General features: G+C 41.7%; 2 protein-coding genes across 2 annotated transcripts; both read left to right on the forward strand.

Annotated features, from left to right (window-relative positions):
- Positions 1-32,000: 32,000 nt before the first annotated feature.
- LOC108708920 (protein kinase C beta type-like) lies at positions 32,001-34,620 on the forward strand. The gene is made up of 3 exons (XM_041583263.1): positions 32,001-32,336; positions 33,674-33,783; positions 34,328-34,620. The coding sequence occupies exons 1-3, from the start codon at positions 32,036-32,038 to the stop codon at positions 34,580-34,582; spliced, it is 666 nt and encodes a 221-aa protein (XP_041439197.1). The 5' UTR covers positions 32,001-32,035; the 3' UTR covers positions 34,583-34,620.
- A 1,510-nt stretch (positions 34,621-36,130) lies between these two features.
- LOC108709521 (protein kinase C delta type-like) lies at positions 36,131-48,311 on the forward strand. The gene is made up of 5 exons (XM_041583910.1): positions 36,131-36,190; positions 37,293-37,431; positions 38,069-38,260; positions 39,346-39,474; positions 47,529-48,311. The coding sequence occupies exons 1-5, from the start codon at positions 36,144-36,146 to the stop codon at positions 48,009-48,011; spliced, it is 990 nt and encodes a 329-aa protein (XP_041439844.1). The 5' UTR covers positions 36,131-36,143; the 3' UTR covers positions 48,012-48,311.
- The last annotated feature ends 11,376 nt before the right edge of the window (positions 48,312-59,687 follow it).

The raw sequence follows: 59,687 nt of genomic DNA on the forward strand, positions 1-59,687 counted from the left end.
TCTCTGCTTATATTTCTGTGTGTGAAAACTAAACCCATTGTAATCGACAGAGTTTAACTGTTATCCGTGTAACCCATGACCCTCCATGGCAGTGCATTTTCTGGCCCTACCATTACTTTGCATCCCTAGAAAGGACAAAAACGCCAAGCTGGGTAGTCAGAGACTATTTTAAATGGAAAATGCCAAAAATGCATTTTAAGAGTCTACAACATAAATATTAAATCCTTTCCAATGACATAATCAATGAGAAATGCCATGTGTCGGAATTCTGCTGGGATGCTGGTGCATATTTGAAATCTGTAATATCACAAAACTATATACTGTATATGGAAAGGAACACATGATCCAACACACATGCAAATTGTGGTGACTGCTGCCTGTCGGTGCACTAGATTTCTAAAAGGGATGTAACTGTAGTCAAAGCATCAGGAAAAGTCAATTAGGATTTGTGCAAAAAAGGAATTAAACTTAGGGGCCAATTTAAAAAAAATTCAATACTTAGAGATTTTTTCCCTGCATCATTTGTAGATTCAACTGAGGACTTTCAAACAAAAGACTGTGTTACATGTAAAAGATGTAAGAGGAGAAAAGAAGGCAGTTTACATAATAACGTGTCCATGTCAAAAGATTTATGTGGGTAGAATGTGTAGGAGTTTATGCAAAAGAGTACAAATTACCAGAGACATGGGATAAAATGTGCATAACCTTTTATAATTATTTAAAAATGTCCTAATAATGATTTAGTTCTTAACGGACAAAAGTAAGGCAGGTGGAAGAAAGAAATAATCACAAAAAGTGTTTCTGAATGTGAGATCTGAAGCCTTTAACATCAAAATGGTTCTAATGCTAGTTTTGTTTTATTGGGGATATATTAATATTTAACCCTACTCTGACACTATGGGACAAATTCACTAAAGGGCAAATTGTCGCCAGTGACCACTTTGCACACAACGCACCACTTCGCCAGGCGCAAATTAGCTACCACTACGCTAATTCACTAATATGCAAAGTTGCGCCCTGGGCGCCGAGCTCTGGCGACTTTTCACTAGCTTCGGCAGTGCGAGCATTTCATAGCGAAGATGCCAAAATTTGATTGTGATCTTGCCCTTAGGTCAATTTGAATACAGTGGGTAATTTAAAGTTGTATGGAGGTCTTTATTATAAATGTTGCTGCAAATGCTTGAAGTTACCACTTTTTATTACACCTGTCCAGGGCGTTTTTTGAACTTTAATGCATTTTCGGCACACAGGATATGATGTAAGTGACAGAAGATTGAGGAAGATCTAGTTTCTTTGTAGCACTCCGCCTGGTCTGAGGTGGCGAAGTCAACTCTGGTGAAAGAGGTAACGTTCAGTAAAATCCGCACTATAGTGATTTTGCGGACTTTCGACAGAGCGAAAAGTTGCCTGACGGTCCTGTTCACTAGCGAATTGGTACCTGCGCCTGTTAGCAAATTGGCAATGTCTCTGAGGGTGGCAACGCTGGCGAAAAGTCACCAGCGTTAGCCACTTCGCCCTTTAGTGAATCTATGATTCTAAAGTCATTTTTTATAGGTTATCATCAGTCTGTCACACACTGCTTTACCAAGAAACATACAGTTATACCAAAAGCTGGTATCTATATCTACTAGAATTAGTACAGTAGAAGTGACAAAAAAGTGATCCCTGGTTTCTATAAGGGTAATGGGGTAATGGCACATGAGAATGGCTGGATTTGGTCCAGTGCTGCCCTAGACACCAAACCTCAACCTGCCCCTCAAGTCTTGATCGGAACATGTGCAGAAGGATCTGCTATACATGGAGGTTCAGGTACCCAACCCTCAGCTCTGCCTCTGGATTAAGCAGGCAATTATATGGCAGTGGTACGGAAGAATGTTTTCCCCATGCATTTCAGTTTACTATATAGACACCCAAGGGTCATCCTATAAAGCTGCCACCCTTGACACAGGCCCTTTAGTGTCTATAAGCATACCTCCCAACATTTTGGAAGTAAAAAGAGGGACAAAAAAAAAATTCCCGCACGTAGCGCAGCAATTTTTTGACCACACCCCTTTCTGTGGCCACACCCCCTAATTACCATGTTTGTTTTACAAAATTTGGCAGGTTATGAAAGTTTGAAAATATTTCTCCTTATCTGAACTGTGTTTTTGTGTCTCAAAATTGTTACAAAGTATATTATTTGCACCTGTTAGCTGTTCTGGGCTCTCTGCTAAAAGCCAATTAATTGAGAAACTTTGTTTCTTTTTCTGGCTGTTCAGTGCATAGAAAAGAGGGACTTTCCAGTACAAATGAGGGACTGCGGGTTGAGCTGTCAAAAGAGGGACTTTCCCTCCGAAAAAGGGACAGTTGGGAGGTATGCTATAAGGTAAAATACGGCCAATGCTAAATTGTCTCCTGAAGATTCAAAATACACAAGTAAAACAGAAGCAATTCCTGTCCATTATAAAACAGAGGTATTTTCGAAGTTTTTGTAGCCCTGGCTGCAAGTGATTTAGCATGGTAACAAAACATTCCATATACCATTACCCTAGGTGCCAAATTTTCGTTTTTTTTAAATGGAAAGTGCCGCTGCACTCAAAACTCGGGAATTACGTTGAGGGGGTAGCAACAAGTCTGCTGCCTCAGGTGACCGAAACTTTCTTTCCATTATTATTGTATCTAATAAAACCATAATTGTTGTATACCACCAGAGGGAGCTGCATGTCTAAATGTTGTTTCAGTTAAAGGAGAACTATACCCCAAGATAAATACTTGCGCCTCAGATAGTTCATATCGAATTAAGTGACATATTAAAGAATCTTATCAAACTGGAATATATATTTAAGTAAATATTGCCCTTTTACATCTCTTGCCTTGAACCACCATTTTGTGATGATCTCTGTGCTGCCTCAGAGATCACCTGACCAGAAATACTACAATTCTAACTGTAGCTGGAAGAAGTGTGGAAGCAAAAGAGAGAACTCTTGTCTGTTAATTGGCTCATGTGACCTACCTTTTTTGGTATGTTTGTGTGCATTGTAAATCATACGATCCAAGGGGGTGGCCCTTATTTTTTAAAATGGCAGTTTTCTATTTATGATTACCCAATGGCACTATTATTTGTGTTTTTTGTGTTATTTTTCTTTTTATTCAGCAGCTCTACAGTTTGCAGTTTTAGCTTACTGCTTACTGGGATCCAAATTACCCTAACAATCATGCATTGATATGAATAAGAGACTGGCATATGAATAGGAGAGGCCTGAACAGAAGGCAAGTAATGAAAAGTAGAAATAACAATTCATTTGTAAGTTTACGGAGCATTTGTGTCAGTGATCCCCATCTGAAAGCTGGAAAGAGTCAGAAGAAAAGGGCAAATAATTAGAAAACATAAAAGACCAATTGAAAAGTTGCTTAAAACAGGCCATTCTATAACATACTAAAAGGAGAAGGAAAGGCATTTTACATTGGGGGTGCCAAAAGTTAGGCACCCCCAAGTGATTATATTTACAGTACTTACCTGACACCCTGGGTGGTGCTCCTATCAGCTGAAAACTGCACCAGCCCAGGGTTCTTACAGTGAGCACCACTGAGCGATTCTCTTCCCGCTTCTTCAGTTTTCAAATTTCCCGGGGCAGACGCATGCGCAGTAGAACAAAATAGCCATTTTTTTTTTGGGTTAAAGTTTGGCTTTTCCGCTCTACTGCGCATGTGCAGCCGCGAGAGGAAAGAAGAAGTAGGAAGAGGATCGTTCAGTAAATATATAAGTAAATATAACCAATTGGGGATGCCTAACTATTGGCACCCCCAAGGGTAATTTGCTTTTCGTTCTCCTTTAAAGGTGAACCACTACTTTAAAATGTACTTTCTTTAGTAGCTTTGTTTTTCTAACTTTATTTTTACTGGCTTTCTATGGTTAGATATACTTCCTTTTTGTAATTGTCTGTACGTAGCTACCCATTCTACACAACTTCTCAACAGTAATACTTTTCATATTATTCTCCAAAACATCATCTTATATGATCTCTAAACAAAACTTCAAGCATATTCCCAACACTAGATCAAATGTATTTCGCAGTTCGATAGTAAGACGTATTTCCACCCCATATACTAGCAATGTACCAGACATTGAAAATAAAGGCCTGACTAAAAATGAGAAACACTTCCTATAGATTCTTTGGTGTGGACTATAGCAAAGAAAGATTGAAATCCATGTTTTTGCATCTTCTGCTCTTGTCCAATACAGGGTGCACAACTCCTACACTTTCAGCTGTACATATTGATGTTTGTCTATTTTCCAGATGCATTAGAGTCATTAGTCATCAACTGTGCAAATAACAATATAAATATATATGCTCCTATTTCTGTGGTTTTTAAATGTACTAGTATTCTTTGTTCATTAATTTATTAAATGATAATTCAGGATTATAATTCTTAAATGGAAGCACGGGTAAAGAGGTTAACGCTAAGAAACTATGGTGTAGCTATAATCACCAGGCTAACACTTGTGAGCACATAAGCAATAACAATCTTGGGCCTCCTTATAATGAATTACCTAAAAGGGGGATTATTTAGATCACTTAACATTTTACCCCCATTGTGTGTGCTGTGAAATTTAGGTGATGGGACATGAGTAGTGAGATTGACCAAAGAATTATCTTTCCACAATGGTCACGAAGACGACAATTTATAACATTATGATAAACCCAAACTATTTATGTATCCAACAAATTATAAGTAAAGCTGATTATAGAAGGAGAAATAAAGGCCACCTACTCATGAGGCTGGGGAAACCACATAATCGTAACAATTTGTGTGACTAAATAAGCTTTCCTTAGTGGCTGGTGCGTGGATTCTGTGGAAAGCATAGGAGTTTCAAGACCAAGCATCCACCACATCCCAATGGAACAAGTTGAGGAAATGTTTTCCTGACTCTGTGGGGGTCATTTATAAGCACTGGGCAAATTTGCACCTGGGCAGTATCAATCAGATGATTGCTTTCATCGTTCAACCTGCAGCTGGCTGAAAAAAGCTAATTATTGATTGGTTGCTATGGATAACTGCCCAGGAGCAAATTTGCCCAGTGTTTATAAATGAGCCCCTGTGAGCCTAAGGCTAGGGCCACACCACACAAATCTCAGCCTGCGGAGAAACACAGGCCAAAAATTGGTTGCATACACCTGAAATCATTACTATCGCTATGGCACAGACAGGCGTGTTGGATTTTGGACAAAATGCTAAATCTTGCTTTGCTGTGCCAAAAAACACTGCATCTGCCTACTCAAGTGGAGGTAATGATTCCAGGTGCAGCAGAAGAAGAGCAGCAGGGGAGCAGATTCTTGGCCTGTGTTTCTCTGCAGTTCAAGATCCGTGCAATGTGGCCCTAGTCTAAAGCTGGCCATAGACGCAAAGATCTGATCGTGCGAATCGAGGATTCGTACGATTTTCGGACCGTGTGTGGAGAGTCCCGACATTTTTCGTCCGGCGGAGATCGGTCGTTTGGTCGATCGGACAGGTTAGAAAATTTCTGTCGGCTGCCGATAATATCTCTGCGTGTATTGCCGATCGTACGATTTTCAGTGGGAGACTGTCACTAGCTTTGGTTGGACATAGATATCGTACGATTGCTGTCAGGGGCAGAACATTGCTGATCTGTTCTTTAACTAATCTGACTGGTAAGACTTTGATCTGAATGGTTAGTGGCGGGTCGGGAGATGGGAAAGTCCGATCGTACGATGATTCATACGATCGGATCTTTGCATCTATGGCCAGCTTAAGGGGGTTTGATAAATAGTCAGAGATAAACTAGTATGGTTTCTTTGAAATCTGTGGATTCAGGCTAGTCTGTTTAAAAAAAAAAAAATATATATATATATATATATATATATATATTTTTTTTTTTTTTTTTTTTTGGTAGTTCAGATAGTGTTTTTCCACCTTTTCTACACAAGTTTAAATAAATGAGATTTTTCCTTTTAAAGAATTCTAATATATATGAAAAGTCAACTTCCCAGTTTTCCCAAAACATTATCTCCTTTATAAGGATCATCACCTATCCTAAAACAAAAGGACCTTAAGGAATTCTTAGAATTCTTATGCGCTTTGATATGGGGACTATGAACTAAAAAATCCAGCAGTGCTCAAGAAGTCTCATAGTTTGGATATAGAACTGAGCATGCATTGAAGCTTTTCAGAAAAATACTTAAGCTCCTTTGCAACTTGCAGTAAGCACCGATGCTCTAATGAATTACGCATGCAATGATGCAAGGGAACCCTTGAATTACCAGAAGCCTGGCTTCCCTTTGTTAGTTGCATGAGTGTTGTGCACTAGAAGTAACTCCAATGCAACAAAAAAAATAAGGTGTTTGCTATAGAAGACTGCACTCGGCACATTTGGCTTTGTTTTGTTATGAATTCTTTTTTATGTTAGGAACATCCCCTCTTCTTCTCTAAAGTTTGAATTGCTGCAACCTATAATATTTTTATTATGCCTTCCTCATTAATAAAAGTCATGTAGATTATATCAAATGCAGTTTTAATAGTTTATCTGCAGAGGGCAGACTACTCTCAAATTTGTCTGCCACTTTCCTCCATCATTTTAAAACTCACTGTTAAGAAGTGACTCAATCATATTGTTGATTGTGTTTTATATATTGATTTAAAGAAGTTAACTTTCATGTTAACTTTTAGTATGTTATAGATTGGCAGTTGTAAGGAATAAATCTTACCAATCTTTCTCCGGCGGGGACGTTCACTGCATGTCTCCTTTTCCTTTCAGGGACGGTTTCTCTATGGCGTGCGCGACCGCGCTCCCATGGTTATGCGCCGGTGTGATGACATCATTGCGCAATAGCACGAAATTCAAACTATTTGAAGGGGCCTTGTAGTTTAACACATTGCCGTTGTTAGGTTCAATTAGCTTGTTCCTTGGTGTGTTATTTTTAGTGAAATCCTTTTGATCCTCTGTGTATTGACCCTTGCCTTGCTTTACTACTCTGACCTCTCCAATCCTGATCCTGCCTGCTTGTGACTACTCTGACCTCTCCAATCTGACCTTTGCCTGTCCACTGACTATTCTAGGTTCTCCTATCCTGATTCAGGTCCACCTGTTTCTGGTGGTATTCTTCCTTCCAGTATCCTGGTGAGACGATTGTGCCCCTTTGCTCGTCCAGAACCATTAGCTTTGCTCCTCTATCAAATAAGACCTGGCGGCATTCCATTAGCCGAGGGCTCCTCCCGAGGTGAAAGGCGGCGGTTAGAGGCAGAAGTGAGAGCCGAGACCAGGGAGCTTAGCTTGGGTTCTGGATATAGGGTGCCGAACGTGACTCCTGTTTCCTGATCCGTTTTTGAATCCCTATTGTGACACTGCCTGGCTATTTGACAATCCTGACTTTTGAATCCTTACCCTTGCCTGATATCCAACTCTGATCCTGCTTAACCCTTTGATTGACTACCTGGTTTGACCCTTGCCTGCCTCGACCCGGCCTGTTCTGACTTCAATTCCGTCTAAAGCCTTGTACTGTGACCTTCAGCCCAAAAGACTCTTGTCTACAGTTGTGCCCCTCTGCTTGTCTAGAACCCCTCGCCTTGCACCTCTCGTTTTAAGATCTGGTGGCATCTGAGTAGCTGAGGGCTCCTCCCGAGGCCAAAGGCAGCTACTACAGGCAGACGCACGAGCCGAGACCAGGGTGCTTGGCATCGGTTCTAGATTTAGGGTGCCAACCATTACAGTGACAGCAATTTTTCAATAGATCTTCGTTTTTTCAGTTTTATAGTTTTTGCGTTATTTGCTTTCTATTTCCGACTTTTTCCAGCTTTGAAAAGGGGGTCACTGACCCCATCTAAAAGCAAAATGTTTTGTATGGCTACACATTAATTGTAACTCTTCAGAGGTGACATCTGAAAATCACAGAGGTGTGATTCTGTGGGATTACTGTGATAGGATTACCAAGGTATCATGCAACTCCTAGAAACAGGTGTTACTTGGGAGAGTTGCATGAATGGAAGTGTGAAGTGTTCTGAAACTGCCAGGGTACAGATAGAACAGCATTGTATGTAGTAGAAAGGTGGTGTTGAAGGCCCCCGCCTCTGAAGATAAGGTGGAGAAACCAGCCCTGAACAAAGGAGTGTCCCTTATCTTTTTGGTGTAGAAAGACAGTTGATTCTTGCCCTAGAGTTCGCCCTCCTATGCTGAGCCATTTGCTTAGTGAACACTTGCTTTGTCTCCCCAATGTATAGGTCAATGCACTCCACACTACACTGGACTGTGTATACCATATTGTTTTGCTTTTCTTTAGGTGTTGGATTGTTTGGATGTCAACACAGACTGAGGAAGGGGCACGCCCCCTAAACGTTACATCACATGACTAAATAAACGTACAGGGGATATCCCCGCTACACTAGCCTTTTGTGTTTGGCAAATTTCTGTGTTGATACTATTGGGAGAGGTGCGAACCCCTCCAGCCAACACTAGGCAATTATCACCAGGAGAGAACCTAGGGGAAATAGGGAATTTTTTTGCTGGATTGTTTGGTTGTACCAGTTTTTGTCTCAGTGTGTTGCTAGGTTTTGAAAACACAGGGATCATCATCATCATGTATTTGTATAGCGCCAACAAGATACACTGTGCTTTACAGAGATGTGAAAATCGAAAGAGTTTCTCTGACACTATGGGAGAGCATTCATCTTTTATAAACTACAATTCCGGATGCAAGTGGCATGTTTTTTACCTGCAATTTTCCCAAAATTCCAACTGCATTTGCATTTGATGCAATTCTGCTGAAAATTATTGGAGTGGAGTTATTTTTTTTAATCAATTCAGATGAATTAAAACAATCAATTCAAGTTTTTTCAATATTCAAGTAGTTAAGAAAAAAATTGTGTTAATGAAAAAATTAGATTTTGGTTCTGATTTTTTTTGCATTCTATTTTCGAGAAAACCTTTATATAGCCTGTATAAATTAAACCCTACCTTCCTCCGACTGCAGCCTGTTAGGTTGTGATATAAGGACCAGCTTATTATATAGAAGCCCCTAGTGGAATGCTGATTTCTTTCGATTGGGCTGATAAGAGTTAGAAAGTAGAATGTAAATTTAGTTTCAATCTCAGAATTTGCAATACGTAGCACAAGAAATAAAAACAATACATATATCCTAATTAAAACAAAAAACAAAAAGTATTGTGTGGTTGGGTGGGTTTGGGCCAACACAACATTTTTAAAGGGTGCTGGGGTGAACTCTGTCCATGGTTCCTTTTTATCTTTGCTGTAAGCAATAATCTGCTTGGCGAGCAGAGACCTAGTAAAACATCAAGTCTCCATGGAAACGAGACTCAATGTCCTTAATATGTCCCCGCTCTGTTCGCAACACGCAGATGAACAGCAAAGATAAAGTCAGGTTTCACGCTCTCCATTATTGAGGTCTCTAATGGCTATTGCGTTTATCAGCCACCCAAAATCAAAGATCTATTTTAATAAATATTTTTATTGTAATAGCACTTGGGTCAAGGGGGAGGTATGACTCAAGTGCAGAATGGGCAAAGTATGTCACAGTCATTAAAGAAGATGACCACTGTTTTATCTGACTTAGGACAGTGCACATCGCTACAAAGGCACATCAATACAATATAACATGGTGTTTTAGGTTAAAAGGCACGTTGATAAAATATTATATGGCATTTTAGGTTAAGGTGTTAAAACTATCCTTTAATAACACAAACAATAGCTGAGCTGCTTGCAGAGAACAAATTCTCTTATTAACTTATTAACAGTTAAGCTGGCCATAGATGCCCAGATAAAGCCGTACGAATTTAGGAACGACTGGGGACGCGTAAAAATTATCCCGGTATACCATGGTAATCGTTACCATGGTAATTTTTTTAACCAGGTTAAAAAAATTGTGTTGGATAACTATAATATCTTTGCATGTATTAATGATATCCATTGGTCTCATGATATCCATCTGTGCTGTCTGTCACATACAGTGCATGCCAATGAATGGGCAGAACTCTGTCTTCCCACACTTCTTTCTGATACAGTTAGAACTGAATGATTTATTGCCATGTGATCTCTGGGGGAAAACATAGACCATCCCAAAATGGTGGCTTAAGGTAAACAGGCAATATTTACATAGATGTATATGCCAATTTGGTTCGATTCTTTAATACACAAAAATGTATATCTCTGACACCTATGACCTATGACTAAGTGCCGGATGGTACGAAACGCGTAAGGTGGGCCATGTGGGGTCAGTATGTATCAAAAACTTTTTAAAATGTGAATACTAATAAATAATTTATTTTTACTGAAACGAAGCCTTGGACATATATCTTTTGATATCATTTTTTGTGTGCCGATTGCCTTTGGAACCGGGGCATGTCCCTCTGGCTATGTCTAAAGATATACGGAAATCAGATGTATGGACTCCCGATTATAAAATAATTAGATTCTTTAATAGGTCACTTATTATGATATAAAGCTGAAGGAAGTAAACAGGAACTACTGTCTCTCTTTACTTTCTCATCTGCCGATGCTCCATATACTGGCCAACATATTGGAAGATTAAATCTTCAAACCTGCCTGATTGTAAGGAAATGTTTGTTTTACTTGTGTGTGTTAGTATAATCACTCTATAGACTGAACAAGAGCCCTTCTCAATACACTGATCCCCAACATTGATATCCACAGTAATGAGATAGGGATAGGCAAGCCAACTATAATAGAGGATGAAAAAACTCTTTTTGGTTTATGAGGGAATATCTATATTTTACTACCCTGCAATATTTTTTTTAATTTGTTGAAATGCTGTGTACACAATGTCATTTTTGTAAGATTTTACTATTTCAGCTAAAGTGCCATTACTACATCCATTACAACTGTGCAAACCATCCCAATTCCCTAGAAATCTTTTTGAGCTTAATGAAGGCAACAGCAACTGCTGGATTTCATTTCAAGAAAAATATGATAAAGCCTTTGTAAGGTTTGTTTTTATGCTGAACATCGTGTTCCTTGGCATAAGAAATAGTGCTTCCTGAAATTATATGTCTATAAGAGCTCACATTATGAATATGGCATTAATAAGGTAAAGTGAAAATTTGATTTGTTTCATTATGGTTCTGAGCTGTGCAATAAAATGTCCCTTTGCTTGAAATGAGTTTACTAAACCGTTCTGTAAGATCCAGAGCACAAACTGTCCATTAGAATACAAAATTCCATTCTCTGTATCTATATTATAGATACAGTGCATTGTAAGTAGCACTTCCATTATATTTGGATATATTTTGATTTAGCCTTGAGTGCTTCCACAATTCCCCTCATATAATCTATATTATAAGCACACATTATTAAACCTGTATCAGCCAGTGCGTCTATTGGTGGCCTCACAAATTTTAGGCCTGGAAAGTTGTCCCTACTCCTGCTAGCTATCCAGGCAGGCAGGTAATATGTGTTCTCTCTTTATGACCATTTAGTTGTATGTTGTCAAAATATATCTGATGACTCAGCATGGTTGTCCAGCACCTAAATATTAATATGTTTATAATCTTTTCTTGTTAGTGTAGTACTGGGATACTAACAGAATAGAGCTCAAGCCTCCACAAAGGCCATAGAATTCCCTGGGGAATGCAGCAGTGATTACTATACTCAATGTAAAAGACAATAAACAGTACAATATGTAGATATAATGCAAATTGTAATAGATTTGCAAGAAAATATATAGGCAAAGCAATGGGAACAGTGAAATAGCAAAGTCTGCATAACATAGAACAGTGCTGTCCAAGTTCTGTGGTACCGAGGGCCAAAATTTTACTGGCCTATGTGGAGGAGGGCCGATAATGGAAGACACTGTTGGCCACTCCCCCTTTTAAACCACACCCACTGTAAACCACACCCTTATTACCACAAGAACTTTTAAGATCGTATCCACATTAACGGTGGTAGCACACCAAAAAACCAAATTGTTGGTGCTCACTGCAGGGAAATCCCTCATCATGTTGAAGTCATGTTAAAAACATACCCTTAAATCCATATGCCTCATCCTCCCCTGTGGATAATACAACAACCCCCCAACACATGATTAAACACCTTAGGGGCCCTTAACAACAATTTCCAAATGCTCATAAACCCCTAACAGGCTTACATCCCACAGGCAGGGTAGGGAAAGCAGAGAATGGCACACACAAGCAGCACTGGGCAAGCAGAGAATGGCACACACAGGGAGGCAGGGCCGGGCCAAGGTATTTTTGCACCCTAGGCAAAGGCTTCAATCAGTGCCCCCCCACCCAGTCCTGCATTACCATTTGCCACCTTACCAGTCATATAGCCCCCCTGTACCTGTGCCACCACCTATCATATTGCCTCCATTTGTACCTATACCAATGGCAGTCAATCCCTCAGATTGCCCCCAGGCCCCAATCTGTACCTGTGCCAGCATAAGCCAAAACATCCATCATATTTTTACCCCCAATCTGTAACTATGCCAGCGGAAACCAAAAGAATCCATCATATCACCCCAATTTACATGTGTTCCAGCAGTAGCCAAAAATCCATCATATTGCCCTCAAACATCTGTGTACCAGTGCCAGCAGCCACCATATTGCCCCATGTACCTGAGCCAGCAGCAGCCAATCCCTTATATTTCCCCCAATCTGTACCTGTGCCAGCATCGGACAAAAAATACACACTATTGCCTCCATATATGTACTTGTGCCAGTAGCAGCCAAATATCCATCATATCCTCTGTTTACCTGTGCAAGTAGCAACCAAGATATTGCCCACAAATATGTACCTGTGCCAGCAGCTGCCAAAAGGGAGCTGGGGAGTGATTCTGTCTGGAACAGGGGGTTTATAAAGTTGAAAAACTATTAAATGCCAAGCAAATCAGGGTTTAAAAAAGAAAGAAAGGAAATTCCCCTTAAAAGTGTGCCCGCCCATGATTGTGCCCTAGGTGGGTGCCTACTCTGCCTGCCCCTAGTTCCAGCCCTGCAGGGAGGGAAGGCAGAACAGAGCAGGAGACAAGTAAAGATATCAGTCTAATATGTACTACATACAGTGACACAGTGCTGGTGCCCCATTAGCATTTTGAATAAGGTGTGAACAGGTGAACAATGTGGGCAGTTTCAGTCTGGGTCTCAGGTGTGAACAGTACAGGGTTTTAGGGGTGTGAACAATAGAGGTGTCACAAGTGTGAACAATACGGGGGGATCACAGGTGTGATACAGGGGATTAGAGTCTGAATTTGAGGTTTAAACAATGCAGGGTGCAATTTATCTCTACAGTGATACCTTTTAAAGTTTACATTTGGTAAACAGACACAGCATCTGGGGGACCAAAGAAGGGGGGGTAGCGGGCCGCATGCGGCCCGCAGGCCGCCAGTTGGACAGCCCGGACATAGAATATGAGGGAATATGCAGTATGGAGTCATGTTCTCGAAACTCCTCTGCATTCCAGGGAATTCATGCATCATCAAGTACGGAAAGCTTATTTAGTCACAGTTGGTGGTTTCTCCAACCTCATGAGTAGTTGGCCTTGATTTCTTCTATATATACATTGTCTGTGGCTTCTTCCCAACCTCATCATTTAAATTGGGCTGACGTGCTTGATATTTAAAGTGAATTTTCTCAAAAGAACAGGTGAGGGTGCCTCATAGAGCAATATAAGTGAAAGAAAATACTTTTTGGAATCAAGTTCTCTAAATATAATTTAAATTCAATATATATGATAACCTTTGGGACACAAACTGTGCTTTAAAAGAGTGTTTTACTTGTATCTTACAGGAGTCTATATAAATACTTTAGGATAAATGTTGTCAAAATTATAGCAGTTCTACACATATACTGTAAAGTTTATTTAGCACACGTGAGATAAATAAACAATAAAATACAGTTGTGTTCAGAATAATAACAATGGGCATCACTAACCTGATCAGTCTCTGTTTTTCGTCGAAATTATATTTCTGCATGGCAAATAATTTACTAGTAGGTGTAGTAAAGTAATAGAAAACCAACAGACCCAACAGTCATGACATAAATGCTGCTGATTCTGTGTAACTGAATCATTAACTGGGGCTTGTTCAAATTAGTAAGTTTTCAAAAATAATAGCTTGTTCCAAATAATAGCAGTGTGGAGTTCAATTAGTGAGGTTAGTCATTCTGTGAAAAAACATCAATTTATGGCCCTTATTTAAGGAAGACAGGCAGCAAATGTTGTGCATGCTGATTATAGTGCATTTCTCTCTGAAAATCTGAGTAAAATGGGTAGTTCCAGACATCATTCAAAAGAACAGCATACTTTGATTAAAAAGTTGATTGGACAGGGGAAAACATATAAAGAAATTGAGAAAAGGATAGGCTGCTCAGCTAATGATCTCAAATGCTTTAAAATGACAACCAAAATCTGAAAGACATGGAAGAAAACGAAAAACTACCATTGAATGGATAGAAGAATAGCCAAAATGGCAAAGACTCAGCCAATGATCAGCTCCAGGAAGATCAAAGAAGACCTAAAGTTACCTGTGAGTACTGTTACAATTAGAAGACGCCTATGTAAAGCCAAGCTATTGACAAGAAGCCCCGCAAATTTCCATTGTCAAAAAAAAAGATGTGCTGAAGAGGTTACAATTTGCCAAACAACACATTGTTTGGCCTAAAGAGAAATGGCGCAACATTTTGTGGACTGATGAAAGCAAGATTGTTCTTTTTGGGTTTAGGGGCCACAGACAGTTTGTCAGTACAGTGTGAAGAAATGGGGATGTTTCTCATACTATGGTGTTGTGCCTATTTATCTTATAAAAGGGATCATGGATCAGATTCAATACATCAAAGGAGAAGGGGAGGAAATGACCTTGAAATGGGTGTTTCAACAGGACAATGACCCCAAACACATCAGTAAATGAGCAACATCTTGGTTCCAGACCAACAGGTCAAACATCTTATTGGTTGCTATGGGTTACTGATCTTGGCCATACGTAGTGCCTTTTATTACACATAGGGGTTTATTGTTTTGTTTATAAAGCACACCCAGCCTTCAAGTTGAGAATGATGCTGAAGAGGAGACTGATAAAGACTGATAAATAACCCCCTAAAAGATCTAAAATAAAAAAACACTCCCACAAGGCCATCATTCCATAACATTTGCATGATGGATCACACACAACTTCTCTACTATTATAGACCTATATAAGAATTCCTATACATATCTACATATGTAAATGAGACTTTGGCTACCAGCCTTCTACCCGATCTGTGGTTTGCTCTTTTGCTTCACAAACACAATCAATGACTACAGATTTTGTGTACACCTTTGTCTTAAGGCCAGACGTCTAATAAAAAAAATGGAAAAGCATGCTTCCAGCACTTTATGGAATAAAAAAACAGACTGTGGTGCACAATAGAAATGGAGAAACAGCCTTGCTAAAGGATACTATGACACATTTTGAGAATGTATGGAAAATTTGGCAGGGTATGTTACATACTTTAAGTGGATTTGTGGGGAAACAAACCCCCCTCCCCCCTTCCTTTTTTCCTTTATTCATTCTTCCCCCCGCCAGTTAGGATATGGAGATAATTAAAGGTGGCATGAAACCGTAAGAATGTTAGTTGAGCAAATGAAACTCTGCTTACACTACATTTATTATTTCAATTTTGTTTCCTTCAGTCTTAGAATTACACTATCACAGCAAATAGTCAGGTGCCATTTTGTGGACGAATTGAATATCACCCCAAAATCTTGTTTAAGCACCAGAATGGGGGACCTAATGCCCATGTGCAGTGCCCAACACAATTAGAGTGTGAGGAGAGAATGTAAGGAGTGCAGTGACATCCAGGAATTTCTGAATGGATAGTGAAAGTCATTGAGTCTGTCCTACCTCTATGCCTCAGGCATAGAGGAAGTCCAGATAATATTTGATTGATAGCTCAGATATTTAAACACCTTTATAACAGGTATGGATGTTTTAATGAAGAAAATAATTTAGGTTCCATGCTTAATTTGCAAAGGACTTTATAAATGCATATACAGTTTTTTTATGTGTAGGTGACAGGTTTGCTTTAAAAAGTAGTACAGCACTTGCATATAACAAATGCACAATTTTTAAGAAATCTGTGGATTTCATCCTTCACTTAAGTGAGAGATGACAAAATATTGGGAATAAAAAAACATTGAATTGTATAATTGCTGTGGGCTGTTGGTAGCCAGTGCAGCAAATCGGACGCGAGCGCGTCAAGCCAGACATGGTGTCTGGACACCGAGCCTCTGGCGTCCTTTTAAAGGCAAATTTTCACGTCAAAACGTGTGTGATGACATCATGCATCACGTGCTGATGTTGCGCGTCAATGCCACACGTTTTGACATGAAAATCTGCCTTTAAAAGGACGCCAGAGGCCTACAGACATTGCCCGATAGTAGGTTCAACTTACTGTGTTCCTGGGTTTGTTATTCTTCTGACCTTGATTCCTGATCTTGACTTCGGCCTGGTATTTTGACTACAATGTTGCTGCCTGAACTGACTCTGGATTGACTACTCTGCTTCTGGACCCTTCTGAGGAAGCACTGCCTGATTTCAGAATGGCGTTTCGCAGCATGGCCAACCGCATGGAAGCCTATGAGGCCCAATAGACTCATTTGGGATAAGTCGTAAAGGTCATCCTTGGCAAGCTTCCGGTTGCTCCGCTGGCAACTCCTGCACCAGCTGCTGCTACACCACCACCATCAGCTTGGTCCCCTGGTCAGGAGCCACAAATTCCTGCTCCTTTTCGCTACAATGGAGACCCCCAGTCCTGTTGGGGATTCGTGAATCAGTGCCTCATTCAATTTGAATTACAGCCCACACAATTTGTTTCTGAACAAGCCATCTAGAGGGTAAAGCTTTGGAACGGGCATCTCCCTTGTGGGAAATTAACTCTTCACTGATTCACAATGCCAAAGTTTTACACCAGTCCTTCCTGTCAGGGGGCCTAGCGGCTCCCAAAGGGAGAAGTCCGGACCAAGGAGGAAGCCCAGGAGCAGAAGTCCAAGTCGTGGTAGCCAAAGGGTTAATCAGGAGTCGTAGTCAGGTCACAGGCAAGAGTTCACAAGGCAGGCAGCGAAGGGTCAAAATCCAGAACAGGCAGAGGTCAGCAAACAGGAATAGATAGCAAAATAACACCCAGGTACTTTAGCAGAAAGAAACCTAAAATTGGGCAAGGTTTCAGCAACCAGGGCGCCCTATTATTTCGAATTACGGTGCCGGCGGTGACCTCATCACGTCGGCACCGCAGCATACCCACGTGGAATGCATGGGCACCACCATGTTGGATTTTCCGCCGCCGGGAGAAGACGCGCCACTGAGCGCTCCCGGCAGCCTTTGATTGTACCCCCCCACGGGGGGGGGCCACTGGATCACTGAGTCTTGGCTTCTGGGGAAATCGTTTGTAAAATAACTGCACCAAGCGAGGAGCATGGACATTGGAGTATTTCACCCAAGAGCATTATTCAGAACCAAAAGCCCTTCCAACTAATAAGGAAGTGGAGATAACCTCTGGAGATTCTGGAGTCTAAGATCTTTTCCACCTCGTACTCTTATTGGCCGTCCACAGAGATAGCTGAAGGGGAAGACTGATCAGAAGAGAAGCAATTGGAAATTGCTGGTTTCACATGAAACACGTTGGGAATTCGCATCTCAGGGGGAAGCTGAAGTCTCTAAAGTCCACGGGATTAATAATCTCCACAATGGAGAATGGACCAACAAATTTTGGGCCCACTTTGGGAGAAGGCACTTTCAAAGTAATGTTTCTAGTGGATAACCATACCTTGTCACCAACTTTGTATGGAGGAGAGGGCCTGCACATCCCGAGTGTTGAATGCCGTCTTCCATTCATCTCCTTCACATATGCGGATGAGATTGTATGCCCCACATAGATCCAATTTAGAGAAAATCAGAGATAGAATGGACTCCAATGAGATCTGCCCAGAGGACCAATCGATGTTGGGGTCATCTAGGTGAAGCCAGGGTAGACTCAAGACAACAGCAACAGAAGGGCAGGAAATAATCAGGAACGATAACTTTTCTTTATGTAAAGTCCCAAACTGCACAGGCAATTCCCCTGTCTTAATATAGATAAACTCGGACGTTAGTGGCCTATCGTCAATAGCCGTAACCCGAAGGGAAGTAGACAATGGATACAGGGGAACATCCATATATTTGGCAAAGAGAGCGTCCATGAAATTTCCGGCAGCCCCCAGAATTGATGAAGGCAGAGCTGACAATAGTCTTAGTGGCCAGACGAATCTGTAAAGGCAGAAGAAACTTATGAGAATCTTCCTGAGAGTTGGGAGCTATGCCACCTACGTGTGTCACCCTGGATTTACCTTGGGGGGTAGAACCTTTAGGTTTCACAGGACAGGAGTTGACAAAATGAGCTTGTCCACCACAGTACAGACATAGACCAGCCAAACGTCTTCGAAGTCTTTCTTGCTCGGAGAGATGGGACCTACCAACTTGCATAGGCTCCTCCAAAGGAGTAACAGAAGACTGCTGGGAAGGTGCAGGCAACAGAGGTCTTTGAAAGCGTGGCGCCAGCATAGGTTGTAATCTCTTACTGCGCTCTTTGTCAACTTGATGCTCTCTAAGACGAGTGTCCACTTTAATGGTGAGAGCAACAAATCCTCCAGCAGTTCTGAAAGCTCCCTGGAGACAAGATCATCTTTTAGTCGGGTTGACAGACCTTGGTACAACACAACCTTGTATGCCTCATCATTCCAGGAGGTCTCCGCCATTAAGGTTCTAAAGTACTCACTGGCACTGCGGTTTCCCTGCCGGAGTTGCAGGAGCCGAGAAGAAGCATTAGCGACCTGGAGCATCAAAGACATTATGGAAAGCCTGGAGGAATGCTTTGACGTCAAAGGTCAATGGAGAATTCTTCTCCCAGAGAGATTTTGTCCACTGGAGTGGTTTGCCAGACGAGACATCACATACCCCACCTTGGCACGTTCACTGGGGTACTGTGAAGGTTGAAACTCGAATTGGATCTGGCACTGAGTAGCGAAACCTCTGCATGCTTGCGGATCCCCATTGTAACGAGGTGGAGGAGGAATGCGCGGCACGCAAGCCAAAGAGACAGCAGCAGGAGGGACAGTAGCTGTGGGAGGACTGCCAGCAACAGGAGACACTGGAGGCACGGGAGAGGAGTGTATCAAGTGCTTGCCCAATGCGGAACTGCTGAGTTTCATAATCTTCCATGCGGGACGCCAATCTGCGTAGCGCTCGTCCGACATTGGTAGCTTCCTTAGTTGGGGTCCATGGCCCAATTATAATGTCAGGGGGCCTAGTGGCTCCCAAAGGGAGTAGTCCGGACCAAGGAGGAAGCCCAGGAGCAGAAGTCCAAGTCGTGGTAGCCAAAGGGTTAATCAGGAGTCGTAGTCAGGTCACACGCAAGAGTTCACAAGGCAGGCAGTGAAGGGTCAAAATCCAGAACAGGCAGAGGTCAGCAAACAGGAATAGATAGCAAAATAACAGAAAGAACCTATAATTGGGCAAGGTTTCAGCATCCAGGGTGCCTTTTATGGAACGCATGGGCGCCGACATCCTGGACTTTCTGCCGCAGTGAGAAGACGCGCCGCTGAGCGATCCCGGCGGCCTTAAAACTTCCGGACCATTTTTGATGCCCCAGGTCAAGTTGCTGTGGCCTCCTGATGACTGCTGCAGATTCATCAAGGGAGTCAGAGTGCCAGCGAATATGTCATTGACTCCGTACCCTTACGGCAGAAACAAATTGGAATAATGAGGCTTATCATGCTGCCTTTTATCAAGGACTTTCTACCCGGTTAAAGGATGATTTGGTCTCCCGTGATCTTCCCGAACAATTAGAAGATCTCATTGCCCTGGCCATTAAGGAAGACACGAGATTGTGTGAGCACCAGGCTGATATAGAGAGGAGTGTGAAGTGGCAGCCCTTGTTGGTTCCCCATTTCCAGAAACCCTTACTTCCCAGCACTCCTGTTTCTTTTTCTCCGACCTCTTCTGAAGAACTTATGCAGACAGGTGCAGCTCGATTTTCGTCATGCCGGGTTATGCCTGTACTGCAGGGGCAAAGCCCGTTTTGCCTGTAATTGTCCTGCAAAACAAGGAAAATTTCCACACCTAGGCAGGTTTGGAGAGACTCACCTTGGCGGAATAGACTCCTTTCCCCACCAATCCTCTCACAGATTTTTGCTTCCTGTGCAGCTTCAAGTCTCTTCTAGAACCATCCATGTTCAAGCCTTCCTTGACTCTGATGCAGCTGGGAATTTCCTGGATCAATCATTTGCCAAATGTCATGCCATTCCCCTGCAATCATTGTCCGTCCCTCTTCGGGTCTTGTCGATCGATGGCAGACCTCTATCTACATCCTTTATCTCAAAATCCTCCTTGGAGTTACCTTTTACGGTTGGTGCCCTTCATAAATAGAGACTTTCTTTCCTCATTATTGACTGTCTGTCCACACCTGTGGTTTTGGGACTGCCCTGGCTCCGCCTCCATAATCCGGTCATTGACTGGTCAGTAGCCCAGATTTCACATTGGAGCCCAGAGCGGCAGAGCTGTCTCCCTCCAGACTCTCTACAAAGGATGACTGCTGCTTCTGTGGACCTTCACTCTCTTCCTTCTGCCTTTCAAGACTTTGCTGATGTGCGGAGTCCCTTTCACAGTATCAGTTTTACAACTGCCCCATTGATCTGCTCCCTGGCACCATGCCTCCCCGGGGTCATACATATCCCCTTTCACCCTCCTAAACGAAGGCAATGAAGGAATACATTGAAGAGAATCTCCAGTGTGGGTTAATTTGTCTCTCCTCCTCACCTGCAGTGCCGGATTCTTTTTTGTGCAGAAAAAATATGGCAGTTAGCGGCCCTGCATCGATTATCGATAACTAGTAATGCCCTTTGGTCTCTGCAACGCACACACAGTCTTCCAAGAGTTTGTCAATTACATTTTCAGAGACTTATTGGGGCAAACTGTTGTGGTGTACCTGGGCAATATTTTGATATTTTCCAAGAACTTGCTTGAACATCGTACCCACATTCGGGAGGTCCGCTCTCGTTTAAGGAAGAATTCTCTGTTTGCCAAATTAGAAAAAAGTACCTTCGAAACTTATAAAATTCAGTTTTTTGGGTTACATCATCTCTCCAGAAGGGTTTGAGATGGCATTAAGGCCATACAAAGATTCATTGGTTTCTCTAACTATTATAGACAGTTTATTATGGGCTTCTCTTCTAAAACGACTCCTATATTGGTCCTTATCCAGAAGGGAGAAAAGCCTAATTGTTGGTCTCCGCAAGCTCTGGAAGCATACAAGTTTTTGAAAAGATCTTTTTCTTCTGCTGCTTTTCTCAGACATCCTGATCCCCTTCTTCCCTTCTTCAATGACCCTTCAAGCTTGATAAAGGGCCTGGTAGGCCCAAAACGTTGCCTATTTGTATGATGTGGACTTAATACATTTTTGGTGCACTTTTGCAATTCAACACAGTGTACTGCTGGTTTCCTTTTTGCATATTGTTATGACCCGGCGACAGGAGTGGGTCTTCTGGTGAGGTGAACACTCCGCATTAATAAGTTTCTTCATTGAAGTTGACGCATCGGATATTGGTGCCGGAGCAATTCTATCCCAAAGACAACTTAGCTATGGGAAGCTTCATCCTTGTGCCTTTTCTCCACAAAATTCTCCCCTCCCCTCCACAACAAAATTATGATATTGGAAATCGAGAACTTCTTGCTGTCAAATTAGCTCTAGAAGTATGGAGACATTTATTGGAAGGTTCTGCCACTCCGATAAACATCTTCACCGACCACAAGAACCTAGAATATATTCAAGACCTTAAATGATGAAATCCTAGACAGGCTCGTTGGGCACTCTTCTTTTCCCATTTTAATTGCATTATCATCTACCATCCTGGCTCCAGAAATAGGAAAGCTGACACTTTATCCAGAAGCTTTGTGCCTGAAGATTCCTGCCTCGAAGACAACAATCCCCCATCTAAAATTGTGGCTTCTCAAATCCTGTCAGCACAATCCTCGGCACCTTACAATACTACAATTGGAGTGGCTTATGTGCCACCCGAGCTCTGTCATTCCATCCTTTGTCAGTCTTACAACTCCAAACAGGCGGTCATCCCGGAATAAGAAAGACTACTGATATATTATCTTGCCTTTTCTGGTGGCCTATTCGGAAAGATGTTAAAGACTTTGTAACGTCCTGTTATATTTGTGCTGTATCCAGATGTGGTCACTCTCCCCCCAAGGGACTGCTTCAGCCATTACCCATACAATCTCGGCCCTGGACCAATCTAACTATGGACTTTATTGTAGACTTACCTGCTTCTCTGGGCTACACATTTGGGTAGTAGTAGACAGAGTCAGTAAGATGGCACACTTCATTCCACTAAGTAAACTACCTACAGCGATGGAACTTTCCAAATTATTTATTCAATGTATTTTTCTCCTCCATGGCTTTCCTGCTGAAATTGTTTCTGATAGGGGTTCTCAGTTTGTTTCAAAATTTTGGAGATCTTTATGTAAGGCCCTTAATATTTCTCTTCAATTTTATCTTATCATTCTGTCTAATGGAGCCGAAGAACGAGTTAAAAAAGCACTTGAACAATTTCTGAGATGTCGTATTTTCTTATGTCAAGACGACTGGCCTATCTCTTCCCATGGGCCGAATTTGCTCACAATAATGCCCTGCATGCCTCTTCTGAGAGATCTCCTTTCTTCTGTGTTTATGAACAACATCCACTAGCATTCTCTCAGGATCTAATTCTCACTAATGTACCTGCGGCCAATGATCACACAGGTCCACTATCTGGAATGCTACAAGATCCAACTTAGAGAAAAGTTGTTTGTCTCAAAACATTTTTGCAGATAAGAAACGTGTTCCTCCTCCTCAGTACTCCCTTGCGATAAGGTCCACCAAGAACATTCACCTTAAAGTTCCTACTCCTAAGTTGGGTCCCGAATTTATCGGTCCTTATAATATAATTTAAATCATCAACCCTGTGGCTATTTGCCTTCAACTGCCTCCGGAGATCGGGATTTTGAATTTCTTTGTTTCTCTCCTCAAACCAGCAGTGATCTGACAGTCTGTTTCCTCTCCTGCCCCCATACGTTGGACACTGGTGTGTCAAATCAACTCAAGCGCATCAAGCCGGACATGGCATCTAGACGCGGCATCAAAGCTTGTGCCTTTAAAAGGACACCAGAGGCCTACAGACTTTGCCAGATAATAGGTTCAACTTACTGTGTTCCTGGGTGTGTTACTTTTCTGACCTTGATTCCTGATCTTGACTTCAGCCTGGTATTTTGACTACGATTCTTGCTGCCTGAACCGACTCTGGATTGACTACTCTGCTTCTTTAACCCCTCAGATACCGTGAACTGTGTTTGGAACCTGCTGTTTCCTCCTTGGTCCGCAACTCCAACCTGAGCCTTCGGGCCCTCACAATAATCAGTCTGAAGAGATGATAAAAAGTAAAGAGAGAGTGGAGAGCAAGATTAGAAGGGCATGTGGAAAGGGCATAAACAGGAAAGGTTTTGGATAGCACCATCAGAAATGGGAAACAAGTTGAGAAGGGAAGAGAACGTGAAAGAGGAGTAATAGGAGAGAGATATGGGAGAAAAAAAGAGGATAGAGATTCTTTGTACAGCACCACGTTATTTAAAAATGCCTTTATTCAAACTTCCATGGCAGAACCCGGTCAGCAATGTTTCAGGCCTAATATGGCCGAGCTTGTTAAAAGGCCATATTAGGCCTGAAAAGTTGCTGACCGGGTTCTGCCATGGAAGTTTGAATAAAGGCATTTTTAAATAATGTGGTGCTGTACAAAGAATCTCTATTTTGCTGATCTTGGTGGAGGATGGACCACTGATGGTACGTGCACCTATTTCTATGTAAAGTTGGGGAATTTGAGCTGACTCGAATTTGTTTCTCAGAAAAAAAGAGCATAACATAGGTTAAGGATGAAGACAAATGAAAAGTAAGTTCAGAATAAATAATCATGTAGGAAAGCACAAAGAAGGAAAATAAGAGCATTCTGTATGCACATGGATAGGGGACTAGAGAACTAGAGACAAAGGAAATAAGCAAAACATAATAAAGAAGGAGAATAGAAAAGAGGACAGGAGATACTGTACATGCTACTATAATATAAAGCATGGGTCCCCAAACTTTTTTTTATCCATGAGCCACATTCAAAAATAAAAAGAGTTGGGGAGCAGCACACACATTAAAAAAGTCCCTGTGGTGCCAAATAAGGGTTGTGGTTGGCTATCTTGTATCCCCTGTGTGGACTGGCAGCCTACAGAAGGCTCTGTTTGGCAGAACACCTGGTTTTATGCAACCAAAACTTGCCTCCAAGCCGAAAATTCAAAAATAAGAACCTGCTTTGAGGCCACCGGGAGCAACAGCCTAGGGGTTGGTAAGCAACATGTTTCTCGCAGGCCACTGATTGGGGATTATTGATATAAAGGATTGTATCCTACAATGGTGTTATTGAGGCATACAATGTATGTATCCTACAGTAAATGGGATATATTCAGTAGAATAATAATAGATGGAGCAGACCCAGTGACTACAGGTAAACCCAGGTCAAGAGGAGCCATATGACTATGTGGGTGGAGCAGGTGGAAAGTCAGTTAAATGTGTGATGGAGAGGGACCACAAAAATTTTTTTGCTTGGGGAGGTCAAAGTTAAGCTTTTGGTTGATTGAGGATTATTTAAAGTATACAGTATATGGGATTCTATTTATGTTTTCTCAACATTTTTGCCTAGGAAAAACAATTCAACTCAAATGAGAAAAAATATTTGCATTAAGGATCCTCAGCAGGGAAGATCTGATGGTCATGACAGACTTGAAAGATGCTTAACAGCAAAAAAATTCTGCAAGTGACCGTTCATCTGTAAGAAATATTAATGCATCTTCAGTTTGAAGCTCCCATCCTCAGTTCTAATCTTCAGAGTCTTTACAAAGGTCATAATATTTCTGGCAATAAGAAATAGAAAATCATATACAAAGTTTGAAAGGCTCCAGGATATGTCTGCTCTGCTATGTAAGTGCTAAAGCTCATAAAGGCTGCCATTCTGGAAACAAAACTTAAATCAGCGTGTCTTAGGGACACATTTTGCTCCATTACCTGCAGAATTTATGTTAAAACTACCAAACTTTATTTGTCTCTGTCGCTTTACAACTGCCCCCAAGATAAGAAAATTTAGAGCCTAGATGTGCTAATGGAGACACATCTGGTCAGTACTGAATCCACTCATAATGGATTTATTTTATCCACACCATTTAATCACTAGTCAACCAGAGAAATAGATGTGCTGACACACCAATTATGTACTAATAAGATAATAAAGCCAGAAGCTTCCAAGTGGCTACATTTAGTCGCAACATAAATTGCTCAGGTGAAAATGTCAAAACATTCTACATACGTGATGGTGAGATTTAGAGTTCAAGATAATTTTATTTAAATGTACTTTTTATTATTTCATCTGTGTCTTTTTTACTAGAAATTTCAAATCCTGTTGTTTTGCTCTAAAATTATACCAAGAAACACAGCATCTGAATTTTTCTACTTGTGGATATCACAAATTTAGTAGTAAATTAATAGTGATTAATACACATAAGCTCACACTTAATAAGCTTCATCGCCCTCACAATTTTGCTCTTTCCCTTATCTAGAGGGCTTAGCGGTCTTATGTTTGGCCTGTTAGAGGGGATAAATGGTTGCTCAGAGTTTGATTAATACTGATATACTGATATGCTGAGCACCTGATGTGGGTTTACAATAGTGACCCATTGAGGGCTTACTTACTGCCAGAGTTGCAACCGTATTGTCCTTGTAAACACTGTAATGCCTCAATTCACACATGGTTTGAAATTTCTAGTAAATAAACTACACAAATATCTATGAGAGTATGAATTATCTTGAACCATTCTCACCATCATGTATGTAGTGTGTGTGACTTAGTTCTGACATTTTCCCCTGAGCAAATGATGGTGCAACTAAATTTACCTGCTTGAAAGCTTCTGGCTCAATTTATTTGTTTGTTCTGAATCTTCCAGACCAGTTCCTGTTAAGCTCCTAAACCATCCTTGTCTTAAAGGAATTCTGTCATGATTTTTATGGTATCGTTTTTATTACTAAATGGCACTGTGTCAATTGTCAAAAAAATAATTCTACACTAAAAATGTTATTCGTGAACCAATAAATGTTTTTTTTTAGCTTAATATTGGTGTGTGGACAGTCATCCCAGGTCATTGTGCCTGATATGTTGCTTTCAGAAAGACCCAGCACTTCATAATACAACTGCCTTCAGATAAGCTATTATGTCACCTACTCAGTTTAACTTGTAGAGTTGCGGTCAGGCTTGGGTGTTTTACTACTGAGAACTGGCCTCATACTTACCACTAGGTGGGGAGCAATGCAGGTGTCAGGGAGCTGTTATCTTGTTACCTTCCCATTGATCAGTTGATAGGCTGTAAGAGGGTGTTGATGTCACTCCATCTTGCAGTGCAGCAGTAAAGAGTGACTGATGTTTATCACAGTATAAAGGACATGTCTGAAGCACCTGCAAAGCTAACATGTCTAGCCCCATGTCAAATTTTAAATTAAATATTAAAAAATTGTGTTTGCTCTTTTGAAAAATGGATTTCAATGATTCTGCTGGAGGAGTGTTATTAACTGATGCATTTTGTAAAATGGTTTCCCATAACAAAATCTCTTTACCCTTACTAGACTTCACACGAAATTTAATACAATCTCTCCTGACCAAGCATCACTAAATACCTCCCACACCCCTGTCTCCACCAAATGAAGGTACCACTGAGAAACTACCAATTTTACTGGGGGATCTACAAAGAGAGAAAGAGTAGGGATGCACCGAATCCAAGATTCGGTTCGGGATTCGGCCTTTTTCAGCTGGATTCGGCCGAATCCTTCTGCCCGCCAAACCGAATCCGAATCCTAATTTGCATATGCAAATTAGGGGCGGGGAGGGAAATTACGTGACTTTTTATCACAAAACATGTTTTCCCCTTCCCACCCCTAATTAGCACATGCAAATTAGGATTCGGATTTGGTTCGGTATTCGGCCGAATCTTTTACAAAGGATTCGGGTGTTCGGTAGAATCCAAAATAGTGGGTTCGGTGCATCCCTAGTTCGCAGGAAAGATTGTAATTGTTACATATATGGCCACCTTAAAGGAAAACTATACCCCCAAAATGAATACTTAATCAACAGATAGTTTATATCGTATTAAGTGGCATAATAAAGAATCTTACCAAACTGGAATATATATTTAAGTAAATATATATTCCAGGATTCGGATTTGGTTCGGTATTCGGCCGAATCTTTCACAAAGGATTCGGGTGTTTGGCCGAATCCAAAATAGTGGGTTCGGTGCATCCCTAGTTCGCAGGAAAGATTGTAATTATTACATATATGGCCACCTTAAAGGAAAACTATACCCCCAAAATGAATACTTAATCAACAGATAGTTTATATCGTATTAAGTGGCATAATAAAGAATCTTACCAAACTGGAATATATATTTAAGTAAATATTGCCTTTTTACTTTTTATCTCTTGCCTAGAATCACCATTTTGTGATGGTCTGTGTGCTGCATCAGAGATCACCTGACCAGAAATACTGCAGCTCTAACTGTAACAGGAAGAAGTGTTGAAGCAAAAGACACAACTCTGTCTGTTATTTGGCTCATGTGACCCAACAAGTATGGTTTGTTTGGTTAGTTTGTGTGCACAGTGAATCTTACGATCCCAGGGGGCGGCCCTTATTTTTTAAAATGGCAATTTTCTATTTATGATTACCCAATGGCACATACTACTAGAAAAGTGTATTATTATGAAATGGTTTATTTACATGAAGCAGGATTTTACATATGAGATGTTTTATGCAGACCTACATTGTTTGAGGGTATAGTTTTCCTTTAACTCACCTGTTCAAATATCTGCTTGTAGCAACCAATTAACTACAGACTTTATTCCAATCTTCTTATAGAGAGTTATTTCCGTTTTCTGCAAAAAAGACTGCTGAGACTTTGCTGCCTCTCCAGCCCATGCTTGCCCTATAACCTACCTGGGAATATGCTGCCCAGAGGTCATACCTCTACCCTCTGTTTGCCTATCTGCCTCAGAATCCCATGCCGTGAATAAGTATAGTCAGGACTATTTGCAATGGGAGGTTATCTGTCCATCAACATCTACTGCCTGCTTTTTCTTTGTACAGCCAAAATTAAAAGCCAAGTTTGAGAATAGCTTATTTGAAGTGGGTTTAAAATGGATCCTTACAACGTTTCTGCTGTTCTAGACTGTTCACTTGCCAGTTCATTAAGGGACTTTTTCTATAAATATGCCATATTTTTGCCCTTATTAAAAAGGGGCAAACCTAACTGCTTGGCCAAACAGGACATAGGATAATTTAAGTCCATAATAAAAGCCTTGTCTTCAGAAACAGAATCTCTTCTCTGCTGAGCTATTCTTTATCAGGAGGAGAATGGCTAACTTCATTTGTGCACCTATTTTTCTAAAAGATGCACTCCTTGTGAACAAAATAAATAAAATAAATAAAATACATTTTCAGACCAATTATAAAAATTACAGATTGCCTCTCCTCCCAGCATGCATAGCTCATGTTGCTCAAAAGTGCAGTATTTTGCACTTTCTACTGACAATCTTATTTGCCATTAAAATAAATAAAGGGGGATATTTCAAGATTTTGCAGTTCCTCTTCGTGAGCTTGGAATTGTTTGGCAACAAAAAACTCCCTGTATCACCCCATGTACCACTAGCCTAAAAATGCTGTTGTGCTGTGTGAATGGCTGCTTTCACTTCTATGAAGTGCTATCGTAGGCAAGTTCCATGCATTGTCCTTTTTTATTAAAAGAGTTTGTTGTCAACCCTATGCTTTCAAGGGGAAGACTGAAATGATGGCTTTATTTACTGTAGCTTTTGGTTTTAAACAGATAAGATGACCTACAAAGTTTCCTATGTTTCTGCAGGATGCATTTTCTCCACTTTTACCAATTTTGAAATTCAAAATAGTAACACTGGCCCTTTGCTTATTTGCTTATTAATTTAAAGCTACATTTGATGCAAACTTACATTCTGTTCATTATATTGTATGTCTCTACCCAATCTAAACTAAGTAAAAGCAGCTAAACCTAACTGAGAAAGATGGGGAGCTACTGGGCTTATATTTAAAGGTAAATATCTTTGCTTTGGACACCTGCAACTCTCAGCTGAAACAATAAGTTACTGTATATAGTTTCTAACTGTAGGCTAATGGCACACAGGGGATTTCAGCGTTTTTCAGCAGTCCCATAATTGCCCACACACCTCCCATTAAGTTCAATGGTGACACACCAACTACTTTCCAGAAAGAATGCATTAGCTCCAATTTTTGAGTGCTTTTGTTCTTGCCCAAACATGATCCTCGTACCGTTAACCTTATTCTATGTTAGAATGTACTCACGGCAGTTTTAATTGATGGGCAGACGTGGCACTTGCCCACATTCTGTTAGGACAGCAAGAATACAATCACATTTTTGTCTTTAAACACTTTTGTGCCAAGCTTCAACAGGAAGATATCTACAACATAGCCATTTTCATTTATTTGCCTTTCTATTGAAACAAATGTTCCTAATGGATCTTAAAAAATAGAGAATTTTTTCTTGTAACGGTAGACTGTGAGGTTCTGCAAATTTGTTTTCCAGTTTGCTCATTTACTTTTTCAAATTGACAAAAAGGTCATGGCAGACCAAACCTTTGCAGGTGGAATGTTAGCCATACAATAAAGGTGTAGTATTACGTATTGTCCTGTGCTGTATATCTGTACTTCTGCTTTTGTATTGTTTGTCTTATATTTAAGGTTACGCTGTAGTCAATTTCATCTACTTGAGGATAGTAGTACCACAAATTTTCTTTGCACTTGGCTCACCATATTTGCTTTCTGCTTTATCTCTTGCATGAGCTATTTTTCTCTCAATTAAAGAACATCAAAACAAAAATTAATAAGAAATACATAAGGACTATGTGAAGCAGCTTTTTTAACCAGTCACAGTACTTTAGTGGACTATCCTATAAAAAAAATGCATATTTTACTTTTTGAGTGTGTAGTAGTAAGTCTATATCTTCATAGACAAAAACAGCCATTTTCAGGTCAGCATGCTTCTACCTCTCTTTAGTAGAAAACTAATGGTTGTGAATAGGACTGGAGGAAGTGAAAGTTTTTGAGGGGGAGAGAACTACAGAAATTCAATCAAGCAGAGGAAATCTGGGACATAAGATGCAGCTGCAGAGAGAATGATGAAATAGAAACATGCAATATGCAGGAGTTTATTACATCTGTAGACAACTTCATTTTTTAAAGCAGTATTAAGTATAAATACTACTGCTAGGAATCATTAGTAACATTAACAATGAAGTGTACATGTTTTGGGAGCTTATAAATAAAGTCTAAAATGCTGATTGCAACAGCTTGTATTAATTATGTCATAAACCTTTATTAAAAGAGACAGTTTGTTACAGATATCATGGTAGAGCCAGTACCAAAGTATAAGTGTAAAACAATGTTGGAGAGAGGAAATGCAGTATATTTAACAGAATGAGAAATGCCAGAGGGCATGAAAGAATAGGGTAGGAGAGGGCTGTCAGGACACTCATTGGTTGGCCTAGGTTCATACATGTAGAACTTAATTGTCTCCCATAAATCAAGAGGAAATATGTGGGCAGTGGAAATAGAAATGAAAGGGACAGTCAATAGAAAGTGGTGTGAAATAAAAAATTTTTTATGGAAAATAGAGAAAAGGGGTAAACTGGGAGCACAGAGAAAGAGGAAGGGAGGAGAATCGGAAACCCAGTTACACTGTAAACTGTACGGGGAAGGGTCTTCCTTCCTATTGTGTCTTTTACCACATGGCACTTAATCACTGTATATGTATACTTATTTATTTATTTACTATTATTTATTATAATGTTGTCTTCCCTGTGTGTACTTTTTATATGTACAATTGTACAGCACTGTGTATCCTAGCAGCACTTTATGAATAAAGTTATAAATACATACAAAAGATTTAAGCTTGCCATAAAGCACTGAAAATAATGTATCACTTTCGGTACATGTATGGCTAGCAGGGCAGCCATCAGGGGGACAGGGGGGAGAGTTGTAGGGGGCCCCGAGGGTAAGGGGGGCCCCGGCCACGCCACACTTACTAGATTAGCCGGGCCCCCCATCTTTCTGAGAGCCGCTGACTTCGGGAAGGCATGGACGTTTAAGGGGCCCTGGCCACCAATTTTCTTATAATGTGTGGAGGGGGGGCCCTGGCCACCAATTTTTTTTTCTCATGTGGGGTCCTAGCCACCAATATTTTTTAATGGGGGGGCCCTGGCCACAAATGTTTTTTTATGGGGGGCCCTGACCACCAATATCTTTTTATTTTTATTAACATGTGGGAACCCTAGCCACCAATATTTTTTTTGTTTTTTTACTGTGTGGTGGGGAGGGTGGACCTGTAGGTGGGGCTTGCGGTGGGCGCAGCCCAGGGGGCCCAGGAAATTTTGTCGTATGGGGCCCTGCGATTTCTGATGGCGGTCCTGCTGAGTAGTAAGACCATGTTGTACTTTCCCTTAACTCAGGAGCTCTAATGAGAAAGCAGGGAACTTTTAAGCCCCAGCCAATTAATATATGTTTTAATATATGTTTTAAAGGCTGAATGGCAGCTAAAGGCAATATTTAACTACAATCTGTACACGAAACACAGAAAGAAATCTCCATTAATAATTGTATTTTCTAATTGATGCTCATGATTTATATCAGACTTGCCCTGATACACGGCTGCACATGTGACCGTATAGTGCACATGCCACTGTGACAGTTGGTCACAGCTCAGTCTTGTACAGTTAGTGACAGTTGGTCACAGCTCAGTCTTGTACAGTAAATGACAGTTGGTCTCAGTACGTGGTTTGACTCAGACCAGCGTGCGTTTGCAAAGCTTCTGCTTGCGTTTTTTTTTCCTTGTGGAAAGTGAATTCCCCAATTATGGGAGATAAATTGCCTCCAGCGATGGAGAAGAGTACTCCTCCAATAAGGAGTGAGGAAAAGCAACAACTTTTTGCTGCTACTAAGGCAGAGATGGAAAAGGAGAAAGGGGAGACCATCACGGTGAAGAGAAAGATGGACATCAGCGCTGAAAAGGAAAGTGGGAGAAAAAGGAAGAAAAAGGTGAAACATCAGTGCAGTGACAACATCAAGGAGGAGGATTATACGGAAAAAGAAAAGAAGAAAGAAAAGAAGGAAAGAAAAAGACCCCGAAATGATGAGGACCCCATCAAAACAGAGGGTAATTAAAAACAATTAATTTTATATGAAGCTGGGATGCTGCTAATATGTATTTATGGGTAAACAGCACAGTTTGTAATGTGGATTTTAATGAAAGCCGGGGGGGGCTTAATGTATTTAAAGAAAATGTATAGATCGGCCTAATTTGTCTGTCTGTCTATCAATCTAGCTAGATGTCTTTCAAACTTTGGTCCTACAAGTTTCTCTGGTGAATATGTATGTCAGTTTGTATCTATAGCTGCGTGTCTGCAGTTTTTCCAACTGACTTCTGTATGTATTAAAACTTACTTACATGGATACTGAACCATCTCAACAGATTGTTTTGGTTGCTGTGTGGCTTTTTTCTAGTCAAAAGACTTCAAACCATAAAATAATATATTGAACATTTCCCATTTCTAATTACAGAAATCAATTATCCGGAAAACCCCAGGTCCTGAGCATTCTGTATAACAGGTCCCATATCTGTAAAAGCATAGTTTCACTGCCCTCCCTTTCACTGCTCTTTCTTACCAAAAAAAGGGAAAGTTGTGCTCACCACTAATTTTTAATCCATTAAGCAGGGGTGCACTGAGGCTGTGACCACAAAATACATATAGACAAATACAAGAGTCCTCTGCACTCAACCCCTGAAAAATGCCTTACCCTTTAAACAAAACAGGGATTGTTTGTCCATATATTGCAAAATATTTAAGCTGGCCAACTACACTAACTATGACTTTTTATTGTGTTATTACAGAGAAAAAGGAAATCATTTTTAAAATTTAGAATTATTTGATTTAAATGGAGTCTATAAGGGATAGCTTTCCCATAATTTAGAGCTTTCTGGATAATGGGTTTCTAAATAATGGATTCCATGCCTGTATTATGTACCCTGTATAGGTATGGGACCTGTTATCCAGAATGGGACCTGAGGGGTTCCAGATAAATCTTTTCTTCTGAACTTTCTGGATAATGGGTTTCCAGATAACGGATTACATACCTGTACTAACATTTTTAAAGATATTAGAAGTGACTTTGGAGTTAGTGGAGCTTAGCACTTGGCCTGCAGCTCCATTCTTTTATTTGTTCACAGAACTCTTGGCGTACATTATGTATTTTATATAGATTTATATACACATACACACTTATATTTATATGCTTACTGATAAATTATATACTTCTATCAAATTATCTCTCATAAGCTAACCAGTATAGATTTTGTAATATGTACTTATGTGGAAAGCTAAGTACAATCTCATATTAAATAAATGCCAATATGCACAAAGGAAACATTTTCCCAGTGTTTTCTGTGTTTTCCAATAACTACTTTAATTTTTATATGTCTGCCTTTTTCCCTAGAAGCAGGAAGTGAGCAGAAGAGGCCCCACCAAGAAGAAGAAGTTCCTCTCCCTGTTGCAGTCAGCATGTGTCAGATCCACGCATTGCTTGGGATTGGTTCATTTGGCAAAGTAAGTGATGAACACAGTGGCGTAACTAGATGTTGCTGGGCCCCACAGCAAATTAATTTTAGGGCCACCAACATATCCAGTGTTTGTCCTTTTTTACCAATATATGTTCAAATTGCTCATCAATGAGAGCCTCATGGGGCCCCCTGTACCTCCTGGGCCCCCCTGCAGCCGCAGGGTCTGCTTCCTCTGTAGTTACGCCCCTGGATGAACATCTGGGAACTGTTTGTCAGAATTAGTTAGGGCCAACTGTCCCTAAAAAGCCTGGAATTATAGGAAAGCCCCAGAAATGTTAGGAGGCAGCAGGTGGCAACTTTTTAAAATAATTATTTGTTCCTTGCTGCTGTGCTCCTGTTCATAAACTTTCATTCCAATGCTCTTGTCAGTGGCTAGATCTCTCATTAATGTTTATCTTCTACAGGTAGGATAAAGTGTAGATGCAAGCCATGTCTCACCATACTGTAACAAGTGTAGTGGCCTAGGCTGAGGTTAATCCAGCCCCAGAAATAAACTTCTAATCATATATCTTTTTCTGTATTTTTTTCAGGTGATGTTGGCATCTCTGCCCAACAAGAGCGAGCACGTGGCCATAAAGGTCATAAAGAATAGCGGCCAGGACCAACTTAGTGAAACCGTCACTGAGGTTCACGTGCTGAAGATGGCTGCTGGATGCCCATTCCTTTGTCAAGGATATGGATCCTTCCATACTCAGGTACAAGATAGTGTCAAAACATTAATGGCATTGTATCTATCAAAGGGTGAAGTAGAACTTGCCACAGTTCACCAGAGAGAAATTTCATAGCTCTCACTTTTATGGGAATTAAAGGGGTTCGTTTATTAAACTGTGAACTATGCCTATTAAAATCCCAACCAATTTTTTCATTTTATCTATTTGTCTCTAATCTAATTGATTCACTTCAAATCTGTATCTATCGACTATCTGTCTATATGTTTTTGTATTAATTTGCCTTTCTGTGTAAGTGTTTATATGTTTATCTCTATGATAACATATCTGTATCTATGTAAGCTGAATATATCTCCCAGCCTATCTCTATATCGGTCAGTGCCTATTTATCTGACTATACATGATTTCTCTATCTTTTGTTAGCCTCCTCAAACACAACATCCATTATTGACTTCTGTCGTGTGCTGTAATGTAGGGGTCTCCTGCCAGTTGCCCTATTTTTTATCATATCATGAGCTCAATAATGGGGTTAACAATATTTACAGATCCTTCTCCATTATGGGAACCTTGCACCAACAAGTCTGTAGTAGATATGTTTACTAAGAATTTCCAAGTTGGAGTTTTCTTCAGCCATAACATCAGTGTGTGTATAGTAATGTCAATGCAGCCTCATAATTTGATCATCTTCATCAGGATAATATGACAAAAAAGAACTTGAAAGACAATAGATCAGCTTTCCTCTTAAAAATAATAAAAAAAACAATAGTTTTATGCAAAAAGCCATAATCATTCATGTGTGTTGGGGTCATATATGTTTGGGCTTTAGAAGCTTTTTCTTTTGTTTCTCCAACCAGCGGCATGCTGTTATGGTCATGGAGTACATTAGCGGAGGGACCTTGGATCAAAAGATCCTGGATTCAGGACTTCTGAAGATGAACTCAGTAAGGTAAGTGGCTCATTGTGTGATAGGAATAAGACATTAAAAAGGCAGTGAGGGGTGTTACCTAGATGTTTATAGTCCATATGAAAGCAAGAAAACGGTCACCATTTTGTTTTTTCCACTATCATTTTATTACAGCACTTGAGAAATATTACTTGTTTTATGTGTATTTGATGATGTAATCAACAATATATTCCTCTTTTAAAAAGTGCTGTCCAGTAGCCCCACTTCCCTTTGCCATGAATCCTGGACTCTTACTAAGCTAATGCCTATTTTTTCTGTAGTCATAGCCATAAACAAAAATACATGAGAGTATAATAATGGCATAAAATGAATGTAGTTGTCTAATATTCTCATATTTGCATGAGACTGGATGCATTTGTATCTATTTTATTAAAGTAATAGATGGCATGTAACTGTGTGTTAAAAGCTTAATTTAAGAATTAGGTGTAAGGTACAGGGCTAGGCTGTGCCTTGCGGCTGCTGGTGACCTCTAGCCTACATTAAATGATTGGATACCCACATCCACCCACCTAATGCAGATATGTGTGTGTGCACACTTTCTGCCTGTTTTTGTTGCACTGTGGTACCATAGGATAATAAATGCGACCTAATTAAGTATAGTAAGCACATTCTGATTAAGGAAGAACAATAGACTAGAGTAAATATTATTTATTCATTATAACTTTTAAATAATGGTTGCTGTTTTTTTTCCCCCAAAGATTGTACGCAGCGGAGATGGTTTGCGCCCTGCAGTATCTCCACTCAAATGGGATTATCCATCGGTATGTTGCAAAAAACTCACTATATTTCTGTGTTTATTCTTCATTTCAATTTAAGGTTGTATCACAAATCACACTGTTCATAGCAGAGAAGAGTTTAAAAAAAATCAATATATTTGTTGAATTCAAGGGGTCCTTCACCCAAAAACGTTTTTTTTTTATTTGCACTGTGAAGCAAAATGGATGTTGAAGCAGCTTTGCAATGCATTAGAAATATATGCAATCATTTTAAACTTGTACATGTAATTGCTTTTAAAAGCAATATATGTCTGAGTTTTTACATTCTCTGCACTCATGGCTCTGTCTCCTGAAACAACACTCCCAGCAGTCACAGGGACTGCTTTCAGAAGCAGTGGCCCACCTTAAACAACACTTTTTGCATACAATAACTACAAGAACTTAAATGTCTGTGGGGCACTTTCATCCCAACTTTGCTGTCCAAACGACCTCCTTCTGAACACTGAAGTACTGCCATGAGCTCCTGAATCTCTCCCATTGCCTGAAAGCCCTCAGCCCAGCACATGTGCAGTAGTGACAGCCAAAAGTTTGCAGCTGTGCAGGAGAGGGAGCTGGCTTCTGAGTCGCGAGTTGTTTTGTTTTAGCTTTTTTGCATGTTGCCCTATAATATCAAAACAATGCCTTTAGTATTTTGTAAATAATTACATTTTAAGACATTTTATAGAAAAAAAGTATTTGGTTTCAAGCCCCAATGTTTCTTGTGACTGCGGATTCAGGTGTCTGTGTTACACCTTAAGGTACAATATTAAGGAAAACAGTTACAAAACAATTAGCAGTGTAGGCACACTACATGTTTCGGGCAAAGCCTTTATCAAATCTTTATTTGATAAAGGGCTTTGCCCGAAACATGTAGTGTGCCTACACTGCTAATAAACACATTGCAGTTTAAAAATCCTGCCTGGAGCTGTGTGATTCAACTGTTTTCCTGAATATTGTACATTTTTTACTTGGTCATTGTTTTATTATTTTTCCATTATGACATTTTTTTTATATGTGCAGCTCCATATTTGTTATCCTTTTATAACTTTGCAATATCACTGACCTGCTTTTCATTTTAATTTTCTCAACCCTAATCGGTACCTTGTAGAGATTTCAAAGCAAATAATGTCCTAGTGACCAACAAGGGACATATTAAGATTCTCGACTTTGGAATGGCGGTTGAGGGCATCTTTGGAGATAAAAAAGCCAGAGGAGTACTAGGAACATTGCCCTACCTGGCCCCTGAGGTAAGAGACTCGAAGCAAATGCATATTGCACTGAGGTGTTAGGTTTCTGATCAATGAAGCAAATTGAGGGAGAATGATTTGTGCTTATTATCCAACTTCTTAAAAGTTGCTAGCCAGGGATAAAGAGTTAGGATGCATATATCATTCATTGAATCAAAAATGTTACCTCTCATTATCTTTCTCTTTTAGATATGGTTTTGCCATTGCCATAGCTGCATGATGATATTCAGATTTTGTAGCCTACCCTTAAAGAAGAAAACTGAACAATGGATTAGGCTCATAATTAAGCACCTAATGCTTTGGGCTTCTATACAAGGCCTAAACCTGTATCACAGTCCCTTAACAGTGAAGATTTGTGCCTCCATAGAAGCCCCTGCTAGAAATGCTTCTGTCAGTTACCTCTGTTTATAGACAGATAGGTATAGATGTACTGTATATAATATAAAACAAGATACAAGACATAGTAGTAATTAAGGCTGCTATAATTATTTATAGGGCTGCTGTAACACTGGCCTTGTACACTATGAAAAATGAATTCCCTTTCATTTGTCCAAAACAAATGATGTGAATAGGTACAACAATGCATAAGTAAAAACACTGGGTAATTATAATGCTCTACGTGTTTTTTCTTTTCTAGGTAATCAAAGATGAGGAGTATGATGCAGGAATAGACTGGTGGAGCCTTGGAATCGTTATATATAAGATGGCCACCGGATCTCATCCATTCGGCTTGGAAAATGACTTGTCAAACTTCACCAACGACATTCTCTATAAGGAGCCCTACATTCCAGAATGGCTCAACAAAAAACTGCAAGATCTCCTGCGACAGGTGAATATAGGAACTACAAGGGATGTCACTAGCTCTGCTATACAGGCCTGTATTTCTAGCAAGGCCACAAACACCCAGACATAGGGTGGCTCAAATTAAGAGGTGGCCTGTCACTAGGGTTGCCACCTTTATTAAAAAATTTTACCGGCCAGTGGAGGGTGGACGCCAAAATGGGGCGGAGCTACGCGGTGTGATGCTTAAAAGGGGTGGAGCTACACAACATGATGCTAAAAGGGGCGGAGCAACATCGCACAGCACTGGAAAAAAGGTAAGTTATTTTCGAATTGGGGGCAGGCCAGGGGCTTTGGGTATTTCAAATTACCGGCAATTGCATTGCCGGTAAATTTGCAATACCGGCCCCGGACTTGGCAGGTGTTTTACCGGCTAGGCCGGTAAAATACCGGCCAGGTTGAAAATGTAATATAATATAAGTAGAAAATTGGGGTTAATGGGTACATAGTGGAAGTGAATAGACCTTTTGATTTGTATGTAACACATATGCAACCCTTGAACCTGCAGAAAACAATTCTGCAGGTAATTAGTACACAAATGTGCAAGTATCTAACCCTAGAACCTGCATTAAGTAATCCAGCAGGTATTTAAGGGACATGACCAGCACTAGCCACACCTCCTCTGATGAAGCGCCCAATAGCGCGAAACGCGTCAGGAGGGTGTGGCTAACAACAGGTAGGCAGACTGGGGGGGAGACACTGCTTTGTGGTGTGTGTGAATTGTACATTGACATGTTAGTTTTTGTGGTTAATATGCACCAATAAATGTTTTTAAGCGAGAAACTGTGCATGTCTTTGATATCTACCTGTCACCCAGCCACACCTGCAATTTGTTTAAATGTGATCTGTGTAAGATCAAAGAATGCAGTTGCACACGATCCTGGGGGGGCTGGGGTGGTGGAGGATGCTGGCCTCTGGGGGCCCTGAAGAGAAATTCGGTCCTGTTGCTGTCATATATCTATTTCTGGGTGTGATAACTTTGTACAGATCTAGCTGGCTCTTTGTCATATGAATGGCAGGTGATTAACTCCAACAATATATATAAATCACTGATCTCTTTTTCTTATACTTTAGCTTCTGACGAAAGATCCTAAGAAGCGACTTGGCCGCAATGGGAACATTCGGGAGCACCCATTTTTCCATTCCATCGATTGGGTGAACCTAGAAAAGCTGAATGTACCACCCCCTTCCAAACCAAAAACAGTAAGTACATCTCTGCCGTATGAATGAAAAGACACAGATTTACCTTTAGACATTACACTTTGCTCATCCACCAGTGCCACTGCCCTACTACTATGCTAAGTATTGGATCTGTTATCCACACTGCACACAAAACTGGTAAAACAGTTCACTGAAGTGTTTTATATAATGAATCAGCTATACAATTTTTGCCTAATTCACTTGTCTTGCAATGATAAAGCAATACCATGTATATAAAGTTTAGCAGCCCAGCATTCTGTAAATTCAAGAAAAAGAATAACTAGACTGCTCCATTGTTTTGTAACTGCTGGCCATCTTGCACAGTGTCGTGTCTGCAACTGCATTAAACCCTCTCCCTGTACTTGCCAACAAAGTGCAGAGATGAACAGCGGATTTGGTGCAGTGGGGTTGATTCAGTAGGGACAGTAGGTGCAGGGCAGGTCTTGACTGGGAGTCAAAAAAGGCCCTAGCATTCCAAGTACACAAAGGTACAAACAGCACCCACCAGCCCACTAAATAGTGACTTTCTATGGCATCATACAGCAGCCTATAGATTGCCAGTCTGAGCCTGGAGCAGGGGGATTTTATAGCTAAAATGGATAGTAGTTTAGTTCTGATGTGAGAACACCACTGTAGAGTGTAATTTTTCCTAATTCTGTGTAACCCTAGAACATTTTTCAAATTTCCTTCTCGAAACCTCTGAAAATAAGTAGCCGGAAGACTAAAAGTACTTTTACAATTTGTGTCTCTAACCCTTTTATGTTCATTACACTAGAGAGATACGCCTGTAATTCGGCCATTACCCTCCCAACTCTGGTTTATTCACTGGGGCACTCAAAAGCATCCTCTCAATGACAATCACCGCTAGCATTCTCAAAATTCTCTTAGGTTTCAAGTAACTTCTTATCTAGCTGCTCAAATGTCCTTCTAGTATCTCCCAGCTTTAATAGAGAAAAGAAAATCCAGAAACACCAAACATTTCAATTACGGAATAATACAATTACACAAGGAGTTGCGCCTTTAACTAGTAAATGGGTAAAAAATCTTCTTTCCATACTATAGATCTGTACAAGCAGATAATATGGACAGGGCTAGGCTAGGCTAGAATTGACCTTTTGAAAAACTCAGTTATCTTGCTCCAATAATAAGAAAAGCAGTATTTATTGATTTTATTGATTGTGATTAGGGATGTAGCGAACGTCGGAAAAAAAGTTCGCGAACATATTCGCGAACTTGCGCAAAAACGCGAGCGGTTCGCGAACGGTTCGCGAACCCCATAGACTTCAATGGGAAGGCGAACTTTAACATCTAAAAAAAAAATTTCTGGCCAGAAAAATGATTTTAAAGTTGTTTAAAGGGTGCAACGACCTGGACAGTGGCATGCCAGAGGGGGATCAAGGGCAAAAATGTATCTGAAAAATCTGCCTGTGTGTGCTTGGAAGAGATAGTGTAGGGGGAGAGCTGTTAGTGATTTCAGGGACAGATGATAGTAAGTTTGCTGGCTAGTAATCTGCTTGATACTGCTCTGTATTGGAGGGACAGAAGTCTGCAGGGATTTGAGGGACATTTTAGCTTAGGTAGCTTTGCTGGCTAGTAATCTACTGTTCTCTTTAAACAACTGCCATACGTTGACCTTGTAGGCATTGTTTGCCCAGTTTTTTTGGACGCAGCCACTGAAGCACAGTTGCCAGAAAAAATATGCCATATAAATGCTGAAAATAGTCATTTTTCGCCATACGTTGACCTTGTAGACATTGTTTGCCCAGTTTTTTTGGTTGCAGCCACTGAAGCACAGTTGCCAGAAAAAATATGCCATATAAATGCTGAAAATAGTCATTTTTCGCCATACGTTGACCTTGTAGACATTGTTTGCCCAGTTTTTTTGGTTGCAGCCACTGAAGCACAGTTGCCAGAAAAAATATGCCATATAAATGCTGAAAATAGTCATTTTTTGCCATACGTTGACCTTGTAGGCATTGTTTGCCCAGTTTTTTTGGTCGCAGCCACTGAAGCACAGTTGCCAGAAAAAATATGCCATATAAATGCTGAAAATAGTCATTTTTTGCCATATACGTTGAGTCAACGTATGGCAAAAAATGACTATTTTCAGCATTTATATGGCATATTTTTTCTGGCCTCTGTGCTTCAGTGGCTGCGGCCAAAAAAACTGGGCAAACAATGCCTAAAAGGTCAACGTCGTTGACCTTGTAGGCATTGTTTGCCCAGTTTTTTTGGCCGCAGCCACTGAAGCACAGAGGCCAGAAAAAATATGCCATATAAATGCTGAAAATAGTCATTTTTTTGGTCGCAGCCACTGAAGCACAGTTGCCAGAAAAATTATGCCATATAAATGCTGAAAATATGCATTTTTTTGGTTGCAGCCACTGAAGCACAGAGGCCAGAAAAATTATGCCATATAAATGCTGAAAATATGCATTTTTTTGGTTGCAGCCACTGAAGCACAGAGGCCAGAAAAATTATGCCATATAAATGCTGAAAATATGCATTTTTTTGGTTGCAGCCACTGAAGCACAGAGGCCAGAAAAATTATGCCATATAAATGCTGAAAATATGCATTTTTTTGGTTGCAGCCACTGAAGCACAGAGGCCAGAAAAATTATGCCATATAAATGCAGAAAATATGCATTTTTTTGGACGCAGCCACTGAAGCACAGTTGCCAGAAAAAATATGCCATATAAATGCTGAAAATAGTCATTTTTTGCCATACGTTGACCTTGTAGACATTGTTTGCCCAGTTTTTTTGGTTGCAGCCACTGAAGCACAGAGGCCAGAAAAAATTAAACCAGTAGGGTTTGCACCCTAGTTTGTAACGGTGGCGGAGGGAGGAGGAGGACGCTAAAGGACAGCTGTGTGTGGAGTCATGAGGCTTGAAGAGAAGGACAGCTGCATAGAAGTCAGAACAAGTCTTCCGGCGTGCAGTAACCCTCCGAGATCCACCCCTCATTCATTTTAATAAAGGTCAGGTAATCGACACTTTTGTGACCTAGGCGAGTTCTCTTCTCAGTTACAATCCCTCCTGCTGCACTGAAGGTCCTTTCTGAGAGCACACTTGAGGCTGGGCAAGACAAGAGGTTCATGGCAAATTGTGACAGCTCTGGCCACAGATCAAGCCTGCGCACCCAGTAGTCCAGGGGTTCATCGCTCCTCAGAGTGTCGATATCTGCAGTTAATGCCAGGTAGTCCGCTACCTGCCGGTCGAGGCGTTCTTTGAGGGTGGATCCAGAAGGGTTGTGGCGCTGCCTTGGACAGAAAAACATTTGCATGTCTGACGTTACAGACTGGCCAAAGGGCTTTGTCCTTGCAGGTGTGCTCGTGGCAGGATTACTGGCACCTCTGCCCCTGGAATGTTGATGAGTTCCTGAAGTGACATCACCCTTAAAAGCATTGTAGAACATGTTTTGCAGGCTGGTTTGTAAATGCCGCATCTTTTCGGACTTGTGGTATGTTGGTAACATTTCTGACACTTTATGCTTGTACCGAGGGTCTAGTAGCGTTGCGACCCAGTACAGGTCCTTCTCCTTAAGCCTCTTGATACGGGGGTCCTTCAACAGGCATGACAGCATGAAAGACCCCATTCTCACAAGGTTGGATGCAGAGCTATCCATCTCCGCTTCCTCATTATCAAGGACTGCATCATCCACGGTCTCCTCCCCCCAGCCACGTACAAGACCAGGGGTCCCCAAAAGGTCACCACTAGCCCCCTGGGAAGCCTGCTCCTGTTGGTCCTCCTCCTCCTCCTCCACAAAGCCACCTTCCTCCTCTGACTCCACTTCTGGCACCTCTCCCTGCGTTGCAGCAGGTGCCTGGGTTCGTTCTGGTGATTCCGACCAGAAATCGTGCGCTTCCAGCTCCTCGTCACGCTGGTCTACAGCCTCATCTGTCACTCGTCGCACGGCACGCTCCAGGAATAAAGCGAAGGGTATTAGGTCGCTGATGGTGCCTTCGGTGCGACTGACCATATTTGTCACCTCTTCAAAAGGTCGCATGAGCCTGCAGGCATCGCGCATAAGCACCCAGTAACGGGGGGAAAAAATCCCCAGCTGTGCAGATCCAGTCCTACCACCCAGTTCAAAAAGGTACTCGTTGACGGCCCTTTGTTGTTGCAGCAGACGTTCCAACATAAGGAGCGTTGAATTCCAGCGAGTCTGGCTGTCAGAAATCAAACGCCTGACTGGCATGTTGTAGCGCTGCTGAATGTCAGCAAGGCGTGCCATGGCTGTGTAGGAACGTCTGAAATGGGCCGACACCTTTCTGGACTGGGTGAGAACGTCCTGGAATCCTGGGTACTTGGAGACAAAACGTTGGACTATTAAATTTAACACATGTGCCATGCAGGGCACATGTGTTAAATTGCCTAGTCTCAACGCTGCCAACAGATTGCTTCCATTGTCACACACCACTTTTCCGATCTGCAGTTGGTGTGGGGTCAGCCACCGATCGGCCTGTGACTGCAGAGATGACAGGAGTACAGATCCGGTATGGTTTTTGCTTTCCAGGCACGTCATCCCCAAGACAGCGTGACAACGGCGTACCTGGCACGTCGAATAGCCTAGGGGGAGCTGGGGGTGCACAGGTGTGGAGGAGGAGAAGGAGGACCCAGCAGCAGAGTAAGAAGAAGAAGAAGACGAGGTAGAGAGCGATGGAGGAGTAGAGGTGGTGGCAGAACCGCGTGCAATCCGTGGCGGTGACACCAACTCCACTGTTGTTGTTGAGCTACCCATTCCCTGCTTCCCAGCCATTACCAAGTTCACCCAGTGGGCAGTGTAGGTGACATACCTGCCCTGACCATGCTTGGAGGACCATGCGTCAGTAGTCATATGGACCTTTGGCCCAACACTAAGTGACAGAGATGCGGTAACTTGGCTCTGCACATGTTGGTACAGGTGTGGTATTCCCTTTTTAGAAAAAAAATTGCGGCTGGGTACCTTCCACTGCGGTGTCCCAATTGCTACAAATTTGCGGAAGGCCTCAGAGTCCACCAGCTGGTATGGTAAAAGCTGGCGGGCTAAGAGTGCAGACAAGCCAGCTGTCAGACGCCGGGCAAGGGGGTGACAGTCAGACATTGGCTTCTTACGCTCAAACATGGCCTTCACAGAAACTTGGCTGGTGGCAGATGACTGGGAATGGGAACAGGTGGTCAAGGTGGAAGGCGGAGTGGAGGGTGGTTCAGACGGGTCAAGGAGAGCAGAGGTAGAGCAGTAAGATGCTGGACCAGAAGGAGTGTGGCTTTTAGTTTGCCTGTTGCCTTTGAGGTGTTGCTCCCAAAGTGCTTTGTGCTTGCCGCTCATGTGCCTTCGCATAGAAGTTGTACCTATGTGGCTGTTGGGCTTACCAAGGCTCAGTTTCTGACTGCACTCATTGCAAATTACAATGCTTTTGTCAGAGGCACACACATTAAAAAAATCCCACACTGCTGACTTTTTGGAAGTGTGCGATCTGGCGGTAACAGTAGAAGTTGGCGGCATTGGCGGCAATGGCGGGTGCGTTGGCCGGCTGAACACAGGTGCCGATACATGTTGTTGCCCTACTGATCCCTGCGGGCTGTCCTCCCTGCTTCTTCTAAGTCTTATTCTCCTACTGCCTCTCTGACTCTCCGTCTCTCCATCTGAACTACCCTCCTCTTGCTCTCTTCTACTAGGCACCCACAAAACATCAATCTCCTCATCATCATTCTCCTCAGATGCATCAATTTCTTCTGACACATCACAGAAGGAAGCAGCAGCGGGGACCTCCTCCTCATCACTCATTATGTCCATCTCTGTCGTGTTCTCTGCCAGAATTAAATCTGGTGTAAGGTCCTCATCTCCTTCATCTTCTTCTGGCAATAATGGTTGCGCATTACTCAGTTCAAGAAACTCATGGGAAAATAACTCCTCTGACCCCAGTGAAGAAGGGGCACCGGTGGTGGAGGAAGTGTTACGTGGGGTGGCCATAGCAGTGGAGGATGAGGAGGATGTTGTGGTAAAGTTAGAAACGGTAGAGGATGGGGTGTGCTGTGTAAGCCAGTCAACTACCTCTTCAGCATTTTGGGAGTTCAGGGTCATTGGCTTTTTAAAACTGGGCAATTTGCTAGGGCCACAGGATTGCATAGCAGCACGGCCCCTAGCACGGCCTCTGCGTGGCGGCCTGCCTTTGCCTGGCATTATTTTTTAAAAAACAACAACAACAACAACAAAAACTCAGTTGGTTTTTCTGGAAACGATAATACACACAGCTAGATGGCGGGTTGAAGAAAACACTGTGCAAATAATGCCTACAAGGTCAACGTATACACTACTACAGCGGTGGATACGGATTACGTAAAATATATTATGGCTGCTTGAAAAAAGTCACTCCGGTGTTTTTTCTGGAGACGGTAATATTATGGATATTTAGACAGAATGTGAACAAGGTCACACAGCTAGATGGCGGGTTGAAGAAAACAGTGTGCAAATAATGCCTACAAGGTCAACGTATACACTACTACAGCGGTGGATACGGATTACGTAAAATATATTATGGCTGCTTGAAAAAAGTCACTCCGGTGTTTTTTCTGGAGACGGTAATATTATGGATATTTAGACAGAATGTGAACAAGGTCACACAGCTAGATGGCGGGTTGAAGAAAACACTGTGCAAATAATGCCTACAGGGCAAATAATGCCTAAAAGGTCAACTTATACACTACTACAGCGGTAGTAAAATAAAAAAAAGTAAAATAAAAAAAAAATGAATATTAAAAAAAAAAAATTAAAGTTGGTGCTGCTGAACTACTAGGAGCAGCAGATTAGCACACCAGTCCCACTCCCCAACACTGCTAGACTAATAGCACTGGGCTCTTATAGTAGTAGTAGTAGTAGTAGTAAAACAACAAAAAAATAAATAAAAGCAGTCCTTACAAGGACTACTGTTATTGCAGCAGTCAGCAGATGAGATCAGAAGCAGGACAGCTGCCCACTGCAGCTACATACAGAGCACTGCAGTAGAAGGTAGATTACTAGCCAGCAAAGCTACCTAAGCTAAAATGTCCCTCAAACCCCTGCAGACTTCTGTCCCTCCAATAACAGAGCAGTATCAAAACGATTACTAGCCAGCAAACTTTCAACTGTCCCTGAAATCACTAACAGGCAGCAGCTCTCTCCCTACACTATCTCTTCAGCACACACAGGCAGAGTGAAAAAACGCTGCAGGGCTTCGGTTTTTATAGGGAAGGGGAGTGGTCCAGGGGAGAGCTTCCTGATTGGCTGCCATGTACCTGCTGGTCTGGGGTGAGAGGGCAAAAAAAAGCGCCAACAATGGCGAACCCAAAATGGCGAACGTCGCGCGACGTTCGCGAACTTCCGGCGAGCGCGAACACCCGATGTTCGCGCGAACAAGTTCGCCGGCGAACAGTTCGCGACATCTCTAATTGTGATAGACATTTAAAGGACAAGGAAAGTCTAAAATAGAAGGCTAGAAATGCTGTATTTTGTATACTAAACATAAACATGAACTTACTGCACCACAAAGCCTAATCAAACAAATGATTTATGCTTTCAAAGTTGGCCACAGGGGGCTGTCATCTTGTAACTTTGCCTGACCCTGACCCTGCACATGCTCAGTGTGGTCTGGGCTGCTTAGGGGTCTTCATAAGCAAAGCTGCTTGAATTCTGCATGGCTAGTAAGTAAGGCGGGTGCTCCCCCTGCTGTTCATAAGTATGATTGTTTGCCTGCTCAGCAGTTAGGGACCATCTGACAATTCCTATCCACAGCAGTAAATGAAGGGAGAATTTCACTGCATACAGTCAGGTTTCTTATAAAAACGGTACACATTTTTTAATTAAAGTATATTGGAGATAGGTTTCTTTTTCATTAAAGAAAGTAAAAATGGGATTTTATTTTTTTTGCCTTTCCTTGTCCTTTAATACTTTGTATTAGAGTAATTACTAGTGGTGTCCAGTTTACGTTACATTTGTTACTGTAATATTAATTTCACTGCAACGTCAGCAGATGTTCAGTATTATGAAGTTATTTTATTGTGACTGAAAAATAAGCTAAATATTTTGCTTTACTGCAGGTGCCATCGGTGGATTTCGGCAAGACAATTGAAGAGCCACTGTCGTTCTTGGAGTCTATAAAATACAAGATGTCTTCAGAATACCTCACGCCGTCATCCCAGTTGGAGCACCCAAGCCATTGTTGGACATCCAGGAATCTCTGCCATTCGCAGGCCCAACCAATGGCCATCAACTCTCCATACCATCCGTCTCCATTTGGTCCTTTTGGCTTCTCCGTCCAGCCTTACACTGCATATTGGCCTCATGTCGGCTTCTACCAACAGCCTTTTCCATCAGTTCCTTATAATCTCCATCCTTTCCTTGGTCCTGTTATTAGACCTCCACCATGTCCAGTCATAGTCCCAATTTCTCATAACCTGCCTCTTGATGTCATCAACACCCCTTGGCTCCCTCCGCCAGTTTCAGTCTTAATCCCAGTTTATCATAACCTGCCTCTTGATTTCGTCAACACCCCTTGGCCTTTTCCATCACACCTGCAGTAACCATCGTCCTTTGGCTCTATCATTGGCCCTTAACATCTTGAGTCTCTGGCCTTTGTCACTTTTCCATAACGGTTATTTTTGACCCTTCGTTGTTACTAACACTTGTTCTTTCCATCTGCCTCTAGCCTTTTCCAATGGCTACTGTCTCTGGCCCATTACATCAGCCTTTTCCATCACTCACTGTTTCTGCAGTGGCCCATTCAACCGCCTTTACTTCTAGCCTTTACCACCGGGTACTGTCTCTGGCCCTCACCATCAGCCCCAACATTGGCCCATTCCATTGGCCTTTATCTCTAGCCCATAACATCGGCTACTGTCTCTAGCCCACTCCAACGGCCCAAACACTGGCCCATTCCATCGGCCTTCACCTCTAGCCCTTAACATTGGCTGCTCTCTCTGGCCCTCACCACCAGCCCCAACACTGGCCCATTCCATCGGCCTTTATCTCTAGCCCATAACATCGGCTACTGTCTCTAGCCCACTCCAATGGCCCAAACACTGGCCCATTCCATCAGCCTTCACCTCTAGCCCTTAACATCGGCTGCTCTCTCTGGCCCTCACCACCGGCCACAACACTGGCCCATTCCATCGGCCTTTACACTAGCCCATAACATCGGCTACTGTCTCTAGCCCACTCCAACGGCCCAAACACTGGCCCATTCCATCGGCCTTCACCACTAGCCCTTAACTTCGACTGCTGTCTCTGGCCCTCACCACCGGCCCCAACACTGGCCCATTCCATCGGCCTTTATCTCTAGCCCAAAACATCGGCTACTGTCTCTAGCCGACTCCACCGGCCCCAACACTTGCCCATTCCATCGGTCTTAACCTCTAGCCATTAAAATCGGCTACTGTCTCTAGCCCACTCCACCGGCCCAAACACTGGCCCATTCCATCGGCCTTCACCTCTAGCCCTTAACATCGGCTGCTGTCTCTGGCCCTTACCACCGGCCCCAACACTGGCCCATTCCATCGGCCTTTAACTCTAGCCCATAACATCGGCTACTGTCTCTTGCCCATTCCAACGGCCCACACACTGGCCCATTCCATCGGCCTTCACCTCTAGCCCTTAACTTCGACTGCTCTCTCTGGCCCTCACCACCAGCCCCAACACTGGCCCATTCCATCGGCCTTTATCTCTAGCCCATAACATCGGCTACTGTCTCTAGCCCACTCCACCGGCCCCAACACTTGCCCATTCCATCGGCCTTCACCTCTAGCCATTAACATTGGCTACTGTCTCTAGCCCACTCCACCGGCCCAAACACTGGCCCATTCCATCGGCCTTCACCTCTAGCCCATAACACCGGCTACTGTCTCTAGCCCACTCCACTGGCCCCAACACTGGCCCATTCCATTGGCCTTCACCCTAGCCCTTAACATCGGCTATTGTCTCTAGCCAACTCCACCGGCCCAAACACTGGCCACTCTATTGGTCTTTTACTCTAGCCCTTAACATCAGCTACTGTCTCTAGCCAACTCCACCGGCCCAAACACTGGCCACTCTATTGGCCTTTTACTCTAGCCCTTAACATCGGCTGCTGTTTCTGGCCCTCACCACCGGCCCCAACATTGGCCCACATTATCAGCCTTTACCTCTAGCCCATGCCATTGGCTCTTAACATCAGGCATTGTCTGTGGCCCTAACCACTGTCCCTTCTATTGACCTTTATTTTAACAATAGCCCACTCTATCGGCCTCTGACTGCAGCCCTTAACATCGGCAGCGCTCTCTGGCCTTCACCACCGGTCCATTTACATATAGCCCTTTCCACCAGCCCCAAAATGTATCCCTTTCACTACAATCTATAACACACCAAACTTAAATTCTCTTTACTGCAGCATTTTCAATAGTATCCAGCTAAGCCCTAAGCATTAGAATATAGGCACCATTACATTAGTCATCCAGGGACTAGTCCGACTGCCTATTGGAGTCAGGAAGGAATTTTTCCCCTTTTGAGGCACATTGGACACAGCCTCAGAGGGTTTTTTCGCCTTCCTCTGGATAAGCTTTATAATAAATAGGAATTATGTGAACTAAAAATACAATTTCAAATTCCCTAAACTACCAGAATAATGGTTTTTTTTTCATGGATTGGTTTTAATTAAATTCTTTATTTATAAAAAATAATAAAGACATATAAAATCTATAAGTGTTTGGATATTGGACTCATTTGGACTAATTTGTATGGCAAAAAAGTGTGAAACAACATATTTATGAGGTGCATCCGGGCCTGGCTGGAATATATTTAGGATAATTATGGACTCCATACAAAAACTGTTTTTGCATAGTAAAGAAAAATATCATTCTAAGCAATATACATTCATTTTAAATGTTCAATGGTTTTTAAAGTTAATTGTAAAGGTTTTACCAACAGTATCTGCCTTGCTGTTTACAATTTCTGCACTGCTGGTTCGGACTCCTTAAGCAATGTTGCAAGGTCAGAGTTTCCAGGTCTGATTCCAGTTGCATTGTATTAAGAGTTCGTAGTAGCGAACAGGACAGCTGAACACAATTACATTTGTAAGAACACCAATAGAAAAGGTGCAATGAATGTATATTGGAAAGTTCTTATAATTATATTTTCTTTCATCGTGTAAAAATCAGTATTTGGGTGGAGGATCTCTTGTAACATTTTGCTAAACTGTTACATTACTACAAAATAGGCTCACTCGCATGCAGCATGTTTCAGATTATTCCAATCTATATGATTCCAAAAGATGTTGACTAGAGTACTGGTGCCAGTTGCAACAAAAAGAAAATTCACCAGAAAATATAAAACCCAGTCGTGCATTTATTCACTTGGAAAAAGAAGCCATGTATTAGGGCAGGACTACACGGGCGATTTTGCAGCGATCCGACGAGCTGCGTAAAAGCGCAGGCGTCACGTCGGATGCGACGGAAATAAGGTAAGTAATTCAATTGTCGCATCGTGTCACATTGTTGATGCGATGCGACACGACTGTCGGATGCAGACACTGCACGCTGCATCTGCATCCGACAGTTGCGTCGCATCAACAATGCGACACGATCCGACACTGCCATTACTTACCTGGTTTCCGTCACATCCGACGTGACGCCTGCGATTATGCGCAGCACGTCGGATCGCTGCGAAATCGCCCGTGTAGTCCTGCCCTTAGAGAATCACAGAGCAGCAGGATAAAGCTGGCCATACATGAGGAATAAAGTCTTGAGGCAAGTTCACGTCCCTCTTTTGTATGTCAATATTCTTTTCTTTTCTACGAATGACCATACGGCGAGAAACTGCACTAGCGATGGTCAGTTTCGCTAGCAAATTGTTGTCTACACCTGTTAGTAAATTGGTGATGTGATAAATTGGAGATTTCTGGCAGATTTACAATAGCGATGGCCTCTTCGCCCTTTAGTAAATCTGCACCTTAGAATTTTTAATTCTCCCCTCACAATCCCTATTCCAGGATTGATTTTTTTCTGAGCTCTTTCTAACCCAGTAGACATTATAGCAGGTTTTAAAGTTTTTTATTCTTCATTGTACTCTTCTCAGCCTTTGACTTCAGTACAGGTTAGAGAACAAATACTGGATACAATATCTATGCCCCGGATTTCAGCTTCAGATAAAGCTACACTTAATACTCCCATATATCTTGTCGAAGTTGAAACGGCAATTAAACAACTCAAGAATAATACTGCCCCTTGGCCAAATGGCTTCCCTCCATCATACTGCAAAGAATTCGGAGATATATTATTCGCTAAGATTCTGGCTACTAGATGGTCAAAATTTCTCCCTTCTTTAATACAGTCAGACCAATGCAGCTTTATTCAGGGCAGTCAAACAAATGCAGAATAATTAACATCATTTCGGACGTGAGTTCCCCCAATTCCCCTTTATTAACCTTGATACTTGACATCCACAAAGCCTTCGATACAGTGTCCTGACAGTATCTACTCTCTCGGTTATCTAAGTATAACATTGATGGGGCCTTTTTGGATGATTATATTTATTGTGGTAGAGTGACCAAAACAATGTGGGAAAAGGTGTGTTTTCCCTTTAAGATCTCCATAGTGGGAGAGGTAGGCACCAGTATGGGTGTTAATAGACAGAGAATGTGTTCTCTGTTTAAAGGCTTTGGTGGCCAGGTCCTGGAAGCTGGAGTATTCTGGAAAGAACAGGCAAGCCAGGTACTCCAATCCATTAGTCCAGCTCATGGATTGGCGCTCACCTTCCACAGAAAGGCTGTCCTGTGGAAAGGTATTTAGTTCTAGTGAGCCTGTTAGAAATCTCTCTCAGAAAAGTGCACGGAGCAGGAAGGATATCTGCCTATGTGAGGAACTCCGAGAGGGGCTGGGGTGCCACTTGTCATTGTGAGGTGCAGAAAGAGAGACAAGACCAAGTAACAGAGAGTTGGTCTGAGTAAGACATTGGAGAAAAGCCAGGAGGCTGAGCAATCCCCCAGAACATTTGTAAGTACAGGGGTGACCCCCACTTATGTGTTTGCTTACTGGTAGTCCCCAAGGGGCCCAGTTAAGTAAGGGCACTCTTCATGTGTGAAGGTAGAGCTCAGTAGGCAGGATTTATTTTTATAATCTGTTTTGTATCCTGAAATGGTCATCCCGGGGTGTGAATAAACTGTCTTAAAAAAAAAAAGTCAAATAAAATATTTCAACAGAAAAAAAAGGAAAGTGTCTGTTGTGGACCCTGCAGCTTACAGTATTATATGTAAACCATATTGTCTAGATCTCCTTGTCTGGTATGCATTGTTCAGGAATCTACATTCGTAGGAGTACTCATCAGGGTTGCCTGTTATCTCTGTTATTATTTGCGTTAGTGATCGAGCCATTGCCTCATTTCTTACGGAACTCTCTGGGCGTATCTGGGTATAAAAAAAGACACCCAAGAAAATAAGATCACATTGTATGCAGACAATCTTTGCCTTACAACCTCCCCAATTTATTTCAGATATTGGATAGATTCCATAAAATCTCAGGTTTGAATGTAAATTCAAGTAAAACAGAGGCACTTCCTAAAAATTTACCTGAACCACAAGTGAAATGAATCTACTAGAAGTAAATTTTCCCTTTCACTGGAGGAAAGAGACAGTTGGTTACTTGGGACTTAAACTTACTAAATCATACGCAACAATATATAAGAATAAATATAAACCGAAATTTCAACAATTGTCTCGCATCCTAGTTGACTGGGATAAACTCAGAATATCCTGGTTCGGCCATATAGCAGCTGTGCGTATGATAGTTCTCCCTAAATTACTATATTTATTTTGCACCTTACCTATAATGGTATAAAAACGAAATATTGACATTTTGCAGCAGAAAGTCCTCAACTTTATCTGGCAGAATAAGCTACATAGTGTTAGTAAGGATATTATATATAGCACACAATATTAAGGAGGCCTAAAAGTTCAGCAATTATATCATTATTACAGAGCAGTCAGGCTTGCCAAAATGAAACAGTGGCACTTAGCACTCGGTGTGACTCATTGGGTTGATTTTGAAAATGCCTCCAATAATCCTCTAAGAACATCTGCTTTAAAGGAGAACGAAAACCCCCAGCAATGTAAACTCCCCACTGGCCCTCCTTCGTTGGCCCCCCTCTCTGCCTCCCCCCTGCACCAGAGTTCTGTCCCCTCTTGAAATAGTGACCGCACATGCAGAGTGAGCACATCGGAGCTCACGGCCGCCATCTTCTTCTCTTTGGGAAACTTAGTGTCTTCTTCCTCCCCTTCGTCAATTTCCATCTCTTTCGGCGCATACGCAGTTGTTGCGAACCGGAAGATCCAACTGCGCATGCGCCATTATGCCACTCACTTCACGAAGATTACTGAAGAGAAGAAGATGGCACCCGTGAGCTCCTCTGTGCTCACTTTGCATGTGCGGTCACTATTTAGACTATGCAAGGATATCAGATATTACATAACTTGGGGCCTTAAGTCACTTCAAATTTTGAAGGATGAGGCTCAGATAAAAAAACAAATATATTCGATATAATCAAATTTAATTTTTTTTTCATGTGCCCCACATTTGACCACGCTAGAGGAATCACTGATTGAGCAAGCTTGCCATCACCCATTAACTGTAACAAACTATATCTGATGGATCGATAACCTAATTATAGAGCAATCTCCAGACTCGGGGAGGCCCATTTATCAAAGTCCGAATTTAACTCAATATTTTTTTTATAGAACTCTTATCAAATCCGCACTGATTTTTTCTCCTTATTTAATTAATACACTTTTCTGAAAATTTTGTAAGCATGAAAAAAAGTGAAAACGGGATAAATACGAATCGTACAAATTTTTATATTTTCCACCCAAAAACTTTTTCTTTTTCTGATTTATGCCTGAAAACCAGGAGATCTTCAGATTATTGCAGAAACCAAACACAGATCAAAAAAACTTTGGGACTTCTCCCATTGACTTATATGCAACCTCGGCAGGTCTGAGATGCCAGATTTTCAGATTCAGACTTTTTCTATCCTCGGGATATAATAAATCCTGAAAAATTTGTGGGGGTTTTTTTCCACAAAAAAATTGTATTTTATACTAAAAAAATACAAATCTTTTGGGTTTTTGCAATTCGGAGTTTAGTAAATAACCTCATATGTGTTCATATATGACCCAATGGATATCTGACTTACAATTACATGATTCCCAAGAGTTATGGCCTAAAATATGGAAATATATACTTCCTTAACGTCCAACAGCAGCACACACTGAGATTTCCTCCCTCCCCCTAATTAGGACAGTAGGACCAATAGCCAAGCTTTAGAAGCCATAAGAACCCTCCCCTTCCCTCCTTCCATCGTGTTTTTTTCTGTCCTACCTGGGACAGTGGGATATTTATTCTTTTGTAGAAGGGCTCGGGAGTGAGCTCTGGGACCTTCCAGGGAGCCAGCTTCGGGTGGTGGTCCTTGGGGAGGGTAGAGGACAAAGCTCCTGCCCCTCCACATTAGCTGACCGCTTAGGAAAGGATAGGCGCGCATATACGGACCGGCTTTCAGGAGGCGCACAGCGATGACGTCATCGCGCAGTGAAGAAGCGGCTGGTTTAAAAGGATAGCGTGTAGTGCATTAGGTGCCCATTAATGTGTTGCAATACAAGCGGTCATGCTACAAACAAGGGCTGTGTTACCTGGAGAAGCAATTAAGGTATTGCTGGTCTTCTTATTGCCCAATATGTGTCCCAATATTACAAAGTGCAAATATTGTTTTCATTATTCTCTCTACAGATGTCCAGTCTAGAAAATAGACAGGGGAAAAAAAGGTCTAAGACCAGACATTTGGTCTGCAGACAATGTGATGTTCCACTCCCAGATAACTATGAGAGAGGTCGCTGTGAAGCCTGCCTGGCTATGACTAATGAAAACCCTCAATCTGCTGAAACTGCAATGAGTTGGTTTAAAGACTTTTTTTCTCAGAAATCAGGAGTTATTTATCTCAGAATCTGATTAATCCTGCTGACAAGTTACCTATATCTGTGGATGAACAGGATTACACTGTTATTGATGAGGTGAATTCTTCATCAGAGGATGAAGTAGACATGGCAGTATTCCAATCTGAATCAATATCAATATTGATAAAAGCAGTTAAAGGTGCAATGGAAGATCAGGAGGGGAAGAGTTCTAAACCAGAACAGGAGAAAGGATGGTCAAGAAAGATACCTAGAGCTTTTCCATTACACCCAGTGATCAAAGATCTGATTGAGTTTGAGTGGGATAATCCAGACAGGCCACCAGCTATTAACAAATGCTTTAAAACTCTTTTTCCTGTATCAGAAGAGTCCAAAAAATGTGAGGATCCTCCCAAAGTGGATATGGCTGTGGGCCGACTTTCAAAGAGAACCACAATTCCGGTGGAAGATGGTTCAGGCCTAAAGGATGTGATGGACAGGAAAGCGGAGACATCCTTTAAGAGAATTTATATGGCTTCTGCTGCTCAGTGTAAACCATTGATTGTGGCCTCAGAGGCGTCAAGGGCTTTGAGAAATTGGTTAGTTCAGTTGGAGGAAGATATTCAGAACAAGATCCCGAGGGAGGATTTGGTGAAAAGTCTAAAGACAGTAAAACTGGCCTCTGAGTTTCTCTGTGACTCTTCCATTGAATCACTAAAGCTTGCTTCAAAGAATTTAGCACTCTCTACTACAGCTAGAAGGGCAATTTGGTTAAAGCCATGGAGAGCCGATTCAACTTCAAAAATGAATCTTTGTAACATGGATTTCGAACCAAGTCAATTATTTGGATCCAAACTTGGTTCATTAATGGAAATGGAATCAGATGACAAAGGGAAATAACTTCCACAAGACAGACAAAGGAATTGAAGAGGATCCTTTTTTCGTAGACAAAAGAGCTCTCCGCCGAGGAAAAGGCAAGATAGATTCTACGAAAAAGAGAAAGAGAGAACACATCCCTTTCGAGGTCAAGGATCTACAAGAACCTCTAGAGCAGTGGTCCCCAACCAGTAGCTCGCGAACAACATGTTGCTCACCAATCCCTTGGATGTTGCTCCCAGTGGCCTTAAAGCAGGTGCTTATTTTTGAATTCCTGGCTTAGAGGCAAGTTTTGTTTGCATAAAAACCAGATGTACTGCCAAACAGAGCCTCCTGTAGGCTACCAGTCCATATAGGGGCTACCAAACAGCCAATCACAGCCCTTATTTGACATCTCCATGGACTTTCTCATGCTTGTGTTGCTCTCCAACTGTTTTTACATTTAAATGTGGCTCACGAGTAAAAAAGGTTAGGGACCCTTGCTCTAGAGGAAGAGGAAAACCTCAGTTTGGCAGACAGAAAGAATTCTGATGCCAGAAGTTTGGAGGTGGGGGGAAGGCTTTCGCTATTCTACCCTCAGTGGGAAAAAATTGTGATAGATTCCTGGGTTCTATAACTAATAAGAGAGGGCTACAGAATAGAGTTTTCTCAAGAACCACCTCCTCGATTTTTAACCACCCCAGAGGGTTCTTCTCTTCGAAGGCAACTGCTCTTAGAAGAATCAATCCGGAATTATCTTCAGATGAAGGTCTTAGAAGAAGTTCCAGATTGCGAAAAGGGCCAGGGAACCTACTCCATCGTTTTTTTGGTCCAAAAGCCAAACAGAACATTTCGCATGATAATCGATTTGAGAATGGTGAATCGCTTTATAAGGAAAAAGCATTTCAGGATGGAATCGATAAAGTCTGTTATTCAGATTCTCGAAAAAGGAGATTATCTGGCGACAATAGATTTAAAGGATGCCTATTTACATCTACCAATTTTTCATCATCACAGGAAATTTCTGAGGATAACAGTTGTTATTCAAAAGAAGATATATCATTTCCAGTTCAAGGCACTGCCTTTTGGAATAACTTCTGCACCACGAGTCTTCACCAAGGTGGTGGTAGCTGTGCTAAGAAGAGAAGGAATACACATAGTCCCTTATCTGGACGATTTGTTATTGAAAGCAGTCTCAGCCTCACTTCTAGAAAGACAGATTCAGAGAACCCTGGAGAACCTGGGAAAACTTGGTTGGATAGTCAACAAAGAAAAATCTTCCCTCTTCCCATCCAGACAGAAACAGTTTCTGGGGAACAGACTGGATACAGTCAAGATGAGGATTTTTCTAACTCAAGAGAGCGTGTTGTCTCTTCAAAACCAGATTATAGCTCTGGAGAATTCTGGGGCAATATCTCTTCGTCAGAGAATGAAAATTTTGGGCCTCAGGTCAGCCTCTATAGAATCTGTACAATGGGCAAAACTGCATATGAGACCGCTACAGCAGGAACTGCTCTCCAGATGGGACAGAGACATAGAGTCACTGGACAAAAAGTTCTTTGTATCTGCAGAAACAAAAAAGTCACTACGCTGGTGGCTGCAGGAAGGAAGACTTACAGAGGGGAAAAATATAGATGAGCCAGAGTGGATTGTCGTGACAACAGACGCTTCTCTCAGTGGTTGGGGCGCTCATATGGGAGGCCTATCTGCCCAAGGATTTTGGGGTCCTATAGAAAAGTCCCTTTCGTCAAACTTCAAGGACTTGAAGGCAGTTTTTCTCGCTCTAAAGTCTGTTCAGAAACATCTAATAGGCCAGGCGGTAAAGGTTCAGTCCGACAATACGGTGGTAGTGACTTACTTAAACAGACAAGGAGGCACACGATCCAGGGTACTTCTGAAGGAGACCATGAATATTCTTCAGTGGGCAGAAGAACATCTTCTATCTCTGATGGCAGTACATATTCGAGGTCAAGACAACAAACTAGCAGACCACTTGAGCAGAGTTGCGTTGGATCCAGGAGAATGGTCTCTGAATCAGAGGATTTTTCAGAGAATTATCAGAACATGGGGGAAACCAGTGATAGACCTGATGGCGACAAGAGAGAATTCCAAGCTGCCCAGGTTCTGCTCCCTCTACAAGAAGGATCAGCCTTGGATCTTGGATTCACTGTCCATCAAGTGGGACTTCAGTCTGGCCTATGTCTTTCCTCCTATTCCTCTCATAGGGAGGGTTCTAAGGAAGATATGCATAGACCAGACTTCAGTGATTGCGATCATACCATTCTGGCCGAGAAGGAGCTGGTTTTCACTCCTAATGAAGATGAGTCGGGGGTTCCTTCCCTGCAACAAGTGTCTATTGTTCCAGAAGGGGATGTTTCACACAGACCCTCAATGTCTGAACCTCACAGCCTGGAGGTTGATAGGCCCCTATAGGCCTAATACACTGACAGTACACATATCGGCAATTTCAGCTTTTATGGGGATAAGGTTTGCTGAAGAACCTCTTATTAGAAGATTTATAAGAGCATCCTTCAAATTAAGGCCAACTGTTCTGGAGCCTTGTCCACAGTGGGATTTGAATATTGTATTAGAAAAACTCTGTGATGCCCCTTTTGAACCTATGGAGAGTACAGATATTAAACATCTTTTCTTTAAATCACTGTTTCTAACGGCCATCATCTCTGCAAAGAGAGTAAGTGACCTTCAGGCACTATCAGTTAGAGAGCCTTATATAAGATTTTTTCAAGAACAAGTGGTACTTAGGACGGTGCCTTTTTTTTAGACCCAAGGTGGCTTCTTGGGCTAATATTAATCAGGAGATCTGTCTTCCTGTGTTTTTTCCTCAACCAAAAACTCCAGAAGAGAAGAGACTTCATGTGTTGGACGTGACAAGGGTTCTAAAAGAGTATATCAAAAGAACGGAGTTGTTCAGAAAATCTGAGAAGCTCTTCATTTCCTTTAGGAAGAACAAAGGACAGGGGGCTTCAAGGTTGAATTTAGCCAGATGGATAAAGGACACTAACAGACATGCTATATTGCTGATAACAAATCTTCACCAATATTTGTAAAAGCACACTCTACTAGAGTGACAGCAGCATCTTGGGCAGAAAAGTTCCAAGTACCGGTGGATCAGATCCGCAGAGCAGCCTCGTGGGCAAGTCCACATACTTTTGCTAGTCACTATAGACTGGACATCAACGCTTCCCAGGATGCGGCCTTTGGGAGATCTATTCTTCATTCAATGGTGAAAGAATCCGGAACCTAATCCCTCCCCTTTTTTCTTGTTACTTGCTATGTCTCAGTGTCTGCTGCTGTTGGACGTTAAGGAAAGTTGAAATTTACTTACCGTAATTTCCCTTTCCTTTTAGTCCAAACAGCAGCACAAGTAAACCCACCCTATTAAATCATTCTGCATTCGGTGTTTACTTGCAAAGACACG

This window comes from Xenopus laevis, chromosome 2S (genome assembly GCF_017654675.1).
Source record: "Xenopus laevis strain J_2021 chromosome 2S, Xenopus_laevis_v10.1, whole genome shotgun sequence".
Classification (NCBI taxonomy): Eukaryota; Metazoa; Chordata; class Amphibia; order Anura; family Pipidae; genus Xenopus; species Xenopus laevis.

Bases quoted from the DNA above. Each gene is read 5' to 3' on its own strand.
- LOC108709521 (XM_041583910.1), top strand. From the start codon at position 36,144: ATGGTTTGCGCCCTGCAGTATCTCCACTCAAATGGGATTATCCATCG. The intron at 36,191-37,292 runs GTATGTTGCAAA...GGTACCTTGTAG, and splicing joins TCAAATGGGATTATCCATCG to AGATTTCAAAGCAAATAATG. The intron at 38,261-39,345 runs GTGAATATAGGA...CTTATACTTTAG, and splicing joins TGCAAGATCTCCTGCGACAG to CTTCTGACGAAAGATCCTAA.
- LOC108708920 (XM_041583263.1), top strand. From the start codon at position 32,036: ATGGGAGATAAATTGCCTCCAGCGATGGAGAAGAGTACTCCTCCAATA. The intron at 32,337-33,673 runs GTAATTAAAAAC...CTTTTTCCCTAG, and splicing joins GGACCCCATCAAAACAGAGG to AAGCAGGAAGTGAGCAGAAG. The intron at 33,784-34,327 runs GTAAGTGATGAA...TATTTTTTTCAG, and splicing joins GGATTGGTTCATTTGGCAAA to GTGATGTTGGCATCTCTGCC.